The following is a 70910-nucleotide window of genomic DNA, read 5'->3' as shown; positions in this document are numbered from 1 at the left end:
ACTCACCTTCCACAAAACCCAGCAGTGAAGGAACAGAGACTAATGAGGTTAGCTGGACATAGCAACAAGGTGAGGCAATCATCTCCGTCTTTGGAAGTCTAAGCTTCATAACCTCAGGACAGCTCAGAGGGAGTTTAACAGTGTTTGTGGCCATGAAGAATTTGGTAAATTACAGTAGGTAAAATGTGCAATGTGCCTTAAGTATATTTTCTGCCTCATACATTCTAAACATTTGCACCAGGCAGTAAGACATTAAGGAATGTAGGTTGCTTCTGTTCTTATGAAAGAGGCCTGTGTGTCTCTAAGACAGAGATCTGATTCAACAGGAAAGCGTAGTGCCTCTACTATTTATGGTTAATGTACAACCAAAACAAAGTGCAGAACAGAGCTGAGATGTACAAGTTTTTGATAAAGATTGGGAAGACAAGATGTCAATTTTGCACTAGTGGAATGGTTAGAAATCTGTTTATGGCAAAGTGAGCATATGACTCATAACTTCTCATCCTATGATTATGAAATATATATAGGGGAACATCAGATATAGAATTGCAGAAGTGCACGTAATAATAGTTTTGCATTGTAGAGGCAGCAACCTTTAACAATACTGTTCTCTTAAATGAAAGCACCACCACCATATCCATAGCTCTTAAAAAACTTAAAAGGGAGACAAATTATACTGTTTCAAAGAAAGTCCTTAGGCAAGGCTAATAATTAAGAACTCTTTTATTCAATCAGCGAAACCAAGAATTTAAATAAAACCTCTCTTCATTCTAACTACAGGATGCGTACATTTGGGTTCTTAGTTTGTGCATTTCATTTACATTTTCTGCCACTGAGAAGACCAACTCCAGCGTTCAGCGCCATTTGTACCTTATACATTCTTATTGTACACTGTATTTACAGTAATATCCTACAACTTCAAACCATGTTACAGTTGAATGAGATAGAGAGTTTAACCATTTTATGCTACCTTTTCAGACACAGAATTGACTTGCAGGAACATTATACCTCTTGAATCCACGTTGTTAGAGGCTACTTTGTGTCTTTATAAAGGCATCTGAATTAGTCTTTTGTTTTAATTAAACAGATCCTTGTGGTGTATTTATCTTTCAGAAAAGCTTGTGCACAGCACAAAATTAGTGCAAAATTATTTTGTCAGTGCATACATTGGAACAATACGCACTTCAAGATCATGCTGTTCTGAACATATTTTTCTGCAGCCTATTTTTAACACTAATTACAGATATTTAAGAAAGTAACTAATTTTGTAAAGTATCTAAAACAGACATGAAATGAAATGGTCTATCAAAATAGAGGAAACCCCCCCCCCCGGTATATTAGGCTACTGAAGGGTTTGGGCTACAAACACAACCAAAACATTTGAGAACTGAATAATCATTGAACACTGGCCCTTTTCTGAGGTGGTTGTTTCTACATCGTATTGCTCAAATCACTGAAAGAATTTGGGATCTAAGATTTGCATCATAGTTGTGAAGAGACACTTTTATCAAAAGAAATTAGTATACAGTTCATTTTACAGGAGTTGCAGAATTCAGTTATTTGTTCTTGGTCACGTCTTCCTAAAACTACATAGACAGAAATGAAATACAGGCAGTATATGAAGTTCTGCTTTTGATCATACAAGGCGTTTTTTACAAACAAACAAACAAACAAACTTTTAATGTATTTATCAAATGAATTTTGTAGCTTATGAGGCAAAAACTATATACCCTTTCAAAGCAAATTTCTTTTTGAAATCACAATCTTCTAGTTTTACATCTCAGGCTTACAGTTTCAGTCTTTTCCATAGTTTTTTCCCCTCCTGAAAGGCTTTACCACCTGACTTAAAATTTTTGCAGAAATCTTGATTTGTCAGTTAAGACATAATCTGCAATTGTCTGGAAGCATTCCCATCTTCCTGTTCAACCCCATGTAGTTCTATTATAAGAGGCTGGAGCAGACTGAATCCCTTAATTATGTTAAGGGACCTGAGGATCTTAATTGCCACCCTACTAGTTCCCCCCGCCCCCTAAAGCAAATCCTCCTACTGCTTAATTGTCAACATTGTTAACTTTACCCTGGGTTAATCTTAACCAGCAGTTGAAACCCAAGAACTGAAACTGATTAAGAATCATGGTTATTTACCAAATGCTGCTTGGCATTAGCCATGGTTAACCCTGGTACAGATGCAATTCTTAATCAGGCTTAAAGCTTGGGGATGGATAGGGGCATTACACAAACTTGGGAGAAGTACACAAACTCAGTTCAGGAACAGGAAATACTACCCATACTGGCTCAAGGTGGTTGACTAAGGAATCCACCCTCTTCTATAAAAAATTATGGGACCTTAAAGGTGGGCATGAAGAAAAGCATTTCAGATTACAGGAGCCAGCCCTGCAGCCAGTTATATTTTTAAAGTTTAGAAATCTGATGCTGCAAAGGATCAGACTGTTTTAGGTGTCTTAATAATACTAGAATACCCTAATTTTGCTAAACTGTAAATGAAGAAATTCTAATTCTCAAAAACAAATGCTTTCTATTGGATTGTTAAAAATAAATCTATGCATGATTAGGTTATACAATATTTCATTCAAAAAAAATACAAGAAAAAACAAACAAAACCAAAATTTGATTTTCCATTCTTTACCAGATCAAGAAGATACAATGTTCATTTGACTTCACATTATCAGCAGACAGCCTCCTTTCTAGAAATGGTAATACTGACATAATCAAAAGGGCAGAATGAATTCCTTTGGCAATTAATGTCACATCTAACTTGATGAGTCCATTTGGTATGAAACAGTTGAGTTCTCTTAGAATTGCCACTGTAGTTATGAACCATATTTTAAATATAGAAATCACTTAACAGAATAGAAAAAAACATGATAGGCCAAGGTTGTAGAATTTGAGTTTTTGTAGTGCTTGTTTTTTTAAAAAACTGATCCTTTATATAAAAATAACAGAAATGCACTTCCTTAACAGCAACTGGGCGCATCTATTTCCTTATTTTGCTTGTTTCAAAACTAGTGCATATTAAAATGACTCATTCACCATCCATATCAGTACTTGTTCTATGGACGCTGAACCAGCTTGCTCTTGCCCCCTTCTTGCTCACTAAGTTTGAAGTGGGTATAAGCTAAAATTCCAAACAATGTGCATGTAATCCCAAGGCCTTGATTAATTGATAAAGGATCCTTAAATAAGAGGTACCCTCCCATGAGGGTGATGCAGAATTTGAAGTGTCCGAACATATTATAGCTATGCAGATCTGTTAAGGAGCATATACTTGTCAAATGTAAAACATGTCAAGTTCTTTTATCCACTTACTTGTAAGTGGATACAACCCTGTGGAAAGTTTGGCTGCTTAAACCCTACTGCAGTCAATAGGCTTAATAAGCTGCCTAAAAGTGCACAAGGTTGCAGCCCATGCCTGCTACCTAGGTATCCCCATCACTTGCTTAACTCAACTTCTGATTATTATGTTTCTATACCTCTTAATAGATAAAAAATATCTGTAAGTGGTGTACAGCACACTGAAGCAACAACAGACAACTTAAACAAGCCTGAGTTCTTACTCAGGGTCCAGACAAACTCAGCTCACCTACAAGTCTCACAAGGAGAAGAGTTCCTGAAAACAGCAAACACCCTAGTCTCTCACTCTAGACTTTCTTTTATGGACAGGTCCAAGGTGGGTGGGACTTCCTCAGATTGGCCACAGCAGTGTCCCATTCAGCTGCACTCTCCACACTCAGTTCCAGCTACAGCAGTTTGTTGAGTTTCCCAGGGGGTCCAAAGGATGGGGAAAGGGCTCCCCTCCCCTCCCAGCTCTTTCTTCACCCTTTCCTCTCCCCCTCCAGCTGCTTTTTGGGTTTTAGCTACATCTCAGCTACTATAATCGACACTTTTATGCTTTATGTATAGCAGATCATTACCTACAAACTAAAAATTCATTACCGTGATTTTAAGGGGTTGGTTTTGACCTATAAATCAGACTGTTCCATCATGCTGGCCACTTCTGCCTCCAGTTAAAATGGATCTCAAGCAGCAGAGCTGGGGGAGACCAGTCTGAAATACTGGAGGATGCTGCCAGTCAGAACAGACAATGCTGGACTTACATGGGCCAACAGTCTGACCTGGTATAAAAAGGCTTCTTATGGCTGGTGGGTTGGAGGATTCTTCATAGTAACTTTTGTGACCAGTGAGGGGTGTGGACAGGAGAGGGTAGAGTAACAGTTACATTCCCCCACCACAGCTGAAGTAGCAGGGCTGTGGGTTACAAGCCACTGCATTTTTGCAGTCTTGTAATCAAAACAAAACATGTTCATTATTAGTTGGCTGGCACCCTAATTTCTTTATTAAATATACCAGTGTGAATACTGAAGAAATATTTTTTTCAACTGAAAGTGAGAAATAAGACCAAAAAAGAGAAAAGGATACGTGACTGGTGAAGTATTCCCAATGATCCAGTAAATAGATAAGTTCACCATAAAGGCTATGATTCCAGACAGCAGCACCATAAACTGCGGGTAAGTAATAGACACACAAAACAAAACATGAGCACTGCAACATGTTTCAAGGCATCACTACATTAAAACGTTTGAACAGCTGCACAACATAATACAGCATAGCAAATTCATAATCAAATAAGCAAATATGGATTGTAAACAAACAAAACCCATACTGGTTTGCAAAGCACAGTGTTCTTCCTGGAAGTGGTTTGAACAGTTACTACAGGAAGCATGAATTCTCTTTGACCCTGGCAGACAACTTTGGGCCTTGATTGGGCCAGAAGCCACAACGCCATTTTTTCACTCCCAATAATTCCACATTAACATAATGGATTCTTATGTTGTTGGCATATACATTGTACAGATGTTGGCTGCCTTGGGAGTTTCAATTGTTTTATGTCACTGCTGGGAAAGGTTTTATTTTTTTATACTGATTTTTATTATTACAGCATTGTACTCTATTTTGTATTACTGTATGCTTATATATTTTTTTCAAGCTGCCTAGAGAATCTTATGTATTGGGAACCACCTAAAATCAATCAATCAATCTAATTCAAATGGAATATTAATTTTATTTTAAAGTTTTTGTTAAGATTTTTTTCTTTGAAGAGTCTGACATACCTGTTCCCAAGGAGGATAGAACCATCAACTTAGCAGACTTATTACTAGAGAGCAAATGCAGTTCTATCCTATGTTTACTCAGAAGTAAACTCCCACTATATTTGGTACAGTTCGCGCCAAGTAAATCCATACAGGATTACAATATGAGAAGGGCAGAGCAATACTAACCGGGCAGCTACATTAGGGGCAGATATGTTGGCATATCTTCTGTGTAAATCAAGCCTCACTGCTTCTGCCCAAGAGGTCTGTGGCTGGGGAAGGGTAAACATTACTGCCCTTGCATCAACTCCTATAGAGTGAATTTAATTACACCTGTATGTTGGGTGGTATAAGCTGCGCTGACCTCTATGGGCTTTAGAGTTCATGAGTAGCTGGACCTTCTTCATAAAATCCCCATGATTCCAGTAACTGCATGTCCAGATTTACTTACTTAGGCCAGACTGTAACTTCAAAACTTGGGACACTCCCCCACCCTCTATTTGAAGTGGATGCTCCAGAAATTATATTTGGCTAAGCGGTTTCTACTTGGACCACCACTGTTACTATGGATTGTCATTTTGAAGATACTACTCAAATATGCAGGCTCAAACTTTAATTTTTTTTTTTAAAAAAGGCAGACACAAAACAAAGGCTTACCACAGCAGAAAGTGTCCAGGGACCAAATATTCCACCATCGCCAAATACTGGTTCAAAGAAGGGAACGACACACAACAGCATGCCACAAGACATGGGAGCTTGATAGTACAGCAACTGCATAGAGTTTACCTGTAGCTCATGTTGCTTCGCTCCTACCCACTAAAATCAAGAAAAATACATTAATAACCTGTGACATCCAAGTGTAATAAGTTGTAAAGAATCTTTTAGCGCCTTCTACAAAAATTGTAACATAGATATATACATTAACAAAAATCTATACGTACATTAGAGGACAGCTAAGCGCAATTTATCCAAATTTGGGAGGAAAGCTGAAACATTTGGAACTTCAAAGGATTTTTCTTTACACAGGCTTAAATGACACAGGGTTTGGGTTTCTGAGAGATTCAGCATAGGTTTAGATCATCAAGAAAAAAATGCCATTTTTAACTACGGAGTCAAATTACTTCCTGAACAAGCATTAATTTTAACTGATGGTTATAACAAGATATTGGTTTGCAACTACTTCATATAATTTATTTATTTTTTAATCTTGCAGTACACAGAAACTGCAAAATTGCAGCGGCTTAGAGAGCAGAAAACTATCTGTTTGGATCTCTTCATATGCAATGATATGAATCAAGATGGTGCCTGGAGGCCAAGACTTCTAAATAAGCTTGCAAACATGGCTGGGATGATTTTAATTTATTCATGTATATACTGCTTAGTGTCAAAATAGGCTTCTAAGTAGTTTGCAAAGTATAAAAACTATTTATACAAACACCCACAATTAAATACAAAAGAAAATAATTCAATTAAAACTCCACAGCAATTAAAACAGGTGACTTGGGTCAAGAGACCAAGTGGATGCCTGTCCACTTTCAAAAGCTAGCAGAACACTAACACAGATGGAACCTCTTGTATTTCAGCATAGAGTGCATTCCATAACACTGGTGCCACTAGTGAAAAAAACCACCTCAAGCAGCAGCACAAACTATCAGACCAGGACAAGATTAACCAGTTTCCATTTGCTGATTTTAAAGTTGTTACTGGGCAATGGAGGGGAAGTTTGTCTCAGGTAACCTGGTCCAGAGTTGTACAGGGTTTTATATTCAATGCGCCTAAATTGCTTGTTGCCTGTACAAGATCAGAACAGGGACTCCTTCCTTTTAGAAAAAAAGCAACCTAAATTCAAGTATCCCCTCTCTCATCCGCATTGTGTCTGGTACCTCTTTTGGACTCTTAATCCTAGCCAGTTTATTCAGAAGTTAACCCACACTGGGTTCTTTGGGCCTTCCTCCCTAGTAAGTATGTTTAGGGCTATAAGCTCCATATATCACTTATAAGACCTAACTTCAGACATTTCCCCCTATTTCTTTTTACATAGAAAAGTAGCCTTTAAATCAATGTGTTTGAGAGATGGCCATGATTGAGTTTTATGAGACTGTAAGCGTGAAAATGCTAATATGTTGGTTTGTTTAAAATCCAGATTTCACTTTGAATAAATATTGCATATTTAACCCCAATATAAAGAATGTAGCCACATAATACACCTTTGCCTACTGCTTGCAGACAAATAGTTTGGTGTCAACGACCACGGTTTCGTATTTTACAGTTGTCAAGAGTGGTAAATGCACAACAATATATTAGTGGAGGACCTGCCATCTGAGATAAGACAGAAAAAAGGTAGAAGATTTAGGAGTGTTACATCAAGACAGTTATTATTTTGAATAAAAAACTGCATATGATAAAAGGTCATTTTTTTTACTTACCACTTGATAAAGAGATGTAACTAAAACACCGAGGGAAGCAAATACCATGCCAAGAAAGTTAAATTTCACATCATAATAGGAATTTAGGAAAACGCCTAAAGTAATAGGAATCTGTAAAGGAAAGGAGAAAGAATGTTACATGTTCTATGCATTTGCTGCCCATACAATTCAACAGAACAAAACTTTTCTTATCTATAAGCCTCAAAGTCCAAACTTCAGCTGTCACGTCCAGAGATGCTGTATCAATATATAATTTGATGGAAGATAAAGAACACCACCAATAAAAGACACACATAAGCAATGCTATTGAAATGAAAGCAGTTACCACTAAAAATGCATCTCCTACTCAGAACATTGGGCATGTTTCTGGTGAGATACAAGATTTTCTTCAAGAAACAGCCTAAAAGACCACTATTTTGCACAACTGCTGTAGCAATTGCATCACATGCAGCTCACGAATATATTGGCTATGATACATCTGAGGAAATAAACATACATAATCTAAAACTCAAGTGTAATTTTTGTTTCAATGCTATTTTTTTTTGCTCTTATGGAAGTTTATGCAAATTCAACCCACATATTAATTTACTACAACCCAAACAATTAAGATTTATTAAATCAGGGAGCAGCCCTAATTGGGGGGCTTAATATGCTTTTCTAGTTTTTTATGCCTCTATTGTATGTTTTTTTAAAAAATAATTTTTATTTATTGTATTGTATGGTTTTTTATCTTTTCAGTGTTGTAAACTGCTCCGATATGCTTTGTGCTTTAGCGGCACATACTTTTATAAATAAAAAAATTAACAGCATGGTTAGCAGTTCTTAACTGAAATGCACTGATATTGAAAATGCAGACATCTCACTGCTTCCTATCTTTTCTTATCTCCTATACTTCACAACCTCAGATGTCCACCTTCTCCATGAGCTTCAGAAGACCAGCATACTGCACTATGCTTTTGAAAAAGGGAAGGGTCACCCCTTATTTAACAGGACTGGACCAAGAAGGCATTTGCCTTCCCGGAACATCACTTCCCTGCATTAGAAACAGGTAATCCGATTCTTTCACTCAGAACCAGCGAGCAGGGTCGTCTGCGCCAGGCCCTCCTCTTTTCGGGCAGCAAGCCTACCTAGGGCAAACGCAGTAAGAAAAAGAAAGGGCCTCTGAGCCTGTGCAGAATGAATTAACGGCCTTCATAAACTGGGACAGGAAAAAAGGCGGGAGAGGCTTCCGGGTATTCCTTCAGTAGCCAAAACTCTGGTTTTTTTGTGCGTAGGGGTGCCAACTTGAATAAAATTATGGGGGGGGGGCAGGTAAGCCCCACCCCACATAATGGATCACATGATCACCATTTGAATGGCAATGCCTATTAAATGGGGGGGGGCCCTCAAATATTTCATTGGGTGGGGGACGAATACCCCTCGGCCCCGGCTCAAAGTGTTTGAGGGCAGCGATCGCCTGGACGTGCGAGAGCGGCTGGCTCCCCTTTCCCTCCCCCGGGCCTGAGGAAGGGTTTCGGGGGCCGCTCTGCCTGTGCGCAATGGCCCCCTCTCGCCCTTCCTTCCTCGCTCTCTGGCTCCCGACCTTCTCCTCACCAGGGTGAGCTTGATGCGGGCGGGGAAAGTCTTTCCGTAAGCCACGCTCTGGATGAGGACGATGACCGGCGTGGTCATGGCCTTGGCCAGCTGGTAGGTGCCGATGGTGTTGTTCTGCAGGGACAGGTTGGTGAAGACCACGAAGCCGCAGAAGCTGAGCGCCAGGGGCAGCACCTGGCGGGGCCGCAGGCTCTTCGGGGAGAAGATGCCCAGCGCCTGGCACACGTACAGCCCCAGCCAGGTGACGGCGAAGTGCACCAGCGTCAGCGTCAGGTTGGGGAAGCCCATCCGCACGTACAGCCACTTGTTCAGGAACACGATGCAGATGGACGCCGCCAAGTTCACCAGCAGACCCGCCGCCAGGCGGCCCCGCTCCAACGCCGGGCCCATGCTGCCGGCGGCCTCCGGGCCCAGCTCCTCGTCCGCAACCGGCGAGGCAGCCGCAGTAGCCACCGCTCCTGGGTGGTAGGCGGCGGCGGCAGCAGCACTGGCCGCCGCCGCCACCACTACCACCGCCTCGCCCGCCCACTACCGGGCCACGTGGCTCCGGCGTAGGATCTTCCGGGGCCAACAGGCCGCCGGCTCCGCCCTGGCAAAGAAGCAGCTCGCCTCACGGCGGCCTCTTTCCCCTCAGACACTCACGCGGGGAGGAGTCCCGCCCCTCTGGCAGGCTTAGCGGAGAAGAGCCTCCGCCTCTCCCTCCGTAAGAACAGAAAGAAACGAAGCCTTACTTTTCCCTTTAGCTCGGGAGAAAGGGGGCGCCTGTGCATAGCTGTCAACGTTTCCCTTTTTTAAGGAAAATTCCCTTGTTCCGAATAGGATTCCTCGCAAGAAAAGGGAAAAGTTGACAGTCATGCGCCTGTGCCGAATTGCGAACCCGCCTCGAAGAATTCGAGCGGGACCGTTGCCGCCCCTGAGGTGAGCTCGCGCGTTCGAACGACGTTTCGAATGCCACTCCCTTAATGGCTGTTTAACGGCTACGCGCTGCAGAAGGCGCCTTAACGCAGCCCTGTTGTGCCGCAGTTGCTGGCTCTCGGGCAAATGAGTTACCGGGACGACTGAAAAGCGTTGGACTAGTGGGGGGACAACGGAAAAATAACGGCTTCTTCCCCGTTTGACAGCGTAGCCAGCAAAGGTGGTGCATGGCTGAAACTCTTTAAGATGTATTTGTTATTTTATAGCGGCCTTCCAGATTTCTCCCCCCCCCGCCCCCAAACTCCCATCCGTCCTGACCATTAGGAGTTGGATGTCCAAAAGAAGCTGGAAGGTCTCAAGCTGAGAGGTTGCTTCAGGCATTGCAGAATCTTCTAGCTCCAGGCAATGGGGTAAGAGACAAAATACTGGAGGCATTTCCATGGGCTGAATTGCCAGGAACGATTTGGAAGGGCACAGGTCCATATTGGGCTGTTGTTTTTTAATATTTTACACACATATATAATACACACCCTATATGTAAATAGGTCTGGTTCTTTGTTTCCAAACTGATAGGCACTCAACTACTCAAGGTCATTATTAGAGGGATTACTGAAGAAATACCAAAATTTGAGGGTGAGCTGAGCTAAGACCGCCTCATACATAAGATCCTTTTGGCTTACAACAATACAAGTTGTCTGCATAAATATACACACTCGCTGGCACCTACCAGTCATTTTGTGTTTATAATGAGACTTGTAGGCAAGAACAGCATTTGTGAACTAGAAAAACAATAAATTTTCTTTGTCTACAATAGATTTTGTCATATCCTTATCCCTGTCTGGAGCAAAATGTGAGATATAAATAAACATAACGGTATTCTAGCAGAGTCCACGTTGTTTCCATTATCAAGTGGAATTATGTTTGCTTGTAGTTGCTCAGTTGGTAGAGCATGCGATTCCTAATCTCAGGGTCATGGGTTTGAGCCCCACACTGGGCAAAAAAATTCCTGCATTGTAGGTTAGACTAGATGACTCTTAGGGTCCCTTCCAACTTACAGTTCTATGAGTCTATGAATTAACAGTGTGAGGTGTGTTAATCTGAATTTATATGGTTTATCTCTGTAGATCATGGCATAAGGTTGACATAATTCTAATATGACATGAGACCTTCCATGATGAGTTTTGGTGACCGTGGAACAAGCCTGAGTCCAGCTCCCTACTGAAAGGCATTCAGGAATATCCTGAGTTCACACACATCTGACTTAAGGATTAACACATGCAAATTTAGTTGTCAAGTACAGGATACTCAACTCAATGAGATTGTGGAGAGATGGTCAGGTTCAAATAATGGTTTACTATCAAAAGTGTTTCGCCCTTTTGTTAAGCAAACAGGATGGCCAGTTTAAACTTTGTTGTTGTTTAGTCGTGTCCGACTCTTCGTGACCCCATGGACCAGAGAACGCCAGGCACTTCTGTCCTCCACTGCCTCCCGCAGTTTGGTCAAACTCATGCTGGTAACCTCGAAAACACTATCCAACCATCTCGTCTTTGTCCATGGAGTTTTCTTGGCAGGGATACTGGAGTGGATTGCCGGTTCCTCCTCCAGGTGGATCACGTTTGGTCAAAACTCTCCACTATGACCTGTTCATCTTGGGTGCCCTGCTCGGCATAGTTCATAGCTTCTCTGAGTTCTTCAAGCCCCTTCGCCACGGCAAGGCAGTGATCCATGAAGGGGCAGTTTAAACTATTTCTCACCAATTATGGAAATTGTAGGAACCACTCATTTCACAGCCCTGTCCCTTCCCCACCAACAGCAAATAGACCACCACACCACATCCCCACAAGGCACTCCAGGGGCAGGGCCTAAGGACTGAGCCACTTCAGGATCTTGACAGCACTGGGCCAAAGTGCTATGCCATCTCCAAGCTGGTGTGCCTGCCTCCTCACCTCCTTTCCCAGCTAGCATGCTCGGCAGGGCTGCCAGTGTGGTGCTCCAAACTCCAGTAAGCCCCACTGGGAAGTGGTGTGAGCTAGGGTTGCACCCTAAATTTTCAATCTGTCCTTGCAATGGATTATGGGTACTTTTTCTTGATAATCAGAAATTCTGTCAAGTAAGTAGCCCGACACTAAGCCTGGAATCCCAGTGATGCTTGTATCCTAAGCCTCCATTGTTTTAAGCAGCAGTGTTTTATATAAATACATGTATATATCTGGAATGCTTCACTCTCACTTGAAAGTCACACAAAGCCTTTGGTTGTCAGGCTGAATATGGAGAAAGGGCTTCTGTTCTGAGAAAAGGTGCACAGGCAACAGGATTTTTACCTGGAAGACAGTAAGCTGTACTCATGAACAGCTGTGAAGGTTTAACCATGTGATCTAGCAAACAAGAGGCATCTATTTATAGTGCATTTTGCACATTTATGTGCTAAAGATACTAATTTCCTAGTAAACCAGTCATTTCAAATTTTATTGGAAAAAAATACAAATGTCAAAACGGTTTGTCATTTTACATACATAGAAAGTCATTTTGCTAGTGTCAATGCACTGCAACATCTTTAAAACAAAAATTCTATGCCAAACTTTGTGCGTTGAATCAAAGGTTTCCTTCCCCTTTCACCTGGAGTATGAGAACCTTTGGGCCCAACCTTACATTTACTTGTGCCACCATTCAACATTTTTATAACCTAGAATGGTGGAACTAAGACTGGATTTCATATCCAAGAGGATCAAGACCTTGATCCAAAAGCATGAGGGAAGACTCCCTTAGCTTCTGCAGCAGCTTCTGGAGTTCATCCTTAGAAAATACCTGAAGAGGAAGATAAGAATAACTTAAGGGTATAGATACAGATACCACTGTAAGCATTTATTATATGAGGAAAAAAGTTAAACAGTCTAAGTACAGGAAAGGGTGATGGTATTTTATCTAAAATAATCCTAAAACATGGGGCTGACAATTTTAATTCAGTTCAGAAATGCTTTTTTTAAAAAGATACTCTCCCAAAAATATACAACCGGGGCCCCACCTGTGCATTCCCTAACTAGAAAGTTGGCTTTCTCGAAAACCCCCCCATTAAAGTACATAGTCATAAGGACTGTTCACTCTCATGGGTGCTATACTGACTGGGACTGTCTGTTCCTTTATTCTGTTAGTGTACTAGTGTCCTGCATTATTCCAATTTATTTTGGAAGTGCTAAAAGAAAGCCCCTAAATAAACATACAGTGTTGTATCCAGTACTGCACCAGCAGGGTTCCACTAGTGCTATAAGACTTAAGTTGCCCTGCACCCCCTCCAGATTTGCTCTGAAAGGTCAACCAACTCTTCACAGCTAATTTTGAGGGCATGCAAGTGTCTGGAGAGGAAGTTCTGTTATGCGCACCTAACCTCTTTGTGCCAGCAGAGCTGCAGTGTTGGATGTGTGCCACACCCAATTTCTTCCCAGAAATTTTAAACACTATTTGATAGTGTGACTAATGTATTGTGTGCTTTGGAATTTGACAAATACAGACAATAAGACGAAAGTGCTTGTTACAGTGTGGATTATTTCAGCTAGATAGGCAAGCAGAGTATTTAAAACTTAAAGCAAATGAACTTACCATGTAGAGTTTATGTCGATCTGATGAAATCAAGTCAGCAAGCCTTAGGTCTTCCTGATACTGTCTTGTGCTATGCAATACAGTATGAAGGAGGAAGCACATCATTGGCAAACAGAGTTTTCGCAGCATGATCATCTGATGGGTACGCTCAGGGTCATCTTCAGCACCCTTGGTAAGAAAATGTGGAATAGTCTTAACCAGAAGTGTCACATTCAGTTTTAAGAAACTCTACTCTAGTGTTTAACAATCATATGGAAACTCAAAATTGAAACATCATAATGCTAAATCCTGCACCAACACAACTGTCATGGGAGGTTATCAGTGGCAACTAGTCATGAAGATTATATTATCTCCAGTATCAATGGCAGTATGCCTCTGAATACCAGTTGCTGGGAATCACAACCAGGACAGTGCTGTTGCACTCATGTCCTGCTTGTGGGCTTCCCATAGGTAGATAATTGGTCAATGAGATAACAGAACATTGGATGAGATAGGCCTTTGGTCTGACCCAACAGGGCTCTTCGTATAGTCTTAGGATGATGACCTCCAAAAACTAGCCAAATTAGAAGATACTGCAATAATTCAAATTTACAGTTTGAGTAAAGTATTAGCATTTTAAAACCATAGTTGTCATCTTGCAGTTATTTCTTAAATAAATCTTAAATATTCCTAGGTTTTCCACGGAACAAGCATTACCAAATCAGAAATCAAGCCATAGGTAAACAAAAACTAAGCAACGGCACTGCAGCATGTTAGCCTGGGAAGCAATACTGCTAGCCTATTACTGGGTAGGGGCAGCTTCACAGTCTACTTCAAATATGTATGCACTACCTCTCTGACATCAACCATCCATCCTCCATCAACAAACAGCAAGACATTGTACATTTTTTCTTTCACATCAGCTGTAAGGGCATCCAGGAGACCTTTCCAAATACCATAGTCCATCTGAAAAAGAAAAGTCAAAGTGAATCTTTCAAATCTTCATAACACACATTGTTTCTTCACCACATGCTTTTCCATTAATTTAGGAATAAGCTCAGAGTGGGAGTGTTACAGCACAGGTTATTCCAGAGTAAATGGTGCAGCTGACATTCTTCTACACTGCACAGTTTTAACAGTTTGCCTCTCTTCCGCAAAAGAGCAGCAGATTGCTGGTTATTTAACTGCAGTTGTCAATGTGCAGTTAAATTTGCCAATGAAGTGGAACCCAGAGTTTTGTCTTACCCGCTTGTTAATATTATGAACTGGGTCTATCCAGTTTAATTAGATGACTTCCATTAGTCCTAAGCTGGCACAGCCGATCATTCAAGGCTGATATGAGTTGTCATCCAACATCTGGATGGAATCACATATGTGATCTCACTAGCACAGGGTTAGCCAATTGGCAAGATAGAAGGATGGAAGGGAGAATTTTACCTTTCCTTTCTATTTACCTCATATTTCTTCTCTTTAAGTTCATAGGCAACTTCTTCAGTGAAACTTGCTTGTAAAAGCTGACCAGGCTTCTGTGGCACCGAGTTCATGTGTTTAAACCATTCATTGAAGGCTTCATGGGCTTCCTAAATTGGGTTGGAAATGTTTAGACATTTTCATGTAGGTAAGTGTACACAGTTAGGCATAGTAATGGGTTTGTTGACTATTAAATATGCATCTGAAGACCATTGATTTAGAGGAGATGGGGCCTGGCTCTAGAATGTTAAGGTTTGTTTTTTTTAAAAAAAATGGGTCCATATGCTTGAATAGAGTGCATTCCTCTCATGTCTGAGTAAGATTAGCCCACACTCAACATATCTGATTAGGAGGCAGGTCTTCTAGGTATCTCTTTTTGGGACCTAAGTCACAGTCTTACCAGGTAAGCTCTAATACATAAATGCTCTCTAATAGCGTTGTCATCTTCAGCTGGAAGTGGACTATCCATTCCTTGCTCTTCCCATTGATTGTATATTTCTGCTATAGAGTCTTGTGGAATCTTTATAAACACATCCTTGGCTGCTTCATGTTTCTTTGATGCTGTATTTAAAGAGTATCAGTAAGTCATTTTCAGATTCATCATACTTCCTTAATATTTTCTCTAGTTTCAAACTGATGGCTAATATTGTAGTACCTAAGAATTTCCTCATTATAGCATTGCTTTGTTTTAGTGCTTCAGCCCTCTGAGCAGGATTGAATACCAGCCAGTCAATTACATCAATCTTCAGCTGATCTTCCTAGAAAAAAAAGGTCTCTATTCAGTATATATAGTAAACAAATTTACTAGTCAGCTTTTGAGGATACAAAACAAATTAAAGACAGTGGTCACAATCTAGAAAACTACATGACTTGCTTAGCATGGCAAGCAGAGCACTAGACCTATGCTTCTCTAACAGCAGATTTCCATCATTGCGACAAAATGCATTTAAATCTTTAGTGTTTCAAGAACAATTTGTGACTAAGGCATGAGTATTACTGTACCAAGAAAAAGCTTTGTTTGACTTTCAAACACTCCATGGTATGTCCAAAGTACCTCTCTGGGTGGTAACCACAGATTTCACAATATAAAATCTAATATAAAGTTACTTTCATAGTAACTTTTCCATGGATGCCTATCAAAATCTTTACTTTCAAACAGTGGAAGTATTTGAAAAATTAGCAGTTCACTATTAGCCAGCCTCATCCACCATTCATTTGGAACATAAAATTTGAGTTATTCATCCGTAATCTTGGCACAAATAATGTTTAAGTACTGGTGAAAAGCCATACAAATGTGTATTTTGGTGGACAGCATAAATTACAATTAAACACTCTCAAGAATTGCAACATGAGAAAATAATCCCAACTCTCCCCTTTTACCATAGCTTTGGTCTGAATCCATGTCAATACTAATACTATGAGCAGTACTTGGCACATACTGCGGTCAACAGAATACAAGGGATACAATTTATTTTAGAATTATGAGTATCTCTTCCACAGCTGCTGATTCCCCCCCCCCCCAGTCTTCTCTATTTGGGGGAAAAGTGTTAAGAAACACAGTTAGCACCACTGTTCACCTCTGTTGTGCCTGTATCTATTGCAAGATCATGATGAGTGAACTCGCTAGCATCTTTCTTGCGAATATTTTCAACAACCGTTTTAGTGATAGTTGCTACTTCCAGACCTTTAAATAGAAAAATATACAAGAGTTAGATATGAGGAAACAGGAGGAATTTATAGGAGGAAATTTTGGTTTTAAATAAATGTCACGAAAAGAAAAAAGAAGGGCACATCCACTGAGCAGGAGTACCAATAAGGATACATCAGCGATATTGATAAATATGCTCAGTTCGGTTAGATTGGTATTTTTCAAGAACAAAGGGTTGTAGAAAATGGTGGTGAGGATTTCAAAGCAGGGCAGAGTCTCTCTTTAAAAAATTAAAACAAGTTTATGGGTGCTTCAAAACTAAATCCAATGCTGAACAAAGTTATTATTTATAGTTTTGTATTGAACTAACTATTACTCAGAGTGGACCCGTGACTAACTTAGGTGTATTAATTTCATTTTGTGTTCTTAGACTAAAAGTTAGTTGAATACAATTGGTAGTATATACGACAACTGAAATACTGCAACTTGGACATAGCTGCTTAATAATACTTGCCCACTTAGAAGATGTAATTAAATGTTCCCCAGGAAATGAGAATACCACTCCCAAATAAATCATTCACAAAATTTCTTACCTGCCTCCTTTGCTAACTCTAGGCAATGGTGACGTTGTTCTGTCTCCGTGACATCTTCCAAGAACGCAGCATACTGAGCAATAGCTACATCCTGAGGCAAGTGGCTGACATAAAATGCTATAAGATCTGTGTGCTTCTCACATATTAACCACTGCAGCATAAAAAGAAATTTAAAAAGAAATTTGTTTTATTGCATTGCCCAATTTATATTTCATTTGTGCACACGAGAGAAAATCAGAATAATTTATCTCTACATGTTTTAAAAACTGATAATGCTTTTCCCCCTTTCAACAGTTATTCTAATGACACTCTGCAGTTACAAAGACAATCCATAAGCTATTTGTATAAACAATGGTCGTCCTTGTGAATGTGTGTTAAAAATAGCCAAAATATTTCAGCAAACGGTTTGCTATTTGTGTTTCCATTTTAAGAAATGAAAACTGTTCTAGTAATTTTAGAGCTTATTGTAGATGATATATTGCATCTAAAGACTTACCTGAATGTATGTTTTCAAAACGTCCACCGATACTTCCTCCTTAATGGAAAAAGTTACTAGGTTTAATAACATTACTTAAGAATGTCAATTAAATTTCCAAGTCACTGTTACCTTTCTATACTATCTGAAAATCGCTAGTTACATCCAGATCTCTTTAAGACAAATGACTGAGTCTAGACTGGAACCAAATGAGTTACAGTTGAGCATTGTCAGATGTCAGGCATTCCATAACAGGTGACACTATTCTTACCATGTGATATTTGATTATCAGTCATTCCATCTTAATACCTCTGGGAAGGAGAATAGCTTTGCAGCATCAGCAAAAACTGGAAATTTGTTACATTACAACTGGAGTTTTGTTATATTAACCTTGCACATTTCAGGGATAGACAGAAAATGAAGACTATGAGGATACTGACGTTAACTCACAGACAAGAAAGGCTTTAGTTCTTTTATGGATATTTACTTGTACAACAGGACCTGATTTTCCCTTAATCAGCAGGTTACTCCCGCTGTAGAGGTACAGATATTGTTTGCTTACACAGAAATACATCTTTTTTTACCATTCCCTCATTATTCTATATCTACACAAAACGTTATGGGTTTCTTGCTTAGCCCAAACTTTACTTGAAAGGAAACCATTTAACTAGACAAAATCAACTGACAAATTAAATTATGGTGGAAAATTACATATTGCAAATTATTCTTTATAGCATGCATGGGGAATCTCCTGCCCAAAGGCCAACTTGGCCTGTGAGGTCATCCCCCTCTATGTTTGACATATCATCAGATGTCGAGCAGGGGAAGCCATGGCTGCAAAGGAACAATGTGGAGCCTTCAAGTGCACTCCTGATTGTTCCCTGGGATAGGGTCTCCTTAGTGGAGCTGATCCCTGCTGCAAGTGGGGGGTTTGCATCCAGGACTTTAAATCCAGAGGCAAATGTTAGCCTGCTGGGATTGTGAGCTCCTGATCAAAGCTGATGTATGGAGCTGATCCATGCAAAGGAACAAAGAATTTTTGCAAAGGGTAATGTTTCACCTAATGTCAGATGAGCAACCTCATTCACCTGTCTAATTAGCCTGCCAGCTCAATACAGTTCTCCATAAGTGCTTTATAGTCAAATATCAATTGCGATGTATAGGTGCTTTCTGTTGAAACTGTTCTCAGACTACTATTTTTAATTAAACTAGCATTACATGCCGAATATGGCATGCTTCTTTTTACTACTAGCAAAATGGGGAGAGGAAGAAGCCACTAAAGAATCACTAGCAAAAGGTTTTCTCTTTGTTGTGTTGCTCTGGTCTGTTTCCCCTCCCATCAAGCTCTTAAACCCAGCTTGGTAGCTGGAGAAAAAGAATGATTAGGTTGCACAAGTGAAAGGAGAGGAACCACCAGTTATTTTCTATATTCCAGGCACCATTACAAGAACTTACTTTAGTCTGTAGTCCCAAAGTGCGGAAAAATAAAATGAGATGTGTCATGAACCGAAGTAGGTGTCCTGGGAGCACATTTCTGTCTTTGGAGAGCCATTTGTTAAATTCTTCCATCAAACCTGAGAAAATAACAAGTTTCAATTCACCTTACCACTAATAAACAGATTTGGGGCGGGGGGGGGGGCTCGCTGTGCTTTGCTTTAAATGGATAGTGTAAATCAGGGGTTGCCACCCTTTTTGGACCTACAGGCACATCTTAAATTTCAAAAAAGTGCTGTGGGCACTAATCATAAAACAGCTGCCATTGAGGCGCAGCATAACACAAAATTAGTGAAAGTTCAATTATTGCTGGAAGAAAACACTCAAAGCAAACTTACCATCCACATCTCCCAGGATAATGAACTTCTGAATCACATGATAATGTTCTTGATGCTCTTCCAAAACTCTCTGAAAAGCAGTTTATAATTTGTGAAGACACACCATATATCCATAAAGATTCAGACAACAAAAGAGGAAGTACTTCTTTGCAGAACACATGGTTAAATCTTTATTTTATTCACCTCCGTTTTAAATAAAAACAAGGTAAAATAGAAAATAAATAAATAGAAAAGTAAAAAAAACAAACCAATACAGAATAAAAAAGAAAAGCAGGGAGAAGATGACCTGAAATAACCATCATCCTATTTTTAGAAAATATGAACATTAAGTTATTATTTTCATCCAGAATGGATATACAGGAGGCAACCATTTTGTGCACATCTGATTGATGAGTGACTGTGATGTGCGCACTGGTTTTAGCACTGGAGTGGGGTGGGACAGGCTTATGCACAACTGCTGATAAGCGCAATATCCCAGAACACAAACTCCGCGCAAACAAGGAATTGCCTGTATTCTGAGTTTCAGGTACATCCAATATGCATGAGTAATCAACAAGCGATAGCCAAAAAAGGTAAGATTACTAGGGAAACACTTTCCTGAGACCTAGGTAACTTTCATAGTACAGAACTGCCTGCAGACTTTTTGGCTAACTAACTATTTAGGTTTATGTTATAGGATTATATTAACTAATTAGGATTAAGGCTGCACTCCCGTATCTATTTACCAGGAAACAAGCCCCACTGAAGATAGAGGAATTTACTTCTGAGTAAACATATACAGGACTGCCTTGTAAAAGTGTACAATAAAAGAAAAAAGGTTTTCTCTCTTCTGATTAAGATTCAAAATTACCTTTTTATCTGTTGCTTGAAGTTCTTCAAACACCTTTTCTAAAGTCCAGCTTCAAAATATAAAGGGGAAAAAATATTCAAACACGTAAGTGAAACGGCAATTAATCAAATATTACATAATGGCTAATTAAGTAACAAATAATAACTTACTTTGTTTCTAAATACTCTCTGGGGAGGTCTTCTGTCTCCTCTGTGGTCATCACCGATGAACGGATTTCCTGTTCGACAAGTGTGTCCACCATGATCCTGAAATGTGCCCAAACTGTATCTTCCCAGGTGTCACAAACTGGAAGAAGCTTTAGGTTTGCAAAGGAAAATAGAGAGCCAAAATTAATAGTTCTGGAATAAGTATATTAACAAAAGATGTAAGCTAGCCTGGATGCATTCAGATTTCAATGTAAGCCACTGCTTATTATGACAGAAACAAGCTGCATGCCAAGAAGCTTGTCATATCGCAATGCACGTGTGCTAGTCCCAACTTATGTTATTTATCTCTATATGAAATCTTTAGTAATGCTAAGAATTAATAGGAAATCCAAGAGAACTGTATTCAAAATGTCATTAAAATGTTAACAGTTTTTGAGCACAAATAAAGGCTAGCCTAGCTTGTTTGCCTGCTATTGCAAGCAAGCACAAACTTAGCTATAGTAAATTCTGAGCACCATCTTCTGGTATAAAAGGAAGTAATCTACCCTATTTGTGAAGCCCTGAAAGACCCAAAAGCACACTATACTTTTTAGAGTTTCCCAGTCACAGCAGACTGTGTGTTGGCTATTCTCCGTCTATTTTGCTAAGCTGTCTCAACAAGATGTTATTTTATTAATATATATCATACCTGTTTGAGGTTTCCACTGAGTGCTGCATAGATTGCTCTCTCGTATTTGTCAAACTGCTCCTAAAATTGTTCAAAAATATTTATTTGTGATCATTATATTTTGTTTATAGCTATTTAAGAAATGTACTAAACACTAATTCATTCAATCATGATACTCGGTATCTTCTGAAAGGTTCAGAGAACAGTTAGCAATATAGCATTAGTTAGTTAATCAAATACATAAGCTGCCACCAGTATACTTAATTCAGCACCTAATACAGGAACCATTAACTTCAATAGGTCTACTCCGAGTAGGACTAGCATTGGCTACCACTCCATCTCCAGTTCCTTATTTGTTAATAAATTAACAATTTCTATTAATATCAATTGATTAGCTATTGCATAAAATACTATTTACCTTCAGGTCTGTTTAAGCCATGCTAATGATATGGTTAGAAATTTAGTGGCAATAGATTATATCCAGCAACAGTAAGACTTCCAACAATGATATAGAATAGGAAGCAATTTTCAGTTATTCATCCTTCAGCTGCCACAAAACTGCCCAGATCTGCTGCAGAGGGTTGCGGTAACATCCAGAACAGTTTTAGGGAGATGTGGGCAACTGCAGAGGGAATAGCTGAAAATTGCTTTCCTTTCTGTTCAGCTGAGAGACACTGTTGGATACAATCCAATATCTACTGAAAGTCAATGACAGGAAAAAAAAAATCCTTAAACAGAATCTATTACAACTACATGCTTCTTACCTTTTCTGCCAGTCTCCAGCAGCTTAGTTTCCAAATACATCTGTATGGATTCCCTTCTACAGGTTCCAGCTCTGTTCCTATGTGTAGAGAGTAATTTTATATGTGGTTAATTCAGCAACTTAGGAGAACTGTACTGTCCAGCAAAAGATCCACTTTCAGTTTTTCTGAAACTTTCCTCAAAGAGCAATCAAGATGCTGGAGGCTATCTAATCTGATAAGCAAAGCAGTCTCACTATCTTACTACAGCTATGTTCAAGTAAGAACAAAGGGTACATCTAAATGAGAATGCCGATAGAGAAGGAAAGCTGGTAATGAATCGTGCATGGGCTCTATTAGACAGTTTACTGCAGGGTCCTCAAGCCTTTCAACTGGTGACAAGAGCAAGCCAGCAGTTCAAGTTGGGAGTTAACTCGTTTCTTAGCAAGAGCACAATCTGCACAGACTTGGCAGTGTATCAACTAATAAGCACAGCAGCTCATCCCCGGTAGGTCTTCTTCCCATAGATCAGTTGCCAAGACAGAAAGTCCCCACCTCTCCAGAGTTTTTCCCAAGCAATTGGAGACTATATTTTGAAAAAAACAACGAACGAATTCCTATGCCCCACAAATAACCCAGAGATGCATTTTAAATAAAAGGACACATTCTACTCATGTAAAAACATGCTGATTCCCGGACCATCTGTGGGCTGGATTTAGGTGATTGGGCCGGATCTGGCCCCCGGATCTGGCCCCTGGGCCTTAGGTTGCCTTCCCCTGTTATAGCTCCTCCAAACAATGATTTAGAAGTCTGAACGTAGCCTGTTCCTGGATATCAAGATCTACCTGCTGTTATGCATATTCAATCCAATATATCTGGACCCTTATTCCAAAGAAAATACCTAGGCAGGGATTATAGCTAAGACTTTATAAGCTTATCCTATCCTCTTTTTGCTAGATGGACCCTAACCACTTCATCAAATTTTCACTAAATTTGATGGTGTGCATCTTCAGATGGTTCCAGAATAAATCTTTGAAAAGACAGGTAAAATGAACAAATGTGCACATAGGGCCATGCATCTTTTTTCAGTTTCTGTGTGTCTCATTTAAGTACCTCCGTTCACATTAGGATCATGGTACAGCTTCCACCCTTCAAGCGTTGCAGCTCTCCAAGCCTGTCCACATCTTTTGCACAATCGTTGGGCCTATAAAGTAAGCAAAGGGAGTGGGCAAGTTTTGAGAGAAACACATTTACCGTATTTTTCCATGTATAAGACACCCCAATGTATAAGGAAACCCGTATTTTGTTTTAACCAAAAACTAAGTTGTTTAGCTTTTTGGGGGGGGTGGGGGAGGTTAGTTCCACCAATCGCACACCTGCCTGCCCAACCACTTGCCACAGCCACTGCCGATTGCACACCTCACCACAGCCACCAATTGCCTGCCTGCCTTGCCACAGCCGCCAATCGCCTGCCCAATTGCCGCTGCCAATCTCCTGCTTGCTGCTGCCATTAATTGCACGTCCCCCCTCTGCATTCACTATCCATGTATAAGACTACACCCAATTTGTGCCCCCCCTTTTTTTAAAGCAAAAAAGCATCATCTTATACTTGGAAAAATATGGTGCATTCCACTCATGTTAAAATCACACGACATGCAAGGACCTGATTATTGTGATGATGGTGACAATAATGCCGTAGTGCATCTCCAGTCCCCTGAATGAACGTTCCTGTTCAGGGTTCCAGCCACCCTAGATCAGGAGCCCTGAAGTGCTCTTTAGGGCTTAGAAGGATAGTTCAAACAAACCAGGATCAAACCTTGGCTTCAGATCTTGTTTTGCTAACCTACACTTAGAATAAACTACAGTTTTCTAAACTCAAGTTCTATGGCTTTTCTTATAAAAGAGTGTGCATATGCGCGCGCGCACACACACACACACACGGGTGTGTTTGTAGAACTTTGTGAAGTCAATTTCAGCATTCAAGCAAACAAGCATGTGAAGATAGATAATTAAGTCTTTTTTGCAACTTTTGTTTGTGATTCTACTCTCAAACTTAATAGCATAATCCATACTTATTTTCTCATTTATGTAGTTTTTGGCACTTAATAGCATTTTATGGACCAAAGATCTATGTACAAATATGCCCATTCTGCAGAGGTTCCACTCGATGCATACAAGCCTTTATAAACTGTATGTGTGCATGTGCATGCATGTGTACCCAATGACTTACACACACCTGTTCCCCACCCCTTTAAGTAAATGGAAATACATTTCTTTTACCTCATCCGTCATTCCAGCTCTAATGAGAGTGAAAAGGAACTTAAGTAACCGTGCATCATCTTCCCGATCCAAATCATCAAGTGGCATTTTCTGCCTTATCGGAGCATCTGGGTCCTAAATAGAAAAACTGCACTGATTCTTTTGAATTGCAAAAGCACATTTCTCCCTGCATATTGCTTTTAAGCTAAGTCATTGAAAAGGACAGGAGGTTCCTGTTGGAGGCTGTTCTGTTTCCCATTTCCAGAGGGACAACAGTATTAGTCTCTGCCAGCAAAAACAACAAAGACTGCTACATTTACTATGGCGTAAGCTTTCGTGAGCTAGTACATTTCATCAGATGCATATATTTGTATTAAAACATGATAGGCTACCTTGACTTGTTACATTTCTGGGTTATCAGCCAGAGTATATCTACTCTTGTTTTGGTTTTATTAATTAATTGCCTAACTGCATAAAATAGTTGCACAGTAAAATCTCATACGAGGAGACACAGGGTGGACCACAGTTTGATAAAGTAGGGCAGTATATCTCCAGTTAAAAAATATCTACCCTGAATACTGATGAATTTTCATCAACAGAGAAAACTGCTAATTGTTCAATAAAGGTAGGGGAGAGGAACCTCTGGCTTGTGGGCCAATCCTGGCCCACCAGGGGGTCTACTTTGGCCCACAAGACCATTTCCTCCAAACCAAGCCCAACTGCACATCTGCTGTCATTACTGGTGACCTCAACTGAGCAGGAGAACATGATTTAATCCTGCATTGTCTGCAAGATCCTCCATTGCACAGCCAAGGGAGCAGGATTTAATCCATGCTCATCAGTGGAATGGAGATTCCTGTGCAAAACCACCATTTGAAGCAGCTCTCACTCACAAGCTACTTCAGATAGGTTTTTGAAAGGCCTGAAGAGAGCCAAAGGCTCAAAGAGAATTGCAAGGGCTGTCACAATGTCTTTTACAAGACTCCCTGCTTCTCCTTGCTCTTGGAAGCTTAAAAGGGAGGTGTGGGGAGACTTGGAATCTCATCCTGCTCCCCTTTTAAGTCCGAGATCAGGGACTGGGGCAGGGGGGCTTGCAAAGCAAATATGGCCAACAAGGCAGATCCTGATAATAATAAAGGATCTAAAAAGATTCCCCATCCCTGATTTAACATCTGGAATTAGTTAACTGCACTTACTAATTCAGTCACTAGTGGCCTTGAGCTCCCAGAGAAAGTGTTTAATTGTCGCTGCTTCAAGATGTGCAGAGTATTCTCCCTGAAAACACAAGGCATATCGTTACTTCAACAGCAATACATTCTAAAGTAAAATATTCTATTGTCAACACTATAATGCATTAAGGTTCTTTAACAAATTATATTTAATTACTCCTGATTTTTTTAAAAAAAATTAACTGAGCTTTTTAAATTACAGCTGGTGAAAGTTGATGCAGTGTTTCAGCAGATCTGTCTTTAGCAATTCTATGGTGTAAGAATAATGCACAGCAATAACGTAAAGCATAATTTTTATAAACCTTTATGAGTTTAATAGACTTGTTAATACCTACCATATTTAAAATAAATTAAATCCCAATATAAATAACAATTTTACATAAAGTTTATTCAACATGCTTTTTAGGAATCATCACAACACTGATATAGAAAAAAAAAAACCCCCGCAGTATTTCCATGTCTCTAATATTTAAAGAACAGGGATTGTGTCATGTAATAATTGTAAAAAAACAAACATTTTTTTTTTCTTGAATCAATTGCTTGAGATGTTTATGTAGAATATGGTATAAAGAACCAGCACCATGCAAATATCAAGAGTGATCAGCAGTTGGTCAATAACTTACCAATATACAGACTTTGCATAAAATTCAATATTATCAGAGAAGTCTCCAACTTCATCCTTGGCAATGCTCTCTAGCCAGTCTACCACCAACTGAAAATTAAACCAAACTTAACAATAATGTAAAACAAGACCTTCCCCCAATTTCCACTTTGATTATGGGGTAGACAAAGATGCATCAGACCAACACTGTGCAGGGTCCTCTAAATTCTATGGCATTTACTCCCAAAGATGTAGTCATAGGATTGCAACCTCTATCAAATGCTGCCCTTTTAAGCCTTATAGGTAAAGATAAAGGGATCCCTTACCATTAGGTCCAGTCGTGGCCGACTCTGGGGTTGCGGCCCTCATCTCGCTTTATTGGCCGAGGGAGCCGGCGTACAGCTTCCGGGTCATGTGGCCAGCATGACTAAGCCGCTTCTGGTAAACCAGAGTGGCACACGGAAACATCATTCACCTTCCCGCCGGAGCAGTACCTATTTATCTACTTGCACTTTGAGGTGCTTTCGAACTGCTAGATTGGCAGGAGCAGGGACCGAGCAACGGGAGCTCACCCCATCACGGGGATTCGAACCGCCGGCCTTCTGATCAGCAAGTCCTAGGCTCTGTGGTTTAACCCACAGCGCCACCCGTGTCCCAATCAAAAGTTTTCTTGCAACACATATGGGAAGTATCCCATTGGTGTTAAGGAGACTTGTTCATAAGTACAGTGGAATCTTGGTTCTTGAACACCTTGGTACTCGAACATTTTGGCTTCCGAACGTCAAAAACCTGGAATTAAGTGTTCCGGTTTTCGAATGTTTTTCGGAAGCCGAATGTCCGATGTGGCTGTCAGATATTGTTTCCGGGGTGTCTGCGCCAATTGGAAGCCGTGCCTTGGTTTTCAAACGTTTCGGAAGTCGAACAGATTTCCAAAACTGATTACGTTCTAGAACCAAGGTAGCACTGTAAATGTATCTTAAATATATATATATTAAAAACAAGACAATCCGTTCTGACCTCTTACAAGAGGGATGTGTTCTCCCTTGATGGCTTGTTGAACAAGGAGGGAGGGAGAGAAAGGTGGGTGGGCCCTTTTCTGATGCCCTAACCACCACTGGCATGTGCCCACCCCTGACAGATTACTCCTAAGGGAATGGAGTGCTTGTAAGAAAACATGTTCCACATCCCTACTTTGTGTCATACCTGGCTTTGTCGAACCAATGAATCTCTCTGGAACAGACTGTTTATAACAGTCTTTTCACTAGCATTTATAGCCTAGGGAAGAACAAAACCAATGTACAAATGACTGAAGCATGATTCATGATCAAAAAATTATTTTCTATTTGAAACACTTTGAACACTTTAACCATATTTGACAATTATATGCTTAATTGATTGCTAAACAGTGCAGGTGCTTAATAGGATCCCCCCTCCCCGCCAAGAACAAATATTGTTAAAGCTGATCCACATCAGCTATGCTTTATGAAACTAAGAATACAATATGCTTTATTAGTTCTATAGTTTTTATCTCTATTACATATTTTTAACAATGTAATACTAGGGTCTAAAGCAATGTGGGTAAGTTGTTCCTTAGTAGAAAAAGACTGTGACAAAACTTACTGCAAGGTCAAACATGGTTTCTTCTTCTAGAGCAGACTGTATCCTATCCCTGGATTTAAAGCAAAGAGAGAAAAAACAATATTGAGGATTAGCATTGCATGTTATTTCTTAGCTACATATATCTCGTTGAAATCCGCAAGTACACATAGGGCACAATTCATACACAATGTCCAGAAGGGTCTGAGGGCCCTATATCCCCTTCACCCCACTGGCACAGATACAGTGATAAGACAATTGCAAGGTCTGTGTGCACCTGCCATATCCCCATCCTGGTCTCCCTCCTTGCACCTTACAACTTGTATGTGCTTAAAGTTCTACTGAGGATTTTAAAGAGTTCCTATTGAGGATGCCGTTATAGTGCAGTTAGATTTTTTTTTTTTAATATTGGACAATATCCAAAGTTAGTCATACTCAGAGTAGGGACACTGAAATTAATGGACTTTAAGTCCATTGATTTCAATGACTCTACTCCCAGTATGACTATATCACCCACTGTATTTGGATATATTCCAAAGTAAGTGACATTTTGTCATTCATTCAACTGCCACATCCTATATTGGTTTGCTAATGTCTGCCAAGCACACTTTAACTAACCTAATCCCTGGAGGCTCAGGTGGCTGACTTTTTTCAGTTCCAGCTGGTTCACCAGCTAGAACCCCTCGATCAGCACACTGGCTGTGGAAGTCTAAGGATACACATGCAAAATCTTGCAGGAACTCGGATGGCCCTGTGAGATATTGCGAGAGCATCTCAAACCTGGCATGCTGGGAGGGCCTCTTCCCCTCAAGCAAGGCTAAGAGCAGACTTGGCACAAAAAGAGATTTTAAGCTCTGTCTTGCTTGGATTTAACTTCTGCAATTTCAGCCAGTCGGCCTTCAACCACATATGCCTCAAATCACACAAGTTAAATGTACATTAGGTGTGATTGTACTGCAAAGTAAATTTAAGTGTTGAGGGGAAAAAACACAAGCAGGCTTTCAGGAGAATTACCTGTAAATTGAGGATAATAGTCTCCAAGTTACCATCTCTTGCTTGAGAAGCCACAACACACTGGCAGTTTTTGAAAATTTCTGCTGCCCAGGAGTAGCTCGGTACACTATTTTTTGAAGAATGTTTACCTGGTATTTAAAAAACAAACCAACAGTTGGGTTATATCATCTTTTCTTCTCTCACACAATATTTTATTCTTCGCACAGTGGAATTTGTGTAATGCTTTACAACAGAGGTTCTGAACTGGATCCAATCAATGGGTGACTTACATCTATAAAAAGTTCAAAGGGGATTGCCACCTCCTTTGAAGGTGTGCCCCCAGCACTCTCTGTCAGCTGATTGGCACTGACAGGAAGCCCTGCTTGCAAAGGAACAACCAGGGGCTCACTTGAGGCTCCCTGTTGTTCCATTGTAGGCATGTCCATACCTGCCCCACACTATCGGGTATGGGGTAGGTGACCCTGCTTTATACAGCATAAGTAAAAACAAAGTAATTTCCTGCTGACAGTAAGAAGAATACAAGTAGAGAGGAAGAATGGAAGATGCACTGGTAACGGGATTAATGCAATCAAAGGCAGTTAAACAAATGTTGTAGTTAGGGACTAATACAATGTGCTTATTGCTAAAGATGTTCAAATCTTCATTTTCAGCTACAAATCCCAAACAATTACATGAAACTGGTAAATTTGTTGCTTTATACAAAATGAGTCTGTACAGAAGCTATTTTTGAGAGCTCTCTGTACAAACTACAGGCACTCTCAACAGTAACCCTCTTTTCATATATACGGCAGTGACATTGCCTGTACTACTCTATGCTTACTCAATGAGGGAAAATGATTTTGGTTCAGCAAGTAATGAATACATAAGGGATATAACAATATACCTGGTTATTGCAAGTATCTTCATACTCATCTACAAGTTCAAAAATGGTAGTGGAAGTGTGTTTTAAAAGGGAATGTAGAAAATCAGAGTACATACTCCTCGTAGCTAGAAGAAGAAACGTGTTAATTAGAATAACCTACTTTAGAACAAGTCTAGCTTGTAACAAGTTCACCTTTATTATATTTAAACACTCATAGTGCCTATGTTTTGTACATATATCAAAATATATAAAACAAGATTTTTAAAATAGCTGTACAATAAGCACAATGTTTCAAAGCACATTTGATAACACAGTCTCCTTTGCAGATGTTCTTTAGAACAATAAAATGGAAGTATTGATGGGGTGAAACTGACATAGTCTAAGCATTCCTTAAATCAGTGGTGGGGAACCTCAGTTCCCATCATCCCTGACCATTGACCATGCTGGTTGAGGCTGATGGGAGCTGGGAGTATAGCAACACCTGGAGAGTCACAGATTCTCAGATTCTCCGTCTCTGACTTAAAGGGGGGAAAGTCAAACATTTAGACACAGGAAAAGAAATGTAGCTAAATAAATTCTCAGCACTACAATTCTGAAATCATGTGCCAAAAACAAACCCAGAACAACTGTACAAAAACAACATCAGGCCTGTGGAAATGTACAATGTGGTTTAACCAACTTCCTAAGATGTACCTATTTTATATATGACAGTTAGCATATTAGTTATTATGGCTGTCCCCGGCCATGGTACTGTTCTTCCAAGACTATGATCTACTTTGAATCATGGAATTGTAGAGTTGGAAGGGGCCCCTAGGATTATCTAGGCCAACACCCTGCAATGCAGAAATCTTTTGTCCAACATGAGGCTTGAACCCATGACCCTGAGATTAAGAGTCTCATGTTCTACCAGCTGAGCTATCCCTTGGATGGGATGAAGAAAAACTAGACCAGCTACTTATCCTACAACAGGATACCTTATGCATTTAACAACAGGCATTGATGCCGTAACAGATAGCAAAGGCAAAAAGTGAGCTCTCACCTGCTTCCCCAGGATCATCCTCCTTCAACAGGACAGCACTCTTAGTGATATCTTCTGTACCACTGTACTCTAAATTTGTGAACATGATTGAATGTTGAGGGGAGAGTGAAGTTGTCCAGTCATTGTCATCTAACTAAAACACACAATATGATACACAGAATAAAAACCCTATTAATATCACTGCATTGTGTATCAATGGTCTGACATTGTGATTGCTTATGTACATTTTTCTTCAGAAAGTAGTTCTAGTTGAAGTTGATTAATATGGATTTCCCTTCAATTTCAGATTTCAATGTCAGCCATCTGTTACTTATGGTGGAGTCCAATCCCCCTTTGCATTGACCTATGTGTGCTGACAGGGCAGAAGCAACCCTCAGCTCAGCTGCATCAGCCTCTACCAGCCTTTGCCTGCAATGATGCCAGCATCACTCTGCCATTGAAGAGCTCCTTGTTCTGCCTGCCAAGTGTGTGACTGGGTGAAATTGCTACCAGCCAAGTTCCTTGCCAGTGGAGAGCTCCAGGACAGCTCTGTTAAGCCCTGCCAGCCAGCACCAAGAGTTTCGATTGCAGACTTAGTCAACAGCAAAAGAGACAATAATCACCATTGTAGATATTGCAGTTTTCATGAAAATGTACTCTGGTTGAAATAGGGATCGGATGATTGAATGTAGGTGGTGATGATTATTTTTTCCTTAAAAGAAAGGAGTCACCTGTAATCTAGTGTCTTGCTCCAACAAGGGAGTTTTACAAAACTGCACCCTACTGGTACATGACTCTCTTATGCATTCCTAGATTTCCTAATGATGTGAGAGGAGGGAGAAAAGTTCCTTCTAGCCATTCAGTCTTCTACCCATCTAAATACTACATATTATCCTTAAAAGGTCTGCTGTCAAGGCAAGTTTTTATGACATACAAAATGACAGCAAATTATCAAGAAAGATGGTGAGAACCCAGCTTCAGTAGCAGTAGATCATTATCCCTACCTTCCATCTACATGAGGGCTGAAAACTTCTTACCTTAAAAGACTGACTAGATTTTGCAGCATTCAATATGACAGCAGGGGAGACAGTGATAGACTAGCCCAAGAGCAGTAGCCAGTGCTACAAGCCTCTGATATCATAATCACATAATAGGGAGCAGTAGCCTCAGTAACAGTAGCTAAAGCAACAATCCAGTGATGTCACAATGATACAACAGGGAACATTTTCTGTCTTTCTAGTTTCTGGACACATTGAAGTTTATCTAAGAATTTAAAATAACCAATCTTAGCTGCTCTTCTCATCACTCTTTCTAATAGCAAACTCAGATGAGTGAATGCTGATGGTCAGAGCTGAAACAAGGGCACTGAGAAATAAAAGGGAGGTAACGTTACCTGCCAACCTAGCAGTTTGAAAGCATGTCAAAGTGCAAGTAGATAAATAGGTACCTCTCTAGCAGGAAGGTAAACGGCGTTTCTGTGCACTGCTCTGGTTCGCCAGAAGCGGCTTAGTCATGCTGGCCACATGACCCGGAAGCTGTACGCCGGCTCCCTCAGCCAATAAAGTGAGATGAGCGCCGCAACCCCAGAGTCGGTCACGACTGGACCTAATGGTCAGGGGTCCCTTTACCTTTAACAGCATGTTTAGACTGAGTCCCAAGATTTGATAAAGTACAACTTAAAAAAACAAACTAAGGTGGCCAGTCCAGTGAGGAGTGAGCATGTTCAGTAGTCACATAATATAGTGTATTAATTGGGAAAGAAAAATGGAAGTTGTGGGATGAAAATTCCCTGTTCCCAGGAATGGCTGAAACCCTTAACAAGCACACATTTATTAAGAGAGTATAGACATTTCTTTCCTAAGCATACGATATTATTTTTGATTCTCTAGATTGGAACTCTAGTTACATTTTCACAGGTACCTCACTATAATAATAAATAATTAATAATAATAATAATAATAATAATAATTTTTATTTATACCCTGACCTCCCCAGCCAGGGCGGCTAACAAGCAATAATAAAAACAAGTTGAATGATTACAACTTAAAAACAAAATTAAAATACATTAAAATATTGAAACATTAAAATATTAAAATGTAGCCTCATTGCAGGAGGAGAAAGGAAAAGAAAAAAGAAAGAGAGGGAGGGAATCAAACTGGCTCCAAGCCAAAGGCCAGGCGGAACAACTCTGTCTTACAGGCCCTGCGGAAAGAAATCAGATCCTGCAGGGCCCTGGTCTCATGAGGCAGAGCGTTCCACCAGGCTGGAGTCAGAGTTGAAAAGGCCCTGGCTCTGGTTGAAGCTAATCTAACTTCCTTAGGGCCCGGGACCACTAGGGTGTTGCTATTTATGGACCTTGAGGCTCTCCGTGGGGCATACCGGGAGAGGCGGTCCCGTAGGTACGAGGGTCCTAGGCAGTGAAGGGCTTTAAAGGTCAAAAAGCAGCACCTTAAATGAAAGGTCCTTTAGAAAGGACAAAAAAGAAAAATATTAACCTGCAACTTTATGTACACTACTTGGGAGAACACCTCACTCAGTACAGTGGGACTTACTTCTGAATAAACATGCACAAGATTTCATAGACTCAGAACTGCAGAATTGGAATTTGGCTGTTAAATGTTGCAAAAGTACCCTATGATGGGTGAAAGACTCTGAATGCTGCTCATTTGTACTTTGCATGTTCTTACCATAGACACATTTCCAAGGTGCCCAGGAGTATGCACAAGATAAGGAGATTTTCCTCCTGTGCCCATGATGGTAGACATATTCAGTTGATTCATGGAACTCCGACTCTGTGGAGTAACTGGAGGAAAATTGTTTTTAATTATTTTTTTTAACAGGAACAGGAGCAAGACATGGCGAGGGGTGGGGTAGCTCCTTGCTGGAACTAATACATTATTCAACTCAGCAGACAGATGAAATAGTGAATAAGACTTCACCCTCTTACAGAAAACCAGTATTGTGCTTAGTACTTAATGCTATTTTAATTAATTTTAACTAAACTATTTAGGAGTGGAAGGAATAGTGGACGTAAACACTTAGAAGTATAGTAAATTTAAAGTACTAAAGTGTACATCAAATAAGGCAATAGGTATAAAAGATCTTACAGGAGCGTGAAAGCCGCCCCAGTCCTGGAGTCCTGGGGACTGTCATTCCTCTTGTTGTCATGCCACTTGAACTCTCATCCAGAGAAGCAAGGACTAAGAAAATAGAATCAAGCTAAGAAAATAAGCTTTAAAGTTCTGCCTCAGTTTGCAGGTGTCCCTGGCCATCTTAAGTTCTGGTAAACACAGTCTATGTCATTATTCCTTCAAATTCCATCTATCCCAGGAAGCCTATTGCTTAAGTGCAGTTTTTCTACAAACGCAAATTGAATCAGGTGGAGGATATGCTGACAATTAACAGGATCAGAACAAGCATATGTGGGTAAATGTTACCTTTCCCACTCCTGCTGCAGTTCTGAGAAATATCTCATTTTCTGAAGCTGATACTCACTTTGGGTGTGAATTTTAATAGCTTCAAATCTTAAAGTGTTTTTCGCCTGGTCTTACTACATTTGTCACAAAAAGTAACAAATCATGAAGCAAAATAATGGTCAAAATCATATTAAATTATATTACTATGTGTAACAGAAAATAAATTATGTTACTCTGCACTGTCCTGAATTAACCTTTATTTATATAAAAAAGACATTATCATTTAAAGAGATAATGTCTAGCTCACAAACCATATGAATATGCTTTTAGGTAAAACCAAAGGAAAAGGATACTAGAAACTTTTTTTTTAGAACTCTGCTTCCGAACTGGCCGAGTTACTTCTTGTGGAGTAGCCATATTTTGAAAATCATTCCTGAAAAGAATACAAACATCTAATGTTATTGAAGCTACCAACTTGAGTCTGACCAAACTGCGGGAGGCAGTGGAAGACAGGAGTTACTGGTGTGCTCTGGTCCGTGGGGTCACGAAGAGTTGGACACGACTAATCGACTAAACAACAACAATGTTATTTTATTTTAATGCATGTGTGAAATCTGAAACTTTACATCTAATAAAGAAATATCCTCAACAGCAAAATTCTAGCAGTCAGCTAATTATAATAATCTTCAACAGAACCAGATGCTGAAAAGAAAAGAAGGCTCTACTTGCACATTAGATAATTTCTGCCATCTTTGAACATCTTTGAAATACATCAGTATTCACCAATCTCAGAATTCACTTTTCCTATACAGTTTACTAGCATTCTTTTCCCAATAGCTGCCAACCAAATGCCTCTGGAGGCTCACAAGCTGGGCGTGAAGATGATGGTTTTCACTGTTATTTTCCACAGAATCATCTTGCATTCAGAGGCATACATCCACTAAACCTGGATTTTCTACTTACCTTTAATGGCTAAAATATGGTAGACAAATTCATGGATAAAGTCTTTTTTTTTTTAAATCAATCTTTAGGTTGTGGGCTTCACTGCACCTTGCAGCAATTAATTAATTATGTGTTCTGTGAAGAATGCAACATGGTTTTGTGACACTGATAAAAAAATATGTTTTTCCTTTTCTCTCTGCAAACATGGGAAATTGCGGGGAGGAAGAAAAGCAATTTGAAGCACGGAAAAACTTTGCCTCCTATCAAAGGAATGGGTAATTTTTGGATGGGAAAATAATTTTTGAGATTTAGACCCCACCTCTCTAACTTGAACTAATTTTGTGGTTCTCTTCTCCGTCTAGTCCAGCACCGTAGCAATGGCCAGCCAAATGTCTCTGTGAAGTTTGCAACACAGAATGGTAGCAAGTCACCTCCAGCATCTGATACTCAGATGGCCAGGAGGCTCCATTTCACTTGGTCTGTGAAGTTAAGGATAGGTGGTGGGAGATTGCTTTGGTAAAGTGTGCTTAAGTGTCACGACAGAATGTGGTTATTTAGCTCCTTCAGCCTAAATGTATGGTACCAGGGTGGGTTACAAAAGACACAAGGTCATAACATAAACATAACACAAACTAAAAGCAACAGTCTAATCAGATAGTAAAACTCAAATTGACGTTGAGTAAAACAAATAATTTGGCCAGACACCTAAATGATACCGACAAGACCGCCAGGCAAACCTGCCTAAGGAAGGCAAGGAGCCACCACTGAAATGGCCAAGTCATCTGCCTGCAGCACTTCAGAAAGTAGGACAGCTAAAGAAAGCTTCCAACATTTCAAGCACCTTGATGGAGGAGGAAGTAGTCCAAGAGATATGGGGTGGGGTCCCTAATCCATGGAGGTTTAGTGGGGTTTCTAACAACCTGACTTTGCAGGAGCCCCTCATCCTAAGTGCCCCACCTTAAAACCACCAAATGAGCATATGCGAACGGATGAAAAGTGGAACTGTGGGACTCACTGCCACAGGACGTGGTGGTTGACCATTAGTTTGGAGCGCTCTCAAGAGGGGATTAGGCAGCTTCATTGAGAACAAGGCTATCAGAAGGTGGGCTGTATTTATGACAAAGGGCAGCTCAGGGAGGCTGCCCAATATTGCCCACATGTCCACTGTGGGAAACAGTAGGGCTGGGCTGGGCAGGCCGCTCCGTTGCCTGGCAACCTTCCGAGCGCCTATCAGCTGGCGCGCGAGGCTCAGCTAACGGCTCTCCCTCCCTCCCTCCCTCCCGGCCAACGGACGGGCGCGGACAAAGCCCACGCTCGCTGCAGGCTCCCCACTCCCTCCCGCCCGCCCCAGGCAGAGAGAACACCTCTCGCCGGGCCTCCCCTCCCCCCGCTCCTCTCCCCCCGCGTACTCTGTCAAAGGAGCCGACTTGTCCATCTCGGAGGCGAGCGGCAGGCTGGTTGCCGCTTCTTGAGTCTTCCCGCTCCCCGGAAGCTCGTGACCCGGAGCAGGAAGTGGAATAATCAAGGCAATGAAAGCGGAGGGGGCGGGATTTGTGGCAACGCCTGTTTGAGGCGAGAAGCCGCCTGAGGCTCACACGGGCCTTCATGTTTCCAAAGCAGAGAAGCCAAAGGGCAATGGAAGCCTGGCCTGCGGGGGCCGCCGCTTAGACCCCTTCGTACAGAGAGGCAAGGACTCTTCAAAATTTCTCACTCGCCATGCCGGCTTCAACGGCTTCCTGTAACGGTCGACACAGACAGGCTCCTGGGCAGGAAGGGCGCCGCCTGCCGCTTGGGAGGACCATTCCCATATAAACCCATTTCCCGACGGCAGGCGCTGAGCGGATGCCCGTGTAAGGTTTGGGACTGCAGAACTCGGCAAAAACCACGGAACTGGGCATTATAATTTCCGATATATTAAAAGGACGAGGAGGCAGAACGGATCCTTTCATTACATTTTACCACGGAAGTGACGGGTTTTAAACACCAGCGGCTGGGCTCTCTCAAGCAGAAAAGGAAATGGGTGTCTTGAGGTTTTTATTGGTTTTATAACAGCATCCATAGCTCTTATGAGTCTAGAGCAGGGTTTCCCAAACTTGGGTGTCCAGCTGTTTTTGGACTACAACTCCCATCATCCTTTGCTAGCAGGACCAGTGGTCAGGGATGATGAGAAATGTAGTCCAAAAAACAACTGGAGACCAAAGTTTGGGAAACATTGGTCTAATTAGGAGGAAATGGCTTCCAAGTATAGCTCAAGCTACTTCATTACTGCCCTCGAAAGGCCTGGTAAGCTACCTTTGTATGGATACATAACTGAATATTTCACTGGTAGCTTCTCCTCACTATGTTGAAGGGCCTAGAAGAAAGGCCCCTGCAATTGTATTCTACTTTCTGTGTAGCTACTAAAAGCATGGAAGGAGTTCTGTCTTCTAGTACATTTGGTTTAGACCTGCTAACCTTTGCTAAGCTCCCCTCTCTATTCTGAACAAAAACGCGGTGTCAAAGAAAAATCAATTTCCTTTATTAGCATTGAAATTAGGTTTACAGGTAAAGCATCCCAAATATCCACCCATTACAATTAAATTGGCAAGAGATTAAACAGTTCTCTTACAGAGCAAGAACTGGGAAGACATGTCACAGGGAGAGTAGGGCAGGCTAGCTAATGGGTTTACACTAAAATGCATGTTAACAGTTGCTAGTGTAGCAGTAGGGCTGGTCATTCATACATGAAGCCATGGAACTGTTCTTTCAATACAAATCCAACACACACAACCCAGACAGAAAAGACAACCTGGCAAGTGGAAATACTAGGAGATAGAGGTTGCTTCACACTGAAAGCTTCTGCCTTGACAAGGAGACACCACCAGAGACAGGGCTGCTTCTGCCAATGCGAGCTCCCCACTCCGCATCAGTACAAATGTCCTTTTAAGATATCCTGACAGTGATAATCCTAACACAGATGTTGAATTGCAGATCCACTGAGCATGGATGAGTTAGAAACAAACTAGGCACAGAAGCCAGTAATAATACAAAAGGAGAAACTCTTCCCCACAAAGCATGGACTTACTAGTTTTGGAAGTCAGCTTTTACTCAAGAAGCAATATTCTACAGAATGTGTACCTTAGGCAGCTGAAGCAGCTTGCACAAATATTGCTACCTATCTGGCACTATGAGGAAGACCATGGTGACAGATAGGAAGTATTTGTATTGTGAAAGTTTAAGATTGCTCCTGAAGGAACATGAATTCTGAAATGCCTTGAGCTGTAATAAAACCTCTTAGGCACTTTTGAGAACAAGTTTCTCCCACTGCATTCTTCTTGGAGATGTTTGCTTCAGATTTGCTGTGCCAAGGGAGACAGAAAGTACACTATCATGAAAGACAAGTAGCTAGTAATACCTTGCCAAAAACCTAATCCTGTGAACTAGAATAAGCAGAAGAAATACAGAACTATACAGAGTTTGAAAAGTGATGTTACACAGTATGTATTAACCTGGAAATACTAGCCTTTTTAAAAAGTGAGCAATGAATTTGAGGGGAGGGTTATGATTAACTGCCATTATCAAAACACAGCCAGTTATTTAAAAAGACACAGGCAGTTTGGTGTTTATTCTTTTTAAAAAAACACCACCACGATGGTGAGTTATGAGTTTGGTTCCCACTAAAGACTCACATTTGAAAACCCAGGAGGAACTTTTTTGGGCCAGGAATACATACTGTATCTTAAGCTGCAGGAAGGCTGTATGAGTCTTTCCTGCAACTTTCAGGTACATGCACATACACGTTTAGGGTTGCTTAATGTTACAGCCTGTAGTGTTCTGCAAATGAACAGCTGTGAGGAAATAAAGGATGAGATATGAATAAAACAATCTTATCCAAAAGCTGTGACCAAAAGCATAGTATATACGATTGTTTGGCACTATATTTTATACTGTACAGAAAAGTCATGCACAATCTCTTAGGAAATGCTGTAGCTGTAGAACCAAGACTAATGCATTTTGGTGTAGTCATCATTTCTCGTATGAATGCAGTTAACCAGCTACGTTTCTCTGCTGGCTCCTTTTCTACCTAAAATCCAGTGATGGTGAGAAAAAAGCCCAGCTGCTTCAAAATTGGCAGAGCTCTGCAAAAGCCCTATTTGGAGCATGGGAGGACTAGAACTGGCAAGAGATTTCTCCTACACAGGGCTATGTACAAGGCTGCTTTGTATAGTAGTCCTGCCTGTCCAGACTACCAATAAGTACAGCAGCACACACAAGTTATACTCACCCACGAACAGAGTGCCAGAACTTACCAGTGAAACAGACTTCTTTCCAACCAAAGGATGTTAATGAGCATTTTTCTGTATAGTTAAGATTCAGTTCTCAAAGGCAGACAAGGTTGCAATAAACTACCAACCAAGCAGTAACCCAGGCCATAGAATCAACTATTGCCTGTGCTATCTGCTTCACAGTTTATCAAAAAATGAAAGGCTTTATAAAAAACTGAACCTTTTGCCAAGTCACCTGCATGCAGCTGGTTTCTTTAGCTAGGATTAGAAAAAATCCCAATCCTGTACTGTGATTCAGCATTCTGAAATACAGTTCCTGCCCCAGTAACTTCAGGTTCTTGTGACTGGACTTCAGTAGCCAAGATAAAACGAATACCCAACTCATGGTTGGTCAACTTGCGCTGTCCATATTTTTGCGCACTACAGCAAGCATATGGGGAACCTTGCCTGTACATTTCAGATACCCCACGCTTCCATGAGTTTGTTGCTCAATTAACCTGGTATTTTTTACTTGAGAACAAGCAGACTACATAGGATTCTTTATGCATAGCCAATAATAGTTTTGAATTATCTTGAAACAAGCAGCTTGTAAGACTACTCCATTTGCGCATCTGATGTCTTTCAGGCCTCAAAGTATTTGTAAACTTAACATAGTTCTAGGTTTAGCATATACCAGTACCCTCTTGGGACAAAGAAGGTTGGTAAAAATAATCTCACTCTCTTTTTCCTTCTATCACATTTCTTAGCAAAGATACTCAGCAACGGAGGCTGACCTAACTCTGGAATGTTTCCACTGAAACCAGTAAATTATGGCAACATTAGTGGTCAGAGCACATCCATGATTATTTAGGAGAATGTGTAAGTAGTCTGACTTATATAGGATGGACAAGCAATGATTCCTTGGGGTTTCAAATTCTAATTGCCAGACACACATTTTAACACATTACTGATCTCACCGAAACATTACACAAAACATTCAATTACAGGTAGTTGTAATGCAAGCCCTTGCATGGCAATCCAAATTTATTGAACTACTGATGCTAAGTCATACAAAATTGCACCACTTTTAATTAAGGCTTTTAGTTTACATTTGGCCACCTCAAAGCAGTTGTAACATTAGGTTGGTCAATTTAAATACTGTGGCTCCCTGTTGGATTTTACACGCAATCTTTACACCCAAACGTTAATGCATACAAAGCAACAAGGCATTGTTAAATAAATCTGCAAAAAGGTAATTACTGCAACTTAGGCCCTGGGACCAATTACACATGATTAAAATTACTTCCCACATTCACATCCACAGTACTCGTCCACCATTTAACATCTCAACCAAAACGTTACACATGTAAAACAATCACTAACAGGCAAAAGTACTAAACCTGTATATTTGGTATTGCAAATACACTTATGCATGAGCAAGCAAGGGAATTCACAGTGAGAATCTACAGCTGCAGAAGCCAAAATGATTTACAAAAAATTGTTAAATCATTAAAAAATTGTTTTAAAATATACACTTCTTGTTGTAGACCCCCACTGTACACACAACTATAAACATTGTTCCCTATGTAAACAAGGAAAAGGAAACATACAATAAAAGGTTGAAAAATCTGGACATTTCCTTCCCAACAGATATTAAAGGCAATGTCTTTAGACAGACATTATAGTGAAAGGACTCATTTTAAAGACTAGATCACTGTCTCCACAGGTTTTTTATCCTAAAATTAAAAAACTATATAGCTGTTGAGTTAATCAAAGCGCTTTTGTACAATACAATGGTGATCCTGTATTTTTCTTTTAAAAAAGTTACAATAAGCTACAAATACCGATGAAGCAAAGTTATCTGGAGTAGTCTATATAGGAGCTCTTTGGACTTTCTTTTATTACGCTAAAATAGTGGTGCTTTTCGGATTTACATTATTGTACTCTCCAATAGGAAGTATGGGGTTTGTTGCAGTATACAGTACAGTTTTCATACATGTACAACATTGGTGGATGAACAATGTCTCTTATCAGTAATACTGGATGTAGGCTCTGGTTTTACCAGTTGCGTACATTTAGATTATTTATAAGTAAAAATCTCTCGTGACACTGGAAAGTGATTAGAATGTGCAAACTGATGTAGTAGCTGTCATCCATTTCACAAAGGGTACCACCACAGGAAAGTCCATTTTAAGATGTTGGTAGGTTTAATAAAGTTGGAATGCTGGCACTGTTGTAGTCAGCAACAGTTCTTCAGACCTGGAACATAAAGAGAAACAGAGATTAATACTCAGATGGTATTTAAGCAATGAAAGATAATAACTGTATTGAAAAAAGATGTTTCAGTTGCATTAAAATTTGTTTCCCATTTCAAGAGAGGGTTCAATTCCAACTACCCCCAAGTGAAATTCTGCTCCCAGACCAGGATTTTTCTACCTCTTTCCTACTGCAGCCCCTGAAAAGCTGCTCCTGAGGTCTGAGAGAAGTGTCACAGGAGGTTGCAGCAAGAAGCAACTGGCAAAAAAAGTCAGATCCCCCACAACATTGGCAGAAGTACCTTTTACTTGCACAAGGCTATGTCTGAATCCCAAGCCATTAACTTTGAATTTTTGACCCATCCTATAAAGAGCTGGCAATCCTTCATGCATATTCAAGTGCACACGGATGCAGATATAGTGTTATAATTTAAAACCAGATTGAAATGATCAAAAGCATCTCAGCATGGCGAATGCGAAGAAATCAATTAATCATTTAAAAATACAGCAACACTTGTTGCGGCTTTCAGCGTGGCCAGATTTTGCTTACACTTACCTGGCTCAGTGCTACAGTACACACATATATTAAAGTAGCTGACAAGATGACTTTTTGCGTGCTTTCCCAGGTACTGGAGTTTTTCTGTTAATTTGTCGCACAAGGTCGTAGAAGATCTGTGAACACAAAGTTTGCTTCATATATTCAATGTTTTTCAAGTGGGATCATTTTCAGGCTTCATAGCTTTTAAACATGACATTTAAATACCACTGCAGATATCTGCTGCCACAAACGAAATTCTGATGTGTAGCGCTTATATTCTGCCTTCCAGAGTTCTTAAAACTGACAACTGCTACTTTTCCCAGTTTTTTCCCCCAGAAGTGCAAATCATGCAAATAAGACCCTGATTATTTTCAAGGGGGTTGACAGACAAGACTGAGATTGCAATCCTAAACACTTTCTAGGGAGTAGCACCACTGAAGACCCCTTATTTCCAAGAAATGCACACAATACGCTTGGATTTTAAGGAAGCTTTACTTTACATACAATTCAGCATGAATATTTGGGGACTAATTTCCTCCTATGTTAAGCAAAAGAATCCTGCAAATATTTTGGGCCTGTTTTGAACATCAGCAGTAGGGAATGTCTGGCCCATATGAGGCAGGTAAAGACAGTTTCAAAGGGAAAATCAGGAGCCTTAAGTGTGCTCTCAATTGTTCTTTGGCAAGCAATGCTGATCAAAGCCCCACTTAAACCAAGTCCACCAGAGAAATGCATCCATTGCTTGCATAGTTTGAAATCAAACCAATCGAGCAAAGGAAGTAAAGTTTGAAATCAATGATAAGATGCAGAGACAAAAGAAAACACATTGGTGATAGTGACATCATGTAATTGACAGGTGAACAAACATTGCATTAAGGAAACAAAGTAGGAGATCCTGATCCAGTTCTATGGGCCAAATAATGTGAATAGGTCTTTAATAAGATAAATTTTTTTAAAGCCTTACAGTTTCATATAAATTCTAGACTATGTGCACATAAAATGAAGCTTTTCATTCAATAGCTGGCTATGTTTTAGAGTAAATATCATCCTGAAAAGCTAGTTTCCCCACACAAAAGTTGTTTCAAAAATTCTTTCTGCCCCTACTTCCACAGACCTGCTCAATTTTTGCTTGAATAATTTTTATGTGCAATTCAGGAGTTCCCTGGGAACCACGGGAAAATACTGCATATAACCCATAAATGATAGTTGATCTTAAAGAGCTCATGCTTTTTTAAAAAAAGCTGTTGGAAGTTTAAGGCATTCTGACCAGTTTCAAAGAAAGAAATTCCATGGGGGAAAAAGATCAAATGTGTTGTCAGTTGTAATGTGCATGTCCCCCAAATGTAGTCCAAGATTGCCATTTTAAGTTTTAGGAATAACTAGAACAGTCCCATCACCAATCATGTCTTCTGCAGCTGCATATCTTTACATCAGAGAAGTCAACAAAGAGTCATCCAATCTGTTCACATCATTTATACAGTGGTACCTTGGGTTACATACGCTTCAGGCTACAGACTCCGCTAACCCAGAAATATTACCTTGGGTTAAGAACTTTGCTTCAGGATGAGAACAGAAATCGTGCTCCAGCGGCACGGCGGTAGCGGGAGGCCCCATTAGCTAAAGTGGTGCTTCAGGTTAAGAACAGTTTCAGGTTAAGAACAGACCTCCAGAACGAATTAAGTTCTTAACCCAAGGTACCACTGTACAAGTTTCCAAAACAGGATTATTAATTTCTAACATTTAGAAGCATTCAAACTTCAAAGGAGCAGTTGTTTTGGCTTTAACAGAAGACAATGCCATGGTGAATTAGATCGTCTATTTCCAGAAGGACAGCCATATTGTTTTTGCTCTAATAGGTTAAATTGGGTAGCCAACATGATGTCCTCCAAATTCCCAACCATTATTCACAATGGCTACAGCTGATGGGAGTTGTCGACAACACCTAGAAGGCATCACGTTGGCTACCCCTAGGCTACCTCTTGTGGCACCTTGAAGACCAACCAATCTGTTAGTCTTTAAGGAGGTACAATACCCTTTGCTGTTTAGACCAACTAGTCTCCCTCATTCTCATGAAGTGGATTGTTGCCAATGAAACCTCATGCCATTAGTTAATCACTTTCCAGAGGTGACAATTCTCTCCCTACTTTATACCAAGAACAAAAAAAGGTATCTCCCATTTTTGGAGAAGTGATCTCTCCCCCTTTCTGCTGGACTTTTCCAGAAGCAGAGATCATAATTCTGCCTTAGCATTGAGTTAAGACAGAGGTAGAATTCATAACAACTTAGATAGGTTTGCCAGACTCCACCTGCATTTTGTTGAAATTAACAGGATATGTCAGCAACGAATGACATATCCCACTGATTTCAATAGGAATTAGGTACAAATTTACATCTAATTTTACACTAGAATAATGAAGGTGATCAAAAACTCACAAGAGCTGATAATAGTGGCGGTGTGGGTTTGGGTTGAACAAAGTAAAATTAAATGTGTAAAATTATTTATTTACCTCATTAACATTTATTTTTGATTTTGCAGAAGACTCTAAGAATGCACAGTTATTCCATTGCCTTGCTAAATTCTGTCCTTGTTCCTTTCCCACAACTCTTTCATCTTCCAAATCGCACTTGTTGCCAACCAGAATCATTGGTACCTAAAATGATAAACATTAAGTAAAGATTTAAAATGTAAATTAAATAACTACTACTGTGAAAAGTTAAATAATTTCCTATATTAATCAGTCACACTCTGAAAGTTATATCTGAAGTCTTAATTGAAAACTGGATTCTTACACAATCAAACTAGAGGTAATGCATTTAAAATGCATCATATCATTAAAGTAATTTTAAGACATCAACATTTGAGAATGAAGCCATTAATAGCTTAGATTTGGAGTTCTCAAATCCAAGTTATACAGCACTGCAGTTCTGTACTTGAATCTACATTTCATTTTAACATAACATTTAGGGCTGTTGTGTTATCTAGTAAAATAATCCACTGCCCTTGTATGATTCACCACTTTCTGAACCTAAAAGAGCGACTTATTCTAATGAGATAATTGGAATCTGAGACGGAGCAATATGGCACAATATAGTAATGCAGTAAAGCAAAGCACCAGCTTCTTTTAAATCCAACCAGCAGTGCTCTTCCTTCTGGCTCCAAATTAACATCACAGACAGTACTCATTGTTTTGTAATGTTTTAAAATGGCCAGCTGCACACACGTCTCTACTTAATCAAGGAATTGAATATCCAAGCATTGTTTACGTTTTCAAACACAGTATGAATCCTGCTAGTCTTGGCCTGTGTGCATAGTTTATCTTCCAAAGCCCCATTTTAAATAATAAAGTCCCACTTAAAGAATATATTTTATATTTATGATTCTTGCTTATTCTGTCTTTAAAGCTTTGATAGTGAATTTGTGCTAGTTCAATTACATTTTTATACAATAGTCATAAAACTAGCAGCAGATGTTCTGTTGAGTGGCCACATATCAAGGAAAGAGACAACAGGAATCCCATTTTCACCCAAGGCAAGTTACTATGCATACATCAGATCATGTCCTTATTGTAGAACACTGGCCATAGAAGAGCCATAAGCTGTGCTTCTAAAGAGAACCTCCACTGGCCATTTGCAAACAATGCTTAGGAAGACTGCTTACATCATCAGTGTCTTTGACTCGAAGAATCTGTTCTCTTAGATCCTGCAAATCATTAAATGTGGACTGTGCTGTGATGGAATATACTAAAGCAAACCCTTGACCATTTTTCATGTAGAGGTCTCTCATGGCTGTAAACTGTTCCTGTAAAACACAATGACAGAAACGGAGAACTCAGAACAGTTATCTGACAAATGCAGCCTGACTTATGAGGACTGATCATAAGCATGAATTTAGTTTTCCTATCCTGTTTATGCTAAATAGGAGCTGGCTGGCTTTCTGGACATGTAAAGTAATCAGTTGACACTTACTCAAAATAAGCTGGAAGCATTGTGTCAAGAATTACAGATTTACAGGGGGAAAAGGCATCAGTCTAACAAGCAGATGGATTAAAGACACTGTAAATTAGTAGTGAAACTTCAGAGTTCCAGCTATCTTTATTCAGTTAACAATTTTTCCATCTTTTCCCACTCTTTTTAGGCAGCATCTTGTTCTATACCAGCAGTGGGGAACCTCCATCCCATGGACCTAATTAGGACCAGGTCTCCCCATTTGGCCTGTGAGGCACACACCTGCCCTACACCTATCATCATATATGACATCCGGTCTGGGTCAGGTAAACACTCAGCTGCGCCAAAAGGGGCTTTGCAGCTGATCAGTGGCACTTGTAAAGCCCTGTGCACAGAGGCGCTGATGATCAGCTTATCTTCAGGGCTTGTATATCTGTGTCATATACCCAGTTTTGCTGTTCGTCATAGTTTGCAAAGCCCTGTGCACTGTTCTTTGCAAGTGCCACATCAGGGCTTGTAAAGCACTGAGCCTTTTCCTGTATGGTTTTTGACACCAGGTGACTGTCAACCCCAATTTTCAGTTTTTAGAACAGCCTTTTCCTCCTAAAAATTAGTGGTATAATGAAGGGATCCAACGTTAGTAAAGTTGGGTAGTTAGAATGGATACAGAACAAAATCAAATATATAATCAAAGTTGTATTTAACTTTGCGGTGACTAGAGAGCAAATATTCATGTGCACTGCTCTTTAGGCATGTTTAAATTGGTGGGTGGTACATGGCTATGTCATACTCAGTGTAGACCCATTGGAATCAATAGACAAGTTAGCCATTCTTGGCAGGATACCACCTCAATTATTTATCGTTTCAGTGCCTTCATTTCTCCCCTTTAAATAATGTAAGGGGGGAGGAGGAGATATTTAGTATTTTTAAAACCCCAGGTACATTTTTGAATTTATTTACAGCATTTCTGTCCTGCTCTTCAGCTGAAAAGAAGTTCACAGACCAGACCGACTAACAAATATCAGAATTAAGCCCCTGTGCTTGGGCTTACAATCTCAAAAGGCATACCACAAAGAGATATGGGTTTGGGGAAAGAGAAGGGAAAAAGTAGGTCTGAATTACAATTGGTATTTGCTTGCATAAGAATTAAATTACACGAAATACACCTTCTTGCTTTCCCCCCTTAGTCAAATATTTTCACTGAACTACTTTGGGCTACCGCAAACACTTTGAGATTTTTATACAGAATGTAATATATGACACCCCTCAGGAAACATAACAATATAAGACAAATAGATATGGTAACTCTGGTTTTGATTGATTTAGGACAGCAGAAAATTTTCTGGGAAACCCACAGCACTGCTTCATATGTGGTGTCAGAACTGACAGACGTATCTATGAATGATATTGGGAAGGTGGTGGAAAGCTGCGTGAAAAATACCAACTCAGCAAAGAGCTGCACTATAAAAGGCATAGGCAAGGGACTGAAAATAAAGCTGCACCTTCTGCAGGACTATAGTGCAGACACATTTTTTGTGTGTGTGTGTTTTTTTGGGGGGGAGTCACAGGATGGATCCAAAGATTGGTGTACTGTTTCTCCTTATACGCAAGATATAATTAGTACAGGTTTGCGTATGCAGATCAGTTGCTCTACATGTACAAGCTTCATACCATACCACAAGCTTAGAGTGCCTGCTGGAAAACAATTTTTAAACAGATGCTGAACATCAAGATGCTGAAGTGATTGTGAGCATTTAATACCTTTCAAACATGTACAGAAAACTAACCCTCTATCATTTTAGAATTCAATGTTCATTTCCTCCTCCTCCTCCACTGATATTACCCCTTCTACTTATTAATAATGTCACTTGTATAGTTTTGTCAAACAGGTTGGGGAAGAAGAACAATTTATTTGTAACTTAGCAAAGAATGACAGTGACATGCTGACCGTTGTCGAGAGACACTGATAAAAACTTAGTTTGTTCTGTAGCTCATTTTTTTTTAATTCATGGATAACATATACACTCTTAAATAAACAAAAATGAAAACAATCATATACTAATAGTCTTATGCATGTTTACAGAAATTAACTGGAATGGCTTGTTCTGTAGCTTAATCTATTGCTCTGTAAACACTTTCATTTGTAAAAGTTGACCTATAGTAGTTTTACACTTAGTCTTATTTTTACATACCGTTCCTGCTGTGTCTAAGATTTCAAGCATACATTGTTGTGCATCTACTTCAACTTGCTGTCAAAAAAGAAGAAGACACAATTTTGTAGTGAAGTATAAACAGCAAGACTTCAAATACTCATTAACTTGCCTTTACAAGTTATACCCACAATGCACAAGATTATTTCCCTTACCATAGTCAAAGCAGTTGGCAGGCTGAAAGAGAGTTTGAGAGTTTATAATAAAATAGCAAAATAGATATGTTAATTTTGCTTGGGTCGGGGTTTATTTTGTAGCAAGAACTGCACACTAAATTCGAGCAGAGGGGAAGGTGAAAGCAGAAGAAGAACAAGATGACAGCGAGAAAGTATTTGTTACCATTTAAGGACATTTTTTGGGGGGGAAAGCCCATTTTTCCTAATACCAAATACCCCAGTCCACCACTCCCAACAACCCCAGCCAGAATATCCAATGGTTAGGGGTTAGGGGAGTTTTATTCCAAAACAGTTGGAGGACACCAGGTTGGAAAATGCTCAAGTAATGTGCTACAATGCAGGTTAAGTGCATGCCTTTTAGAGCTCAAGACATCCACTGTTTGCCATTAACACAATGTTCCTCTTGACCATAGTGACTCATTTTAGTTCATACTGCTATAATTGTGTCTATATGGTTTATTCTTATGTTTTAATTACAAACCACCACATTTTTCCTTTTGGAAAACTCAGAGCACTTCCTGGCCTCTCCCATTCTGGCAGTGAACTGGTCCACCCTCACTTAGCTTCATGAAACATCACTGGGTTCTTCCAGATCATTCACGGAAAGTTGGTAGTTTTTTTTTGTCACTATGGTATGGTAAGTTGTGGACAGTTGCTTTGTTCAAAAGTGCTTAGTGCTCAAAACAGAGCCCAGTAGCCTTCATGACACAAGCTAACCAAGCTGCCCTACTTTTATTTTTTGACTGCCGGAAGCTAGGTGAAGCTTCTTTCCATCTCGAAAAGGACCTATTCCAATCTGACTAGAAATGCCTGTAGCCTTCTCAAGTTGGGCTGGGTTGTAACTTAGCCACATCAAAAAACAAAGCAGGTAACTTTCACTGTTGTGAAACAACATCTCCAGATTGCCTCAACCAAGTACATTCAATAACACAAAATATGCTATTCACTTAAATGTATACTACAACTTAAAATAATGTGCATACCTTTCGGTAGGAGTCTTCTATCGTAGGATCATACTTTTCAACAAATATTCCTTGAACAAACTGTACAGTCTACAACAAAAACAGCATTTTAAATATACATACCTTTTTAAAGCAACTTTTATAAATATTCCTATTAAAAGGGACATTTAAACTGCAAACAGTTCATTACACATATAGAAAACACAAGTTGTTTCTAGCTTGCTGCCTATGTTTATATTAAGTTTCTTCAGAACACTGACATGTCAATTTAAAGGTTAAGAGCCAGCATTAGTTTTGAACTTTGCTTCAGAGAAAAACTGTTCAGCCTTGAACAATGAAGGTGCTACTAAACTCAGTTGTACTATAAATTACACCAGCCACTATTAATTGACTCAGACAATGCCCCGGTGTCTGTCTGTTTCCCCCTTATAAGGTGCTTAAATCCATGTCTCTCTTTTTCTTTACTACCACATATTGAAGGCAGGAAGCCTTCAAGGGAGCTGCGCTTAATCTTATTGCATCTGAGTGACATCTGCACTCTCTCTGCATATGTATCTGATGGCATGAGGCTTTTATATACTGAAAGTGAAATGGGACTCCCATTCTTCTCCTCAGGCTCTGTAGTCCCCCAGATCTTCTCTAAAGAGCTGGAAGACCTTCTGGAGTTTAAAGGTAAAGGTAAAGGTACCCCTGCCCGTACGGGCCAGTCGTGACCGAGTCTGGGGTTGCGCGCCCATCTCGCTCAAGAGGCCGGGGGCCAGCGCTGTCCGAAGACACTCCCGGGTCACGTGGCCCGCATGACGAAGCTGCTCTGGCGAGCCTGCACCAGCGCAGCACACGGAAACGCCGTGTGTTTAGGAGTTTAGGATGAGTGTAAAGGGAAGGGGAAGAAGTGGAAATGTGCTCATGCAATTTTGGATATCACCCTCCACACTCTGCTTTCCTACAAAAAATCGAATAAAGACTAGCATAGGGTTTCTCTGACTGACATTTACCATTAAGCAGTGTTTGCTCTGAATATCCAAACCCCATGCTGAGACACATTCAAAAGGTCACCAGATTTTGAGTGACTTCCTCAGTGTCTCCCGATTTTTGAGGTTTTTTTCCAGCCTAATTTTAGACAGTGAAAATTCAGAATGGATTGGGGCAGATGATCTTACACCCCTAGTAAAATCTCTTTATTGGTGATGGAGGTAGTTTGGAGTCTTTTTTTCCTTTTTTTGTTTTTTTTAAAGCAAAATAATGAAACAAAAAGGTTATACAAATTCTCGTCATGATGAAGTGACAATAAGTTGTATTACCTTTTATAAATGATTGAAGTAACTCAAATGACTAAGGTTTTTAAAAATGAAGCCGAATTTTAGGTCCAAATAAGGTGCTACAGATAGATAAGAAAAGCATCTATTAAAACCTTCTGCCTGTTAACTTTTGGAATTCCTTTTTTAAGCATTAGTATAATTTATTGGAAGCTAACCACTGACCTATTTTTCAAATATTGTTCAACAGAGATGCAAAAATAAATGAAAATTTTGTTTGTTTCTGCAACAACCACTTCTACTTCCAATTCCAGCTTCCCAACATTGACAATTTTTACTGTAGCACTAATTTTTTTCTTAAAGCAAAATGAACAGCTTTCCAACGCTCAATAAAGACAAACAATGGGGCACTCCATTGACTGTACTGACTGAACTATAGGTAGGTTAAAAATAGATAAATAAAATTGGTATAGAACATATGTATATACACACATATATACCGATATATGTGCATATGTTCATATTACACACCTGAAATGCTTTCCAGCTGCCTATTAATGTATTGGTTGCTTAGAATGTTTAATAGAGAGACTGATGCTTACAGCAGGAAAACTGTGCTTTTCTTGGATTGCTTGCCAGGATCTGGAATCCTATGACTTAATACTAAACACATGCTTCACACATAACAAAACTGGACTCGGGCACATCACAGTGCACAGAAGTCACCTGAAACACCCAGACACATCTTACTGGGAGTTTCAGATGAAATATACAAGTTTTATATGCTTAGACACAGTCATAAGAGGCCAAAAAATATCACTCACCAATGCAGACTTTCCAACACCTCCTGAACCAAGAACCACTAGTTTATATTCACGCATGGTGCAAGTGTTGAGTCACCGCCTTTATACCTACAAGAAAAAAAAGAATCTGTTACACTGAGCTGCATATGGCACAAGTTTGGCTTATCATTTTTATCTTCTATTAGTACAGAATACAGAGTGTTCATACTATTGCACTAAAACTTCAAACAAACAAAAAGTACAGATAGCTTGTTTGAAAATAGTAACAATTTTTCTATGTGATAGGCGGTCTGAAAAGTATGTTGGAAGAAGTTTAGCAAATATCGTAGTCACTTATCCACTGCAGGTAATATATCTAGCACAATGTCCTGATACAACTATAAAGTCAGTGTCAGTTGATATACCCTTTTTGTGTAACCTTACATGTCTGGGATCATGTCTTACTATTAAAATAAAATGTTACAAATACTGATTTTACCTGGGAAATTTTTCCCAGGAAAAAACAAGTATCAATAAAAGCAGCACCATAAAAACAGCAGAGGCATAGCATCTGTAAAGAAAATCATTTTAACCCAGTGCTAAGAGATGTTAGGAGGAATGGTGCCAGACAGATCTTTCTGAGGGGGGAATTCTAAAGATGGGATACCCTGACCCCCCCCCAAAAAAAGTCGTACACCCAGTTGCCACCAGACAAAACACCAAAGTCAAGGACACAGTGGCAGGCCTCTAAAGGTGATGTTAATGTACAGGCAATTAACATATAGGAGCTAGCCATTCTTCAGAATGTTAGAGTGAAATGGCAAAGAATTCGGCATGCTTCACATGGTTTCCTCCACTAAAGCAGCTGGCCAGGTTTAGGGTGCAGAAAAGTCCAAAAAAAGGGCGGGGGGGGGATAGGCCACCACAATAATAGGGGTAGGGTGGGGGGGAGGTGTAGTGGCCTAAATTTGAAAGCTAATGGGAAGGATCCTACAGGAGTTGGGGAGGCGAGAAAAGAAGGGGCTATATATTGTCAATATATTGTCCAAAACCAATTTGAAGTCCATTTCATGATATTGGTTTCATAATTTTTGACCTGGCAATATATTGCGAATCAATGATGTGTATTTGTGTTATGCAAAAATCACAATGTGGAGAAACTGTGAAGCCAGCAGAGAGAGAAAGCATGCAGGTCCTTTTTCAGTAGATACTGAGGGAGAAGTTTCCCCAAAGTCCTGCCCGCCCTCGATTGCTTGCTCACTCTTTCTCACTGCAGCAGACAGAGGAGAGGAGGAAGCCCAGCAACAGCAAGCCAGGAAGGGTAGATGCAGCCCATGGAGGAGGCAGCAGTGACTTTACTCTAGAGTCATGCGGGGAGTCATTTCTACTCCCGCACCCTCAGCGCCAGTCAGCTGACCCATGCTGCGGCGCAAGCGGTGACAGTTCACTTGGGAGGCAGGAGGCAATTTTAAGTTCAAGTCTCAGTCACATACATCATGACAGGACTTCAGAAATTGCTCACACACAGACCATTCCCTATTGTGGAACGTGTCTAATGCCTAGCTTCGAACACTGCAGCAGACATCTTGGCTTTTCATTACCAAAAGGCTACACTCAAGTCAGCCAAGCATAGGAAGTCTAGCAGCAGCAGGAGCTACAACAACAACAGAACAGCTGAGGGTGGCATTAGGGGGTTAGGGGGGAGAAAAACTTCATTACTACCTACTAAATCAGGACCCATATACCTACTGAGCTGAAAATAGCCAAATGCAAAGTTGAAGTTCCGTTCTACCTTATTAGATTTGCAAAACCAAGTATATATACAAGTATATAACAAGAGTTATGCAAACAAAACTGATGTGTGTGCATATGAGAAATATCCATATCTAATGCTTCAGACTAGGTCAACAGTATCATAAGTTCACCAGTTCCACCAACTGAATTGCACAACATACACTGCCCTAGCTTCAAATGCAACTGAAAGCACCCAAGGAGCATGTGACAGAAGAGTGTGTGGGAAACTGATTGACAGCAGGGGCACAGAATGGAAAGTTGGATGGAGTTAAAGCAGGGTAGGGGAAAACTTTTTTGCCTCTGGGGACCAGATTCTTATCAGGATTGGCTTTGTGTGCCAAAGTTGATAGGTGGGCACCAACCTATCAATGATATGATGTCATTATGCACCACAATGGTTTTGCAAGTCTTTCCATGCCTCTCATTTAAACACAATACCAGAGTTTCCTGGATTAATGCTGCAAAGCAGCTTTTGAAATAGCCTCCATGCCTTCCTGTGATGTACACCCACCAGCTACACGCCTCTCAGTGATGGAACTCTCAGCAGGGCTTCCAGCGATAACCACTGAAAACAGGAAGTTATATCTGGAAGATGGTCCTTTAAAAATCCTTGTCCAAAGCAATTTAGTGCTTCGAAAGCACATGTGCCTCATTTGAATACATAAGTATATGAACTAGATAGAAGAAGAGGACTCATCAACATTCTGTTTTCATTACACCACTTACTCAGATTCTTCGCCAAGTGTTCTGACAAGAACTAAAAGTTCTTTGACCTATAGGTCAAAGAAAATATTTTGCATGTGCGCCTAAAAACATGAATGCCACAGTTGCGTAATTCTGTGTCTATACATTCTTGAATCAAGTGAAACTTCAGTCTTGAGAACAAAAGTGCTCTCATCACTAAGTAGCCTTTTCATCCACATCCATTATCTACTGGGCAACATACTTTCTCTCCTTGCTTTGTGATCTCTTCACTACAAAAGTACAAAGCAATAGGAATGTGCTTAGGTTACATAGAACAATGGGGTGGGGTGGGGTGGGGAGACTGGTGAAGCTGTCAGGGAGAATGTAGTCCAAGCTAATCTTGCTCAGCACACTGAATTTAGCTTTGGGCTTTACGTAGAAGAGTCTGTACAGGGTAAAAGTTATTCATGAGGTTAGAAAGATAATACAGTTCCAGACTGGTTCTCACAAAAGTGAAATTTAACTGATAGTTAAAATTTGCTTGTGTGATCCCAGAAACAGGAATATTTTGGAGCAGCTTACAACAGTTAAAAAAGATCTGACAGTTAACAAATCATTAAGTCATTGCCAAACATGTGTTTTATACATGAAACCATTTTTGGAAATAACTTATAACCCAACTTCCTTTCTAAGAAAAGCTAAACTAGACCAAAGTGACAGATTAGCAATAATTAGGCCTTCCTGTTGTGCAAGTTCCACCGAAGTCGTGAAAGATATCACATTATTTACGACGACCTTAGCAGAACAATTTGAGCATTCATCCTAGTAAAACTGAAAGCAGCACAGACCTTGGTTTTTGAAAAAAGTGGATCGTTTGCTAATATGGGTCTTTTTTACTAGACAAAGTGAGCAGGCTTAGTATTATCTGCTGAAACAAATAAGTTCTAGCTCCTAGATGCAGCAAGCTACATCATTTAATTGCCACTTCCAGCTTGTGATATTGATTCCCTGCTGTGCAAAAAAGCCTTTGTGTTGGATTCCCTTGATGTGAATGGCCTTTATTGACATTAGATGATGCTCTGTCCAATTCAGGAACTCTGATGCTATCCTGTTGTGACTGAAGTATTTTGTTCTTTTACGCAGAACAATCAGATTTCACATTACTACCAAGCACTAGGAACGCCCCCCTTCAACCATGAGCTAATGAGCTTTTCCAGAAAACATGCTCCCTCTTCTTCATTTGATTATTTATATTGGTCCAATAGTAAGTGTGTGTCTGCCAACTATCTATACTAACCCTTGAACAAGGCGGCCCAGAAACCACTGCTGTGTTTAGTAAACAGCACATACCGTATTTTTCGCTCTATAACACGCACCCGACCATAACACACACGTAGTTTTTAGAGGAGGAAAATCCGTAGGCATGCCACCCGTAGGCATTCCCTCCATAACACGCACAGACATTTCCCCTTACTTTTTAGGAGGAAAAAAGTGAGTGTTATGGTGCAAAAAATACGGTACATTCAAAAAACTTTTGTTTCAGAACTAGCTTATGGATAAGTTTATTTACTGGGCTACATCAAAGTTTACTGCATGTAGACTATCACATAGTGCACTATTTTTAGCCACCTCTACTCAGATAACATTTTGCTTTGTGTCAACTTTAGAGAGAAAGCAACCATAAAGCAATTGCATAACAATACCACACAGAGCATATTAGTTAAGTTTTAAGGTGTTCATGGAAATTCATTTTAATTTCCAACAAAAACAATCCTATAAAATAGTTACATAAACCACTGATCATACCGCATGACACCCATATTTAATTTTTTGAGGGACACATATATCATTTTAAGTCTCTGGGATATCAATTATTGTCCATTTTTGAGACAAATAGCGCAATACAGAAGTCAACTGGCATGTTTTTATTAACACTATCAGTGATGTTTCTTGCACATTTCCTCGATGAGGTTTTCAAAAGTGTCAAAGCAAATATAGTCATTCAAAAATTAGTATTAATTAATTAATTACCTTCCAATAACAGAAGCATCATTAATATAGATGTTCACAGTCAGACGTAGAAGTTGAACTATATGGGTCAACAAAATTTAGCTGACTATGTAGCCAGGCAAAATTTATTCTCACTATAACCCTGTGGGAGTTCTGCTGGTGTAAAATCCTTTTGCGCTATTTTGAGTAATTCCCTTCTCCCCCTAAAGCCCTGTACAATATACATCCCATTGTTCAGGGCTCCCTGATCCAAACCCTCTGGACAGAGTTTTGGGGGGCCAAGGGGCTTCAGGGGAAGGAAGGGAAGAGGAAGATTAGATCTTTACACCACAGATAAATATGCTACTGACTCTGGGCCTGCACTCTTCCACTAGGGCCTTCCCAAGTTCCTGGAGATTGTTTCCCAATCCCACCCCCCAGCAGCGAGAGAAGGTGAAGAGAAAGATCAGTTGCACAACCTGACATCCACTCATGCAGTCTCTGGGTACAACCCTTAAAGCAGAGCTATGCATTAAATATGACCCTAAGTGTGCATTGTTCCACCAAAATATGTCACCTGAAGAGGGCAAGCATCTGATAACTCAGTTAGTTAGAATGTGGTGCTGGTAATGCCAAGGTTGCAGGTTTGATCCCCCATAAGGGACAGCTGCACAGTCTTGTATTGCAGGGGGTTGGAGTAGATGATCATCAGGATCCCTTCCAACTCTATGATTTTACTATCTATGATTAAAAATCAAGAATTTTTAATTCAAAAACTTTATACCCATGTTGCAACATCTACTCTAGGTGTTGTCTCCACCAATTTCAGAGCATCCAATAACTGTTCGATCACTCGGTCCTATATTGACTTCAAAACTGTGGAATCTTCAATGTGGCATTCCTCGGGGTTCAATTTTATTCCCAATGCTGTTTAACGTCTACATGAAACCAGTGAGTGAGGTTATTCAGTTTTGGAGTAAATTGTCAGCAATATGCTGATTATTACACACAGCTCTACTTCTCTTTTACATCTGTAGGTGTGACAGTGGATGTACCGGGCCATTGTGTTGCTTCAGTAACAAAGACAAACCAATTACAGTGAAAGGAAGAGGTCACTGCCTAGTAGCCCCCCTGGATTATCAGGTGAATTTAAGACCAGGAGTTAACAGGATGACACAAAGCAGTTCCATATAGGGCAACCCATTTAAACTCCTCAGCTGGAGAAGCCCTCCTTATAAAGGAAAATCACTCCATGCATATTTGCATATAAAATAAGCTGCATGTATATGATGAAGTATGTAGATTGATTTATAGAGTTCAGCAGCTCTTAAATTCACACAGAAATAATCATGCTTGCCCTGCATACTAGCCTCGGCCCAGTATACTTGAAGGAGCATCTCCACCCCCATCGTTCAGCCCAGACTCTGAGGTCCAACGCCAAGGGCCTTCTGGCGGTTCCTTCACTGCAAAAAGGAAAGTTACAGGGAACCAGGTGCCCGCCCTGTGGAATGCCCTCCTATCAGATGTCAAGGAAATCAACAACTATCTGACTGTTAGAAAACATCTGAAGGCAGCCCTGTTCAGGGAAGTTTTTAGTGACTGATGTTTTAATGTCTTTTGAATATTTTGTTGGAAGCTGCCAAGAGTGGCTGGGGAAACGCAGCCAGATGGGCGGGGTATAAATTATTATTAATATTATTATTATTGCCATAGAACTCAATACTACCCAACTACCTTGTTTATTTCTACTATCCTTCAACTATTTTAGTCTCCCTCCCACCTAATCTACACCCTTCAATCAAGTCTTTCTGCTCCCAACATTCCAGTTTCTTTAAATATTATGTCCTGTGTTGTCCTCCTACCTTCAACACGTTGCCCCTACAAGTTATGCTCTCTTCATTAGACTTTCTGTAACTCCTATTGCTGGATACTAAGTTTTTCTCATTTCCTTGGGATAGGCTATCAGTAGTCAACAACCATTTAAGACAAAAGAAAATGCCTCCACCCTGTGTGAGTTATCCATTCTTAATTTTAAAAGCCTGATAAAGGTAGTGGTGAGAACAAAAGTGTGTTCTCAGTAACTACCAGTTTTGAGGGTAGACACTTCTTACACACCATTCTGATTCACAAACCGGTCAAATATATTCAATTATGAAAGCTGAGTAAGTCCTGCAAATTTGCACATTTATTTGAGCTATGGAATTTGTGTTCTGGGGAGTCTGTTCTCTGATGAATAAAGAGGCAAGGCTTTGAAAATTTAAAGAGTTTGACATCTGCGCTACTTCAAGAATTGTAATAAACACCAACATAAGAAAGCCTGCACATGCACTGTGAACCTTATAAGGTACTCACCCTGTCTACTGCCCCAATCAAGCCCATGTCCACAAATGTTCATAAGACAATTCACCATCACCTAAGAATCATTAGTATGTTTGCATGGGTCTTGCCTAGTACTTCATGCTAAAGTCTGCATGGCATGCTTCCACAAATGCATTTTTCCTCAGAAAGGTTTCATTGACGCCCATGGTGCCAATATGTTAAGGGGAAATAAAGCCAAAATAGTATTAAAGAAAAGTCTTGCAGGAAATTTCTTACAGCTGATAACACAGAGGAGTCAAAGTTAGGTTTTACTACTAGTAATCTATCTTAGAAGACGTTCTCCTTTACCCTGAATTTTCTGACTCAGGAAACCAGTTTGATCAATTCTGAGACCTGTGAAAGATCTCTAAATTCTTGTTGCACTGCTGACACCAATAACACCTTTAAACAGAACACACAGCTCAACAGCATCTTTACAGTGCACTGCACCTTGGTCATACATTTACATAGACTGCTCAAGAGCAACTTACATACTGCCCAATGGATTGGGTGGTTTACTTTGAATTAGAATTTTTGCAAAGAATGGCAAACAATGGCAAAAATGTGGAGGCAATGAACTCCACATTAATGTCAAAGAGGAATTGGGGGAAACTGCATTAAGAGGATGAATAAGGGGGAAATGTAAACTGCCATGTAAACTCATGGCTGGCTTGAAAACCACGTTGGAATGATAGGATATAAAATTTGACAAATATAATTAAGACTTGGTAAGCTGACCACCTTTTTTCTTGATATTAATATTCCATTAGCCAAGACTGGCACAGTTTAGTTGTTGCAAGAATAAAAACCAGAGAACTATTTAATTAATCATTCACATTTATAGAGTCTTTACTCAATATTATAGTTATAATTCATTATAATGTTATGGTTAACAATGAAATTAATTTGATTTTGTAATTAACCAAAGTATTAAGTAGCATCTTTGTAGATGTATCTAGTTTCTTCTTACAAAGTTAATGTTTTTAAAAAATTCTGACCAGTCATTTGAAAACTTTTTCTATCGGTCCAGCAATAAATAAAGAAAACTTTTAAAAGGCCAAAATCTTCTGATTATGATGTATGGAAAGGTCCTCCTTTCTTTTAGATGTGTCTTCCTTTGAACAGCTACATGCAGCCTTCTGTCAGTTTACTGATTTCTGACAAGGAAGAAAATTCCACTGTTCTGACTGCAGACTCACCAAGAATTTAGAAGTCTGCTATCTTAATAAACTTCCGCTAGTTTTATAAATTAGAACTGTTTAAAGTATTCTGTATCACAGAGATTATTGGAGGTTTCAATAAACGTTTTCACCTGTAAACAGTAAATACGTTTATTTAGGCAGCAATATTTCTTTATCAATTAATGGCAGCATGAACACGCTTCTTCACAATTATTTTTACTACCTAACTTTGTTCAATGCATGTTACCTAAACAACCACCTAACTGCCATTTCTATCACATTAATCAAAGTACAGTCATATCTCGGGTTGCATATGCTTCATCTTGAGCGTGTTCGAGTTGCGCTCCGCAGCAACCCGGAAGTAACGGAGCGCGTTACTTCCGGATGTCGCCGCTTGCGCATGTGCAGACACTCAAAATGACGTTATGCGCATGCACAGAAGCGGCGAAAAGCGACGTGCATGCGCGCAGACGTGCCATCACTAGTTACGTTTGCTTCTGGATGCGAACGGGGCTCTGGAATGGATCCCGTTCGTATCCAGAGGTTGTTGTTGTTGTTTAGTCGTTTAGTCGTGTCCGACTCTTCGTGACCCCATGGACCAGAGCACACCAGGCACTTCTCTCTTCCACTGTACTAAAGATGCCTTACTGCCACCAAAAGGCCTTTCTTTAGGAAAGCTGATTTCTCTTAAGCTGAATTTTCAAGAGTTCACCATCTGAAAACAATATTTGGAACCACATGCTAAGCACGGCCACTATTATATAAACTATCCATCACTTTGTCTCCAACATAGGCGCCAACACCATCTCTTCAACTTATCAATTGTCAGGAGTTATTCAATACCATTTAGATTGCAGTATTTTTTTCTATCTTCCATGTTTTAGAATTAAAAATACAACTTGAAACTGCTTCAATACCATATATGTGTAAAGGGGGCAAATGTATGGGAGACCTTTCTCTGTGTAGAGACCAAGTGCTGAAATGAACTGGTGTTAAGGCACAAACTAGATAGGGAAGGCCATATTTGTTTATTCAAGTGTCTACCTTTTTTTAAAAAAAAAACTTTTCTCTAGGCCAACTCACTTTCAATATTGAAGTTCAGCTGGGAGAACACTGACCAATCATGGACGGGGGAGAAGGATTCAGCTCTCCTCAACCACTTGCCTCTTTCAATGCGAAAATTAGCCACCACTGCCAACTTTATATGTAAATAGGGAAGACATGTGAATAAAAATAGGCAACTGCCCTCACATGCAGTTTGGTCCTGTTGCATTTAATTGGTTCTGAAGCCCAAATGATAGTTATATTTCAATGTCTTGCACAACTGGTCCTTTATGTAATTTCATGTTCTTCGCCTTGTTTTACAAAACTCAAGTTCAAGTCATTTCTTAAGCTTGTTTCTTCTTGTTTGTTTTCTAATCATTCTTCAGATATCACATCACAAGTGCAAATACAACTATACAAAAATTGTCAAGATACTGAAACATGTAGCAATTACTTTCATACTGAGCCAGGTAAATCCTTTTACTGTACTAATACAGTCAAACCTCTTCTTGCGTCCGCCTCTGCTTGCATCCATTTCATCCATTACGTCCGTGGCAAACCCGGACGTAACTGGTGGGTTTGCCACCATTCGCATCTGCGCAGGAACGGCAATCGCCGTTCACACATGCGCACACAACGGCACCTCTCCCAGTGACCCGTTTCGACCTCCGGAACGGATTATGGTCGCAGGTAGAGGTTCCACTCTACCTGATCAAAGCAAGGAATGCATACTGATGGCAATGGGTTTCAACTGGCTAAACTAGTCCCCAAACTCCCACACCTAGTTCAACACTAAACTAAAGCAGTACATGTTCTGCTCCTAGAAGTCCACCAATAAAGCTTCATACATCTAGATGACATACTAGATGTATGGCTTCAATTCTAATATTTTTCTCTGTGACTTGAAGGAACTTCCATTCACAGAAGTTCAGCACACAGAAAGAGTCCTTCCAAGAGTAATTGTACTTTCCCCCCCATGAATAGAACTCCTGTTAACAGAGTAAGAGCTTAAGATGCAAGTCTATGTTTACAACTAAGCATTAATTTTGAAGATTAACTAGTATTGCGCAAAGTCTGCTATTTTATTTGGAAGAATAAAACAAACTTCCCACATTGGAATATTTGCTGGAGATGAGGATTCAAGTATTTTCTCAAGGAAAAATGGAGAATACTGTATTGGATCTTATGGAATCCCAAGTATTTATAGAAAATCAGTACTCAAATCAACGTAACTGAAGAAAATTGGTGAAAAAATATTTCACAAGCCACTATATTTCACAAGCCATTCTAAACCCATGACCCGTCAATATATTTTTTGGGGGGAGGTTATCAACGAAAAATAAAATTCACATTAGCATTTCCACTGCTACAGTTGGTGAAGTTGTTCATTGCACTCTTATACTTAAATTGTGATTTAAAGTTGTGTCCTACCAAATTCTCATGGCTCAGGAAGGATTATTGTTCACATTTACAACAATACTCCACTGTCTTAACTGAAAGTAACAAAAGTAAAGCAGAAACAGAATGGTCTTCCACTGCTTCTGCTAAACTTCCAGGTGTTGTTTGGTAAGTCCTTAAGGGGAATAAGTTTCCATATTTGTGGAGTAGTCAAAAAATTATCTATATATCTTTGCCACTCAAAAAAAGAAGAGCAGGGCTCCTCTTGATAGAACAGGCTGTTGTTTGGATAAAGGGAATGAGAAAGTATTTGATTATAAAACTATTAAGGGCTTTATAGAACAAAAGTAACATAAAGACGTATGCCCAGAAAGGTACAAAAAGCCAGTGCATGAGATTTATGCCACTGACACATCCCAATGAGAGATAAATTTCCAAAGCCTCACCATTCTGAACAAGTTGAAGCATTCTAAACTAATCTTCATCTAATCTTCATTTATAATCTTGCCAAGAAGCAACTATAGTAGTCAAACTACAGAAGTATCGAAGCCTGAAATATTAGATTTAATGTCCGAGGCAGAAAAAAATTGGTGAAAAACATTTCCAGGCACACCTGTATCCTTTCTGAACATGTTGCTAGTTTCAAGAGCACCTCAAGGCCACTCTCCACCTCCAATGAAATCATGGGGTTTGAAAATCATTTTAGTCTCATTTGGATTTAGTTTCTTAGACAAGAAGTTACTCTCAGATACTGATATAGGACACATCAACTAGAAACTGTACAGCCATTCAGCACAGCACAAGAAAGTGAAGAGAGTCTGTGCGTTAGGCAGAGATGCCACTAAAACCCAGAATAGTTAAGAAACATGGCCACCTCCTGTGGCATATTGGGTCAAGTGTATCTGGTTATTAACCAAAAGGTTAGTGCTTGGAGTCCACTCAGAGACAGCTATGGGTAGGAATCCAACACTGCAGGTGTTGGACTAGATGACCCTTGGGGTGCCTTCTCACTCTACAATTCTATGATGTATTAGAAAGAGGTGGTGGGTAGCACTGACTTCCATTTTGTGAAGTTAACTTCACTGTGCCCAGCTGGAACTGCTCTAGTTCCTCTTAACCTGACGCCTTAAGCCTATTTTAATGAAAATTAACACCCACTGACTTTAGTGCAGTTGCACTGCATTGAAGTCCAAGACATCAGATATCTCATACTTGCTAGAAATACCACAAAGGGAGGGGGGATAGTAGTACAGTACAGGGTGGATCCCCACACCCACCCTCAATTTCTCTCTCCAATTTGTCTGGCTTTCTGTAACGGGGCAGATCTGCAATCAATGCAGCACTCCCCCGTCAACTCTTTCCGAGCGGTCCCCCCTCCCCCCCTAATATATATATGCAAATGTGAGTTCAGCAGAGCAGGGCCCGGATCTCAATTCAGATTCGGCCCGATTTGACTCCGAATCTCCCTTACGCGGAGTCTGACCCCGCGTTCAAATGCCGCTCGTTCTTTTATTCTTCTTCTTTTTTTAGGGGGATGCGAACAGATTCTGGCAAGAGGCTGGAAAGCGGAAGAGGCCTATCTCCGCCTGGGAAGCGGCCGCCCTGCTTCCCCGCTGGGGCGGAGAATGGAAACAGTGAGCCGCTTCGACCCAGCCGGACTAGGCGGGGCGGCGGCTTCCAGCAGAGGCCGACGCCGCGGGAGTCCGGCGGAGTTTCTTCCCGGCTACAGGCAGGGCGGGTGGGGAGTGGGGGTTGCTGCTGCTGCTGCTGCTGCCGCCGCCCTCTCCTCCTTACCGGCAGGTCCCAACTGCGGGCGGCCTCGCCAAAGGGGCTCCAACTTTCCCCTTCCGCTCTAACTTCTCCTGGGGAGGCGGCCATAAGGAAGCGACGGGGGGGGAGGGAAGAGAGAGCTGAGGCAAGAGGAGCCCGGCTTCCCCACCCCCCTTACCGAGGAGGGGAGCGGCCGGGCTCGGTTCCGCCTCCGCCATGTTCTCTCTCAGGAACCTTGTCCCGCCTGCAGAGCGGAGCCGCCGCCGCCTCCCCCCCCCCGGAACACACATCCCGGCTCGCCCTCGCCGACGCCCCCCACCCCCACCCCGCTTGTGTCAGGGACTAACCGCCAACCGCCAACGTCCCCTCACGCGTTCGGCGCCGGGCCCACTTCCCCCTCGTCGTCGTCCTCCCCACCCGCCGTCACTCCCGTTGCCGCCGCCGTCTCTTACCTACCGGACGGCGCTGCCGCTCCCCGCGTCCGTCGCCGCCTCCCTGGCCGAGCCCTCGGAGTCCTCCCCGCCCGTGCGCGCGCGCACACCACACACACACCCGCGAGCGCGCAGAGACTCCCTCCCTCCTCGCTGCCTCTTGCCTGGGCGAGGCTTGGAGCCGCCGCCGCCGTGACGCTGCACGCCTGAGCCTCACTCTGGCTGCTTCCCTTCTTGCTCGGTCCGGTGGTGATGAGGGAAGGGAGGGGGGGGGAATGACCTCTCTGCTCCGCACCCAGCGCGCACGCGCGGCCGGCCGGCTCAGTCCTGAAGACACTGCAGCCTTCCCCCACCCCTCACCGCCTTACTTCCTTTCTCTTCTCCGCCTCTCCTCTCCCCCCGCCCCACGACACACGCACACACATGCCGTCCCGCAACCTTACGCAGGGCCCCCATCCTGCCGCAGCTCCAGCAAGCAGCCCCCAGAGAGAGAGAGAGAGAGAAGCCGTCGCCTGCAAACGCATGGAGAAGAAGCGAGCGAGCAGCACCCTATTGCCAAGGCGCTATAGTTAGCGGGGAGGTGGGGGTGGGGGACAGAACCTGGTGTGCAAGGGAGAAGTGTGGCTGGAGGGCATGGAAGGGAGAGCAGGTTCGATCGCGCCACGTTTTCGGGCAGCGAAGGAGGGTTCTGTAAGGAGAACGCCGGCATTCTAAACATCCTTACTAGGAAGCCCCATGGAACCCAGTGCGGGGATCAGTTCCGAAGGGACATGTTTAGGACCACCGGATTGTTGCATCTTCAGTGGCCACTCCGTTCGAGACTCTTGCTAAATGATCGCGATGTAGAACGCCGGGCAGTTTTTCATGCTTAGGAAAGCCATGCTCCTTTCGCGTCCCCGCCCAGTTTCCCCTTCTGGGATGACATTCCTCATCTACAGACTCCCCAAGGGGCAGCTCTTCACGGAACTGTTGGCAAGAATAGCCCGGTCAGGCATCCATCTCAAAGCCGGTGTGGGAAAAGGACTGCTTTATGTTGTGAAATAATTCTGTGCAGAGTTAGGTAGGGAGGCACGCCTAACTGGACCACGAATTCAGAATAAGTCATGAACACTTAACAGCACAGCCCTAAGGATGTTGCTAAATCCTGCTGTGTCCAGTGGGACATACTGCCTGGGAAAGCATGCATAAGATTCCAACTTAAGGTCCCGTTGAAAGCAAAAGGGACTTGGGCTTCAATCCTGTTCACACTTAAAGGGGGGGGAGCACTGCAGATTTCAGCTGGACTTGCTTCTGGGTAGACATGCACAGGAGGTCTCCTTGTTCTGCTGGTTTGAATGGGATGTTCGTCACACCACTCACTTTAGGGGGATTGGGAGCACACTGTTGTGCAAAACTGGCAGGAAATTGCAGTGACAGTGACACTCCCAGGAAAGGGAGTGGGTGTGGTGGCAAAGGAAAGGCAGGCAGTTGCTGACATCAAATACGGAAAAGAAGAAAAGCTGCATTTCCCTAAAGTGGCTCTCTTATCTTTCGTTGTTTATATATGATATTTTTACAGCCTGATCTTAATCAGTTGACAAAGCAATGAAATCTACTTATCTGCAAACTTGGTTAGGATAGGGCTACAAATATACTGTACAAACTGATTGACATTTGTCACTAGTTTTATCTTAACCAAATACTCTGTGGCGTAAGAATAATATAATCAACATATTCAGAAACTGAGACAGGTCCCAAGTTACCCAGAATGCCCATGGCTATGGACTTCGGCTCAAAATGTTCAGATGATCCTGTACTCTGGCCCATTTTCTTAAGAGAAATCATTTTTCGTAATCCCAGCGGTTTTATCAACATATCATAATCGTACAGTAAAAACTGTACAGAAATTCAGAAATAGTACTTCATCTAAAAGCACATTTTAGTGTTTGAATAGTGGGTGAACATTTAATCCCAACCACTTTTAATCCCATAAAATTCCAAAAAGGCATTTGGCGCATATAAATGATTAGCACCGCCTAAATTCAGTTTACCACATAAAATAAAAGTGCCTTATGATCTACTGAGATATAAAAGAATTCGGCAAAGCAATCCTTACATTATACTGGAATTGGAAGATATGTTGCTACTGATGGATTTATTTATATATATATTTAAATGCACCAGATCTGGGGCTGGCGTAAAGCTACACACATGGCCATGAACTGAAGGGACATAAAGGTATGACATCTCTGCTCCTCCTCAATGCCACCCACATCCAAATTTTTCTTATGGGCCAGCATGACAGTGTCATACCAGGGCCGCTTATTCATTCGTTCCACTTATATCCACCTTCCTTCCATCATGTGACTTCCCTTTTAATTCTCAGCATTTCCCATGGACTTTCAGTAGCCCAAACAATACTATCACCAAAAAAAATCTCACTGTAATTTGTGGATTTGAGAGAACACTGGACAGTAAAGGTTCAATCTTATGTACCCTTTCCCAGGAGTACACCATTGCTGTTAGTGGGTCTTCTGAATAGTCATTTAGGTGATTACACCGTAAGGATTTCCATGGACATCCTAATTCAGTATTTACTCCCTTCAATTAAGACTTCAACTTTCGGCGGGTATTGATGAACCATTTTGTTTTATTTTTTGCATTTAATCAGGTAATGACTTTGGGGTGTGGAACATCACTTCTGAGCCTCCAGATGCTGCTTATCTAAGGAACACTGCACCTTTCTCTAGGTGAACACTATAGTAGATTAATAATAATAATTTAAATGCAGGACCTCTTTTCATAGCATATGTTAATATCATGACCTTATACTTGGATCTGATCAGCTGTGATGAATGGCTATTTTCTCCTGTTTATGTAGTGACAAACGACAATCATTTGATAATTCATACGTACGTAAGGTAAAGGTAAAGGGACCCCTGACCATTAGGTCCAGTTGTGGCCGACTCTGGGGTTGCGGCACTCATCTCGCTTTATTGGCCAAGGGAGCTGGCATACAGCTTCCGGGTCATGTGGCCAGCATGACTAAGCCGCTTCTGGTGAGCCAGAGCAGCGCACGGAAATGCCGTTTACCTTCCTGCCAGAGTGGTACCTATTTATCTACCTGCACTTTGATGTGCTTTTGAACTGCTAGGTTGGCAGGAGCAGGGACCGAGCAACAGGAGCTCACCCCGTTGCGGGGATTCAAACCGCCGACCTTCCTGATCGGCAAGTCCTAGGCTCTGTGGTTTAACCCACAGCGCCACCCGCATCCCTCTAATACTTACGTAGCCTTACACTAAAAAAATTATAGCATCTACCACATACTCAAAATCACTTAGGTGCAGTGCTGGGCCCACTTAAAGCCAATGAGCTGATCAGTGCTGTAAACCCCATTGGTTGCACTAAGACGTTCTTGATGTTGAACTCCCTAGCGTGGCCAATCCCACCGGGTCTCTGTGTTGGTGCTCATTGGTGCCCTGCTTGCCAAGAGTGTGCTTGAACTTCCGGTTGTTGCTTTGCAGACACATATCCACACCTGATATCACATAATGTTGTCAAGCGTGGGGCAGGTGGGCATGGAACGGGATAAATGGCGCAATGGCCAAATTAGGATCCCTACTGGGCCTAGTTAGGTTTGTGGACCAGAGATCCCCCTCTGCTGGTTTAAAGGCACAAGACTCCTGCCAGAAGAAAGGAGGCTAAACATATAGCATGAGATTATGATATTGACGTCTGGTGATGCTTGGCCGTTAATAGGCAGTAGTGATTAAATGTATCCATGTTATGTTATCATGTGAATGTGCCATCATTTGCTTCAGACACCATTTGTGGTTTATGGACACTCAAGAAATTTAATCTAATGGCTGCTGTGTTCCCCTCGCCTTACAAATGACAGTGACTATCAATGGCTTTCTAAAGTATTTACACAATTTGATGAAACCACAATAGCTAAATGTCAATATGTGCAGAAGGCTTAATAGGCAAGATGTATTGCCTATTACTTCTCTGTATGAAGTTCACCCATAGACTGTAGAGGACATTTATTTATAACCCAGAGTGGGTTAGCTCATGCCATAGCTCCCCATGGTACTGATAATGATATAGTAGAAGCTGGTTTAATGAAAAGCTGTTCCCAAAATCAAGTTTGGGAAGGTGTTTAAAAACAAACAATTGCTGTATATTCCTGGATTCAGAGAGGAAAGGAAGTTTAATTAAACTGCCCTATCAAGAAGAACTGTAATGATGAAGCATGATTAAAGTGATGTGGCAGAAACGGCAAACAGAACAGGAAGGTGAGTAGGATTGTAGAAATGTACTTTTAAAGATCACTTGCCTAAGACAGTCTATTTATTGCACTGTTTAGATGGCTCAGTACTGCTATTCTGAAAATTAAAAGTGAAAAATTAGATTTAGTTTGGGAACTGGGGGTGTTTTAAAATATATTTCCCCCCATGGTATTGTAGAGCATTGTATTCTCTGTACGCATTTCTTGGAGCCTCAGTATATTAGATTTCTTTCTTTCTTTCTTTCTTTCTTTACCGGTTTAGAAAATATACTGAAACAGAAGTCAAAGAGTGGAACAAAGAGAAAGAAAATGGAAGTTAATTATTGTCTCTCATGTGTAGGGCAGCTGCTTTGGTGGGGGCAATTTGCTTCAGCAAAGCCTACCAGAAATACCTTCTCTGGGTTCCCCACTTTGCCCAGTCTCCTCCCCAGACACACCAAGAGCAGGGCCTTCTCATGCAATTTCTTTCCCATCCAAACTTTCACCAGTTCATGGCACCTGCTATGTAGGGGTTCAGCTTAAATTTTTTGGCTGTCATCCAGCTCATGACTGTTTGCAGACATAGGTCGAGTGCCTGCCCAGCTTCACCTGGTTAAGATGATAGGGAGAAATGGATGATGTTCGCATGCTGGTGACACCTCACCCCAAATTCCCTGAGGACCTCTCTCAGTGGTTTCATAGAAATATTAAAAAGCACGTGGGGCAGAACCATCCGCCGTGAAGCCAAGTGGACCCCCTCCACACTCCCATACCACTTCTCTCTGGAACCAGCCCCATAGGTAGAAGTGGAACCATTGTAATTCTGGGACTCCTACTTCCAATCCACTAGGCAGCGGTTCTCAGCCTGTGGGTCCCCAGATGTTGTTGGACTACAACTCCCATCATCCCTGAGCTCTGGTCTTGCTAGCTAGGGGTGATGGGAGTTGCAGTTCAACAACATCTGGGGACCCACAGGTTGAGAAAGCCTGCACTAGACGTTCAATGGCAGTCGTTCTCAAACCCTTTGCAGTGTGGGAACCTTTTACTTTAAACAAAACTCTGTCGAACCTTTGCAGTAATTTCCCCCCCCCAACTTTTTTTTTTAAAAAAGCAGCAATGCTGAGACTTTGAAAAACGGAGCTTTCATTGCCCTGATCTCATCTAATGGGAGCAATTTGCACCACTCCTCGTCTAGCCAGTCCCTGACACATTCTGGATTAGTTGTAGTTTCCAGGTCACCTTTAAAGGTCTTGGGTTACCAAATTGGTCCCTTGCCACTAAACATTGGAGACCCCCGGTCTACACTAACCACAGTACTCCAGGATTTCAGACAGCTCAACCTGGAGATGAACAGGGATGCGGGCGGCGCTGTGGGTTAAACGACAGAGCCTAGGACTTGCTGATCAGAAGGTCGGTGGTTCGAATCCCCGCAACGGAGTGAGCTCCCGTTGTTCAGTCCCAGCTCCTGCCCACCTAGCAGTTCGAAAGCACGTCAAAGTGCAAGTAGATAAATAGGTACCGCTCCGGCGGGAAGGTAAACGGCGTTTCTGTGCGCTGCTCTGGTTCACCAGAAGCGGCTCCCTCAGCCATTAAAGCGAGATGAGCACTGCAACCCCAGAGTCGGCCACGACTGGACCTAATGGTCAGGGGTCCCTTTACCTTTACCTTTAACCTGGAGATGCAAGTGATTTTATCTGGGACCTTTTCCAAAGTGTTTGCTCCCCTTCCTTGTATGGCCCAAGCAATTCACATATGGAGTCCAGGGTTAATTGTTTCTGGTGCACCCCCTCAGTGCCTCCAGATGGCTCTCTGCCAGCAATGGAGCCAAATTAATATATCAATCATAGCAAGATTGTGGTGCTGCTATCCTAGGAAAAGAAGCTCACTCCAGTTGTTTTTTTAAATAATCAATATGATAGGGATCTAAAAGTCTTCTTTAAAAACAGTGAAGGCAAGCAGCTTCTTTTTTATCTTATAAATGCCACTCAAAAGATGTATCAAGTTACCCAGGATTGTTCGGGTAAGCAGAATATAACAAAAGAGGCTGGCAAGAGTTCTACTGTAGCAAGCTTTATTGTGCCATGCCCAGTCTATTATTCTCAGATCATGTAGATGAATTTCTGACACAAAGCTGATGTGCCAGCCTGGCTGAAGACAAAACTGGCTCTTTTTTTTATTTAATAGGACCAAAGAACCTGGGATAACATTTCATGCACATCGATACCTTGAGGGAAAATATTGAACAATCTATTCATTCCAGACAGTTGCATGGAGGGGCACTTCGCAAACCCAAAGCATTAGCTCATCTGCATTATTGCACATCATAGCTCAGAAGTAGTATTCTATTAGCGGATGACCATAAACGGCATTGTATAACAACCTGACTCTTGGCAAATAAACTGGGAACTGTTTGTCCCTCGCTCCTTTGAATCATCCCCACACAGTTCTTTTCATTTGTGGCATAAGCTGGTGCTACTGATTAAAATCAGTTGCAACCATTTCAGCAAAATAGCACACTCCCCGCCACCCTTTCCCGAGTGATGGGGATTTCACGCTAGCTGTTCCTAGTTTGGAGGAAAGAGCACCTTTGGTGTCAAAATGTCAAAATCTGTCTCTTTATGAAGGTTTAGTGACAAGGCTGCGGCTGCCACGAGACAACCTCTGGGCGTCACAC

General features: G+C 40.9%; 3 protein-coding genes and 2 long non-coding RNA genes across 15 annotated transcripts; 2 read left to right on the top strand and 3 right to left on the bottom strand.

Annotated features, from left to right (window-relative positions):
* Window positions 1-2626: 2626 nt before the first annotated feature.
* SLC35E3 (solute carrier family 35 member E3) lies at window positions 2627-9790 on the bottom strand. Its single transcript, XM_053405684.1, has 5 exons — window positions 9128-9790; window positions 7535-7645; window positions 5766-5924; window positions 4438-4520; window positions 2627-3258 (listed from the first exon to the last, which is right to left on the bottom strand). Exons 1-5 carry the CDS (start codon window positions 9515-9517, stop codon window positions 3072-3074), a joined length of 930 nt encoding a protein of 309 aa, XP_053261659.1. The 5' UTR covers window positions 9518-9790; the 3' UTR covers window positions 2627-3071.
* Window positions 9791-10268: 478 nt separating this feature from the next.
* Window positions 10269-18511, top strand: LOC128422091 (uncharacterized). Of its 5 annotated transcripts, none has more exons than XR_008332428.1 (4): window positions 10269-10452; window positions 15091-15233; window positions 17621-17695; window positions 18206-18511. It is a non-coding gene; the product is annotated as an uncharacterized LOC128422091 (long non-coding RNA). The 5 variants fall into 5 exon arrangements; XR_008332427.1 differs by lacking the exons at window positions 17621-17695; window positions 18206-18511 and adding exons at window positions 14310-14354; window positions 17349-17422; XR_008332430.1 differs by lacking the exons at window positions 17621-17695; window positions 18206-18511 and adding exons at window positions 14310-14424; window positions 17349-17422.
* Window positions 12480-36698, bottom strand: NUP107 (nucleoporin 107). Of its 3 annotated transcripts, none has more exons than XM_053405661.1 (28): window positions 36383-36698; window positions 34385-34464; window positions 33723-33815; window positions 33303-33418; window positions 30637-30769; window positions 29619-29722; window positions 28736-28863; window positions 27746-27794; window positions 27329-27400; window positions 26148-26236; window positions 25492-25570; window positions 24317-24430; window positions 23150-23240; window positions 22061-22137; window positions 21318-21377; window positions 20633-20778; window positions 20484-20532; window positions 19634-19703; window positions 19257-19375; window positions 17823-17861; window positions 17327-17477; window positions 16663-16769; window positions 15741-15843; window positions 15486-15646; window positions 15070-15195; window positions 14468-14581; window positions 13637-13804; window positions 12480-12847 (listed from the first exon to the last, which is right to left on the bottom strand). In XM_053405661.1, the coding sequence occupies exons 1-28, from the start codon at window positions 36406-36408 to the stop codon at window positions 12740-12742; spliced, it is 2772 nt and encodes a 923-aa protein (XP_053261636.1). In that variant the 5' UTR covers window positions 36409-36698; the 3' UTR covers window positions 12480-12739. The 3 variants fall into 3 exon arrangements, with proteins under 3 accessions (XP_053261636.1, XP_053261637.1, XP_053261639.1); XM_053405662.1 differs by lacking the exon at window positions 36383-36698 and adding an exon at window positions 35989-36190; XM_053405664.1 differs by lacking the exons at window positions 33723-33815; window positions 34385-34464 and having other exon boundaries at window positions 36383-36401.
* Window positions 36699-37469: 771 nt separating this feature from the next.
* RAP1B (RAP1B, member of RAS oncogene family) lies at window positions 37470-64233 on the bottom strand. Of its 5 annotated transcripts, none has more exons than XM_053405666.1 (8): window positions 64012-64233; window positions 51384-51470; window positions 49325-49393; window positions 48148-48204; window positions 45669-45809; window positions 44518-44661; window positions 42029-42144; window positions 37470-41476 (listed from the first exon to the last, which is right to left on the bottom strand). In XM_053405666.1, exons 2-7 carry the CDS (start codon window positions 51438-51440, stop codon window positions 42058-42060), a joined length of 555 nt encoding a protein of 184 aa, XP_053261641.1. In that variant the 5' UTR covers window positions 51441-51470; window positions 64012-64233; the 3' UTR covers window positions 37470-41476; window positions 42029-42057. The 5 variants fall into 5 exon arrangements, with proteins under 5 accessions (XP_053261641.1, XP_053261640.1, XP_053261642.1 ...); XM_053405665.1 differs by having other exon boundaries at window positions 64016-64233; XM_053405667.1 differs by lacking the exon at window positions 64012-64233 and adding an exon at window positions 63738-63756.
* Window positions 64234-64591: 358 nt separating this feature from the next.
* LOC128422092 (uncharacterized) lies at window positions 64592-68573 on the top strand. Its single transcript, XR_008332431.1, has 4 exons — window positions 64592-64999; window positions 66641-66719; window positions 68166-68264; window positions 68520-68573. It is a non-coding gene; the product is annotated as an uncharacterized LOC128422092 (long non-coding RNA).
* Window positions 68574-70910: the final 2337 nt, after the last annotated feature.

The sequence above is a fragment of the Podarcis raffonei genome, chromosome 10 (genome assembly GCF_027172205.1).
Source record: "Podarcis raffonei isolate rPodRaf1 chromosome 10, rPodRaf1.pri, whole genome shotgun sequence".
Classification (NCBI taxonomy): domain Eukaryota; kingdom Metazoa; phylum Chordata; class Lepidosauria; order Squamata; family Lacertidae; genus Podarcis; species Podarcis raffonei.
The sequence above is the reverse complement of the archived record's forward strand: the minus strand, read 5'-3'. Positions and strand labels throughout refer to the sequence as shown.

What these genes read in the sequence shown, in the direction of transcription:
- SLC35E3 (XM_053405684.1), bottom strand. Translation starts at nt 9,517, where the DNA reads ATGGGCCCGGCGTTGGAGCGGGGCCGCCTGGCGGCGGGTCTGCTGGTG. An exon ending in TTACATCTCTTTATCAAGTG is followed by an intron (nt 5,925 to 7,534) that starts GTAAGTAAAAAA and finishes TCTTGATTTTAG; the next exon opens with TGGGTAGGAGCGAAGCAACA. An exon ending in CCTGGACACTTTCTGCTGTG is followed by an intron (nt 4,521 to 5,765) that starts GTAAGCCTTTGT and finishes ACTTACCCGCAG; the next exon opens with TTTATGGTGCTGCTGTCTGG.
- NUP107 (XM_053405661.1), bottom strand. Translation starts at nt 36,408, where the DNA reads ATGGACAAGTCGGCTCCTTTGACAGA. An exon ending in GGATGATCCTGGGGAAGCAG is followed by an intron (nt 29,723 to 30,636) that starts GTGAGAGCTCAC and finishes TTCTTCTTCTAG; the next exon opens with CTACGAGGAGTATGTACTCT. An exon ending in TAGATACAGGCACAACAGAG is followed by an intron (nt 15,844 to 16,662) that starts GTGAACAGTGGT and finishes TTTTTTTTCTAG; the next exon opens with GAAGATCAGCTGAAGATTGA.
- RAP1B (XM_053405666.1), bottom strand. Translation starts at nt 51,440, where the DNA reads ATGCGTGAATATAAACTAGTGGTTCTTGGTTCAGGAGGTGTTGGAAAG. An exon ending in TCTTAGACACAGCAGGAACG is followed by an intron (nt 45,810 to 48,147) that starts GTATGTAAAAAT and finishes TGTGTTTTACAG; the next exon opens with GAACAGTTTACAGCCATGAG. An exon ending in CAAAAATAAATGTTAATGAG is followed by an intron (nt 42,145 to 44,517) that starts GTAAATAAATAA and finishes TTGTGTTCACAG; the next exon opens with ATCTTCTACGACCTTGTGCG.